Below are 72,089 nucleotides of genomic sequence, written 5' to 3' on the forward strand. Positions count from 1 at the left end.
GTTGGATCATTTTACTAGCATTTTTTTAAAATTTGGAAGATTGACCCTAAAAAAAATCATCATTCCAGTATAATCACTTTTTCTTTTTCAAGCTGTATTTTGCACGAAAATTTTGTTTTCACTGCCATTTTTAAAACATGTTCAAAATTGTCCCTAAAAAAAAACCATCGTTCCAGTATACACACTTTTCATTTTTAGCATTTTCTTTTTATGTTTTTTTGGCATTTTTTGGCGAGAGTTCCCGTTTTGAGTTTATAGTTCCCATTTCAAAGTTTACATTGTTAGAATCCTTTGTTGGTGGGACAAGAGACCTTTTTTATGTAATGATTTGGCTCTTAAAGTTTATGCAAGTATACATAATCTACCATTTTTTTGTTGTGAACATATGATTTCCTAAAAAACACATATTCTTAATCATTAAAATTATTCTCATATATATATATATATATATATATATATATATATATATATATATATATATATATATATATATATAATATTACATAAACTATTCATAAAATAAGAAGGATGATGAACTTACTTTTTATTTTGAAAATGGGAAAACCATGTGTAAAATCACATCATTATATATGAGATCATTCAACCTTTTATTCCACATTCTTTTGTAGGCTGGTGGAAATTTTGGTATATTGTATGTACGGTAGCTTATGTATATATTATATGTTTAATGTTTAATGTTTCATTATAAGACAAGACTCATTTGTGATTGGATAAGCTATCTACAATTTTATTTGTAGTTTCTCTAATGTGTGTAGGAATGATCGTCAAAATGGAAGGAAGGAGAAATGTTACTCATATGTGTTGGATTTCAAGTTTTGAAGTGTGAGAAATTTTGTTGATCTAGGTGCCATGTAGGATTTTTTATATCAAGTTTATAACAAGTTGAGAATCTCCCTCCACCATAAATTTGGTGTATCCCTGAGTCTATGTAATCAATAATCCCTATTCCAAGTCTTTCAATTATGTTGTATTTTTATTGTTATACCCATAAAGCTTAAATAAATATAAATAGTGGATCCCGAATAATCCCCTGAGTATACTTCCATAGCCTACCTCACCAGGCATTAGAGAAACTTTTAGGTTAAAAATAAGTCTCAAAACAAAAATGTACAACCAAAATCAACTTTATAAGAACTAATATGATTCAAGATGATGATGTCAATGAGGATGATTCACCATTTTTGGAGTAAAAAAATAAAAAGATTAAAAAACAAAAACTACTTTTGAACTCGTATTTTCAACTTATCTCCCTATGATTTTACTAAAATTTCAAGAAAGAGCACCTATTGGATGAAAAAATTAATTCCTCGTCCAAGGAGTACCCATGTTGCATACTTTCGATGGACCTTGCTACATGAAAAATTTAAAATACATGAAAGAACATAATTGCAATCAAATTTTTCATGTATTTCTCATTTTTCGTGTAGAAAACTCCATCTAAAGCATGAAACATGGGTACTCGTTGGATTAGGAATTATATTCCACATCTAATGACTACTCCCACTTGAAATTTGAGTAAAATCACAGAGAGATAAGTTGAAAATATGAGTTGAAAAAGTAGTTTTTTTCCCTCTAAAATTTTATGATGTAATCTAATCTTATTTTATTACTTCCACTTCTATTTTATAATATTACTTAGGAGTCCCATTTTATACCTCAAAATTTCTCTAATGGTTACATTTTGAAGCCTCATCAAAATTGATCTTTAGAAAATTAGGGGAAGGAGGGCTCTAGGAGGAGGGAATAGACATTATAGCATGAAAAGTAAGGGAAATCATTACTCCTAGAGTATAGAACTAGCTCTGAAGTCCCAAGAACTCCTTAGTTTAGGGTTTCTAGTTTTAAATATCCAAGAACTGAACTATTTGGGGTTTTTAGTTGTAAGGGTTTCTAGTTGAACAATTTAGGGTTTCTAGTTCCAAATAGCTAAGAACTGAACCCTTTGGGACAAATTGTTCCTTAGTTCCATGCCTACACCTTTGGGCTATTTGGAAGGGAGAAGGAGAGTCCAGATGCAGTTCAATATATGATTACTGAAATATTGAGCCCTCTAATTATTAATGGTGTGATGGATACTAGATAAAGCACAATTTAACGTCTTCATGCTAGCTTCTAGATTGCTCCACACATGATTGGATTAGGGGAATCTATTGAAGAGGTTCTCCACACTTATAGATTCTTAAAGGCATAAACAATAGTGGGAGGGGCCCGTATACTTGTTTCTATGACTATTTTCATGTAACTTAAGGTTTTCACTTCAACCAAAATCCATAAGAAGATGGAGAGTTTTGATCATAGATTTCTCTGCGAGATGCAACTCCATTTGGAATATTTTCGTAATTATTGGAAACATTATTCCAAGGTATATACCTCATGGATGGAAATGGATCCACTTGGTTTGTAACCCCATCGTATTTTATCGGTTAAGTTTTATATTGGGATGAGACTTTTCTAAAGCTTCTAGCAGAAGTTTAACCAAGTCTCCTACCTAGGATTGGGATTCTATTCCCTCAGAATTAACCATTGTCTCAATGTTTGATCCAGGTTAGAGGTACCCTAATAGTCTTTAACTTTGTGAAGGTGTTAAAAGGTCATGTGTGATGCATATATCTTAAGTCATTTTTTGTATGAATTTTTGGAGTTATTTCCATGATTCCTCCCAAAACGTGGTTGTATTTCCTTTATGATTTTCCTACAAGTAGTGTTATTGTATCAAATTCATTCCTTTTTTAGCTAGATTCCAAATGGAGGAGCCTTCATGGTAAAGGTAATTATTAAGAGATTCCAAATAGGAATGTGCTTTCAATATTTGCTCATCCATATACACTTCTATAGTTCTTTACATTCTTGGAGTCAACACTATAATTTATTGGCTCCCAAAGCTATAACTAAAGTTTAAGGATCTCTTAGCCCCATACCTCCCTTCAATTTGGGTCTACAGACTCTTCTCACAAGTTACAAGTGGCCATTGTTTCCAATTTTTCTCGTCACTACAGGAAATACCATTATATGTTCTTGATTTAGTTAAGGATGGAGGAGAGAACCATCAAATTATATCATAAATATATGGGAAAATCATATAGAACTAACTTGAGGAGGACTACTCCTCCTACCATGTTTAGTGATCAAAAGTTCTAGATGGTTAGCTTGTTGAATTTTCTAATGAGATCCTCCCATATATTGTGTTAAGTCCCTATAATACTAGTGTAACCCCTTATTGTTATTAGTGCAAACCCCTTATTGTATTATTATATCCATATAGTTCCCATGTTGTTATTATTATGCCCCATAGAAGCCCACTGTTGTTATTGTTGTGCCCCTACAATATTATTGTTATGTAGGCTATGATTGTATTGGGACCCCTTAGACTCTTATATATAGAAAGGAGGTCTTCTCATTTGTATCATCCAAGAATTGTTCATTTCTGTAATGTAAAGGAGGTTTCCCCCTTGAAGAGGATGATTTTTAAGTCATTGATCTATCTTTTCTATCTTTTTGTGAGCTAATTTCATAACATTTGGTATTAGAGCTTTGGATTCTAGGGTTTCGCACTCCAAATAGGTCATCATGGCATTTTCACTATAAAGTTTTCTCTAAGTTTCAGAAGCTAAAAAAACCATTTGAGATGAAATCTTCTGAACCTCGGGTCCGACTTTCGGATATTGTCTCACTATTTTTTCAAAGATATGATCTTGGGAAGTTAGGGTTTTTGAAAGCTTTAGAATTCCATCACAAACAAGTCACCATGGAATTGTTGCTATATTTTGTTTTCGACGAAGGTTCAGAATCTAAAATTAAAACCCATTTGAGCTGAAATCACGATGAAGCTCGGGCCCAAATTGGAGATCTTGTTTTTCTATATTTTTGGAGATATGGTCCAAGACATTTAGGGTTTTTGCAGGCTCCCGAATTACATCCCAAATAGGTGACCTGGGGAAAATCGTCACAACTTTATCTCTGACCATCATATTGAAATTTCGTAATAATTTACAGAAAGAGGGCGACTTTTAGTTTTATGTGTATTAGTTTCAGGTCCTGAGGTAGAAATAATGACACTTGGAACTTCATACAAGTTCGCTCTACTGAACTAGTCTATAATTAGGTAATCATGGAAGATTTGGCATAAATCTTTCTTGGAGAAGCCAATCTTGATCAGACTTGGAGGGTTGGAAAGACGACTCAGAGGGCTACCGCAGCATGCAATTTCAGACCTTGGATCACATTGAGGACTTCCAAAAATTGAATATAAGGGTAAACGATATTCCAGAAGAGCTTAGGATTGATGTGTTCATAGGGACTTTAAGGATAACATCCAACATGAGGTTCGCCTTTGGGAACTTGATTCATTAGAGAAGGAATTTAAGTTGGCAAGAAAAATGGAAAGAAAAATTATGGCAACAAGGAAGCCTACTTCTCACAACTATAAAGATGGAAGTATTGTTGCTCCTAGCCTTTCACCACCTACAAGGTTGACACCAAAAACAACAAAAGGGCTTTATTACAATTGTGATAAAAAATAAACTAAAGGTCATAAGTGTGATTAGAAAAAATTAATTTACATAGATGGGTAAGAGGAGCAAGAAAAGGAACAAGAACTGAAAAAAGAAGAGGATATACACCAAGAACCAATCCTAGATAAAGAAGAAATTAACTTGACCATATCTTGTAATGCATCGACAGGAATTACCACTCCTCAAACTCTCAAGATAGAAGGTCATATCAAGAAGAAAACAATAATAGTGTTGATTGATTTGGGTAGTACCCATAATTTTATTCATTGTAAGATAGCCAAGGGATTGAATTTCTTCCTATATCTAGCACCAGAGTATCAAGAAATGGTTGCAAATGGAGGAACCATAAATTTCTCTAGAAAGTGCCATAATAGTAAGCTATCGATGGGAGTATTTCTTCAATAGTCCAATTCTTTCCATTCCAATGGGTGGTGCAGATGTTTTACTAGGAGTCCAATGGGTAAAATCTTTGGGTATGATAGCTTTTAATTTTAAAGAAATTTTCTTGAAATTTTTTGGGAAGGAAAGGACGTTGAATTAAGGGGTATCATAGGAAAATCGGGAAAGATAATAAGCTCTAACAACATGACAAAGCTTCTAAAGAAAGAAAGATGGGGTGTAATTGCACAATTATGTTCACTAGAGGTTCCCAGATCGAAATCATCTATTTCTCCAGATCTCCAAAATGTTTTGGACAATCATTACAAGGCATTTGAGACTCCCAAAGGCCTCCCACCTATTCGTAATCATGATCATATTATTCATTTGATTCCAGGATGTGTTCCCTCAAACATTAGGCCTTATAGATATCCATATGCCCAAAAGAGTGAAAGTGAACATATTGTTGAATAAATGCTAGAGGTTGGTATAATTCAACCTAGTCAAATATCTTTCTCTGCTCCAGTGGTATTGGTACATAATAAGGATGGATCATGGTGCATGTGTTTGGATTATAGGGAGCTCAACAAGTTTACTATTAAAGATAAATTTTCCATTCCTCTCATTGATGAATTATTGGATGAATTACATGGAGCAGTTTACTTCACCAAGTTTGATATTTATTCAGGATATCATCAAATCAGAATGAAGATTGAAGACATTCAAAAAACAACATTTAGAACTCATGAGGGTCATTATGAATTTTTGGTCATGCCTTTTGGCCTTACCAATGCAACTTCTATCTTAGGTTGTATAATACTAGTGATTCCCCCATTACTATTGTGATTTTAACCCTTATTGTTATTGTTGTGCCCCTATTGTCCCCATATTGTTATTATTGTGCCCCAGAGAAGCCCACTATTATTATTGTTGTTCCCTTATATTATTATTATTATTTGTCGGCTTTGATTATATTGTGACCCCTTAGACACCCATATATAGAAAGGAGGTTTTGTCATTTGTATTATCCAAGCATTTTTCATTCGTGTAATGTAAAGGAGGTTGCCCCCTCAAAGAGGCTGATTTTGAAGTCATTGATCTATATTTTCTATCTTTTTGTGAGCTGGTTTCTTAAGATTTGGTATCAAAGCAACGCTTCCACATCCTCATCCTTTCTTCAGAGTGAATCTGCCACAACATTTTGCTTCCCTACGATACCTCTTAATTTGACTTCCATGTCACCTTTTAGGGGGATACCGCAGGAAGAAATTTCATACCTTGGAGATCTGCAATTACAGAGATACAACAGATTCAATATCGAGCTTCTACAAAGCGAAAAAAGGTGTGTAGTCTTTTTATTGCATAATTTTGGGTTGAAAAATTAGTTTGAAGTTCAAAGGGCATATTGGAGCATAATTATCATTAATTGATGCCCTGAAGAAAGAAAATGGAAACACCTAATAAGAAACCAAAAATCTCTAACATGACTCATGAAGAAGAGGAATTGAATTGCTTCCCGAGTGCACCCAGTTTTCCATGTTTCATGCTTAAAGAATGTTATTGGTGAAAATCTCCTAGTTCAAACAATATTGCTAGAATTGGACAAGGAAGGACAAATCATATTGGAACCTAAAGCAGTCACAGAAATAAGAACTTGACAGCTAAAAAATCGATCAATTTCGGAGTACCTCGTCAAGTGGAAGAACTTACCCGTTGAAGATTCCACATCAGAGGATGAGAATTTTATACAGAAGTATCCAGAACTACTCAAGGGTTGAGGACAATACATTTTTTGAGGAGAGGGGCATTCTAGGTCCCTATAATACTAGTGATTCCCCCATTACTATTGCCATTGTAGCCCTTATAGTTATTGTTGTGCTCTTATTGTCCCCATATTGTTATTATTGTGCCCCATAAAAACCCACTATTGTTATTGTTGTGCCCTTATATTATTATTGTTATGTCAACTTTGATTATACTGTGACCCCTTAGACTCCTATATATTGAAACGATGTTTTGTCATTTGTATCATCCAAGAATTGTTCATTTGTGTAATGTAAAGTAGGTTTCCCCCTCGAAGAGGCTGATTCTGAAGTCGTTGATCTATCTTTTCTATATTTTTGTGGGTTGGTTTCTTAACATTCTACATTTCAAGGTTTGATGAATTCCATTTTCAAACCCTTCCTTAGAAAATTTATGATAGTATTTTTTGATGATATACTAATCTACAACAAGCCTTGGAAGGATCATGTTCAACATGTTGATAGGGTGCTCAAACTATTGGAGGAGAAACAATTATATGAAAAAAGCTCCAAATGTTTCTTTGGAGTACAAGAGGTGGAATATTTGGGTACCCAATTAGCTCATAGATCATATTATCATCCTCAATCTAATGGGTAAATTGAGATAGTGAAAAAAAGTTTAGAAGGATATCTTCGTTGCTTTGTATCTGATAAACAAACACAATGGGTGAAGTGGTTGCCTATGGCTAAATGGTGGTATAAAACTTCCTTCCATACTGCAGGAAAAATGACCCCATTTATGGCACTTTATGGATATCATTCACTATCCATCACATCATATTTAAAAGAAAATTCTAAGGTTCAAATGGTGCTCCTAAGTGAAAGCAGTGGAAGGTTTCATAATAAATGGTGCTCCTAAGGGAACACTCCATAAGTGTGCTCCTAATTATTTTTCTATAAATTTGTTGATTTGGAAACTATGTGTCATTGCAATATGCTTTTTCATAGCCGAATTTAAAGAAAAAATATGGGATTTAGCTTTGTTTATTTCTACACTTGAGGAAATAGAGAAGTCATCTAGAATTTGAAAAAATTATTTGGCTTCTTTAATACTTGGAACATCGATACCCAAGGCATCATCCAAGTTATTTATGTTGTGATAAAGGGAAATCGTAATCAAATAGATGTAATCCTTTGTTCTTTTCTTCTCAATTGTTTCTTTGAAAGCTTAGGTGATACTCTTCACTATTATAATAAAGAGAAAATGTGACATCAAATATTCTTTCGAGATAACAAAAGATGCAGAAAAAGGTTTATTTGGTGATTAATTTAGAAAAATATAAACAAGGTTGAAGAGATAAGGTTCATAACCCAATTGATCTAGTCACGATAAAATCCATAGGTGTAGAGAATGAAGAAGAGAGCTCCAGTTAAGTTTTTCAGACACATTAAAGAGATTAATTTTATAAGCATGCTAGGTTTCTTGGAGGATTTTAAAGAGTGAATAGTTCCATGAGCAACCATTACGTTATCCAAAAATTTGACACCCTTCCACATAGCTAGTTTGTTTCACTCAAATGAGATGAGGTTATGGGTTTGAGCCGATTGGCTATTATTTTGGTGATCACTTTTTCAATTAAATGACAGAGAGAAATGGGATGAAAGCTGATAGGGTCCTAAAATTTGTTCTTTATAGGAAGTAAAGTGAAGAAGGTAGCATCAATAACCTTTAGGACAATTTTCAATATCCTTGATTCCTCCCCTACTTATTGGATATCATTTTTGATTGTTGACCAGTAGGAAAGAAAAAATCTAGTAGTGAATTCATTTGCCCCAAGGTCCATATTCTAAGGTGTAGATTTAACTACCTCTTCCACTTATTTAATAGAGATATCTCTTAAGAGAGCCTCATTATTATCTTTGGTAACCAAGGAAAAATGTGCTCAACTAGTTTCTATATAGCCTGTGAGTAATATAGCTTGAGTTAGATGGTAGTTGTTTATAATATTGAACTAGAAAATTAACCATGTCCTCATGATCTTGAACCTTCACACCTATCTATTTTTTGAGAAAGAAATACGATTGTGGTATTGATGCGGAAGCATTTAATTGTGGAAGAAAGCAATATTTCACTCTCCTTCTTTTAGCTATATAATTCTATATTTTTGTTGCCAAAGAATTTATTCTTGTTTATTTAAGTAGAAAGAGTATGTGATTCCTTCTTTATTAGGTCCTTTGATCTTATTTGGTGAATGAATTTTGATTGGATGTGTTCCATTTGGGCTCCGAGGTTTTCTTTGTCATTAGTGATGTTCTTGAATTTTTCCTTATTCTAGGCTTTAGGCTAATATTTAATGTGATTTAACTTCCTATGTAGGATGAACATAGACGATCCTTCCAAGTTTCCTATCTCATCCAACCAATCCTTGATGATGGATTGGAAGTTGGGATGTTGGATCCAAAAGCACTCTAGATGAAAATGCATATTTCTAGGGCGAGACTTTATTTGGATGTCTAATTTGATGAGGCAGTGAACTAAGAAATGGCTAGGGAGGGAAAAATCCTCCATAAAAATGTCCTTGGATGTGATATTTTAAAGATGAGATAACTAACCATCTTGGAATCCATTTGTTGGGATCCATCTGTATGATTTTTGCAGGCATAAGTACAATTAAGGGTGTCGACATCAACCGAATGAGAAGAAGTCATGAAATCTTGAAAGAGTATGGATTATGATTAGAGCTTTATAATACCACCCATTTTCTTTCTAAATATTATATCCAATCAAAATTTCCCCTAGGATTTAATACATTGGGTATATGAGAAGACTAATTTTCTTGATTTAGTGAAGAAAATGTAACTTTTATCTAGGTAGTGAAGGGCCATAGACATTTGAAAGAAAGAAATCTTCTTACAAACCTATAATCTAAAATTGTATAGTGAGAATTTTGAAAGAAGAAAGCATGTTAACGATGGATACTTCTCAAGAGTTTTAGATGATAATGAGACCTATGAATTGATATTAGATGCTAAGAACTACTGATTGGTAACATGACCCCATTTTTCTATCAAATTGCATATAACTTTACAAAATGATTTGGTTTCTTAAACCATTGAGAAGGTTGGATGTTCCATGAGCCACCTGTATTTGAGAATCCTTTGCTTTCCCTTTCATTTTAGGCCTATAATATTCCAAGAGGCTATTTTCATAGGGGAGATGAGTAAGTGGAGGTGTAAACCTCTAATATCATCTTTATTCTACCAAAGTTGACAAGAATTCCACCCAATTCTTCCAGAATTTGTTGATTTCTCTTAAAACATTTTTCGTTGTCATCCTTGTGTTTCTTTTTAGTCTCTTTCATAGGTTGGACATAAACCCCTAAAGGATTGGCCTTGGTTTTTCCAATTGACGTTTTTTGAGCTTACTTCCTTGATTTGGGAATGACTTCACTTGGTATTTTGACTTGATGCTCCGGGAGAGAGTTTGAGTATTTATCTTTCCATGCCTCCAAATCCATTTCTTTGGTGTTCTCATTATTTTGTGGCAACATGGAATATTTCTATAAGGGTTCCTGAGGATTCGAGGTTAGGGTTATGAGGAGGTAATATGAGGAACCTTAAAGAATTATTTGGGTTTTTTAGTATTAGGCATGTCTATCTCTTAGGGCACAGGGTTCAGAGGAGGGGTTGGAGATTTGAGATTTGCAAGTTGTTAAAAAACAATTGCTAGTAACAAGGGTTTTTCTAGAATGTGTCTACATGAATGGAGGCTTGGGTCCACGATGATAATTAACCAGTCCAAAGAATCCATCTTGATCTAAAACTTGACCTTCAACTACAGTGGTCTTAAGAACTCAAAAGGGTAAATTTTTGTAGAGATTCATGTATTTGTGACGACTACGGTAGCTAAACAAAATGTGCTCATCATCCAAATTTTTCTTCGAGTGTTCATCTTGCTAGTAGAGATAATTCGACTTGGGAAGGAGCTCTAAGATATTCATATATACAAATATGAAGTATAAGATATGCATATTTCTTTCTCATTGCATTCAGAGACTTTGAAAAAGTGACCTTGAGCATCTCCATAGGAGGAGCTCTACTCCCTCCTATAATGTCATCCATGGCGATAGGAATTGCAGATATGGCGTGAGTGGCAGGGAAGATGGAGGAAAGGTAGGGTATGGTTTTTTCAGGTTGTATTGTCATGTGGAGGGTTTTCCTTGTGATCCCAAGAAGGGTATACATAGTTGATATAGTATTTTTAATTAATTTAATCTATATAATGGTAATAATAATGTTTATTAATATTTATTCTTATTAAATTTATTTTTCGAATTTTTAATATATATATATAGTTAACCTTGGAAATTTATTTTGTATTTACATAATTTTAGAAGAAGTGTTTTTAAATTAGTATGTTTTTAATAAGTATAATATTAATAAAATTGATATTGTACAAAATGAAGGAGATTCAATCAACTAATAAAACATTAATAAAATAAACAACAGACATATACACAAATCAGATATGGCATAAAAGGCCAAAGAGCCTCACTGTATTATATTCCTCACACTGTCAATGTCATTGTACAAACAGTACAAAAAAATACATGAGGAAGTTTGGCTCAAGATAGTACGTCTATCTTGGACACTATGGTTGAGAAAATCTCTCAACCAAACACTAATCTTCGAGGCTAACTAGTTGGAGAGAATCTCTCAACCAACTAAGCCTAAAATGACTCCTAACCATGAGGAACAAACTCAATCTATAAAGGTAGGATTAAATCCAACTTTCTTGATTTTAATTAATTTAATTGTTTTGGACTTATAATTGTTTTCATCACATGGGAGTGAGGCTAACATTCCCCCCCAATGATAAGTCCAAAATAAGAACCAGGAATCAGCTTCCAAGTTCTCATGTTGAAACTATTGATCCTAAAAAATGTTGCCTAAAAAACCGACAAAGTTGGATGCTGAAAAAAACTCCAATTTGAAGAGAACATGAATCAACTGCAAGTCTGATTCATTTATGAATTTTTCTTGATGACTCCATCACGTGCCAAGATGCAAAAGGATCCATCTATCCATTGCTTGCAATCAGCATCCTTTCTCCACTGTCAAAATATTGAGAACACCCACTGGCTTCTTTGACGATGCCCACTAGATGATTTGTTGATGATGCCCACTGGCTGATTTTGAAGATACCCACTAGCTAATTTTGATGATGTTGTCGAGACTTTCAGTCTAAAAACCACCCTTAATTTCTCCCTTTGTCAGATGAAAGGAGAGACAATCATCTACATTTGATTTATGAATTATGAACTCCCCCCCTTCAGGTGTAGGAGAGTTTCATTGTTGTACTCCCACTTTCAGGTGCATGAGAGTACCATTTTCATTTGACCGTTGGCTGCAATAGGTGAGATTGAATTATATTGTAAAACTTATACAATCATTTTACTGTTGGCGACCATACCCAAGGATCAATCCATGCATAATTGATCTTTAATCTCGAAGGTTGGTCTTGTTTGCAGCATTTATCTGATGAGTGATTCTGCTTGCCACAATGGTGACAAGGATGGAGATGAAAACAATGATCTTATTATTTTTTTCTAATGCAAGAGTCAGACCTTCAATTTCATTAATTAGCCTATAAATCACATAAAATACATCAATTTTCACATGGTTGTTGACCATGGAGAGCTCTCAACAAAACCTGAAACCGGGCTCAAAACACAATCCCCCTCCCTACAGCAAAACCTTACAACTTTCAAAAGAAAATTACAAGAGTCTAGAAGCAGACCTGAAATGAAACAAAAGTTGCAAAAATATAATGGTTTCACATCCGCCCGAATTCTTAACTCGAGAATCAATGGCCTGAGTGAAAAGTCTCTTGGCACCAAGGTCATACACTTCCCACCAAATCCGAACTTGCCCCTTTAATCTCAACCGTTGAACCTCTCTGTTAGATCCAACGGCTATGGAAAAAATCGCTATGATAGTCAACACACCGTTAACCACAAGGACTCGGAGACATGCATGGTCAATCTCATCCATTGATCTACTCTGTGAGCTCCAACAGCTAAGACCAATATCGCACCTGCCTACATACGCGGACACTAACATGTGATGAGGGTAGTATTCATCCTGATCCCACCGCCACGTGGAGCACCTTGAGTTGAATCTCTCCCGAAAAGGAAATACCACTTCCCACTTATGAGGGCCACAAACATTGGAAAACCATTTAGGTCACTGTAAAGTGAGCCAAACAGAAAAACCTCTGGTTTCACGGCCTCCGAGTGTCCCCGACTCCCAACCATATGTTGTGTCCATCCTACTTGACCCAATGTGAATTGAAGCAACCACCATCCTTCCTGTTATCCACAAAACCAAATCGTCCTCACTGTTGCAACTAGAAACTATAGTGAACATATTAATCTGGGATTCACCGGTTGACCACTGCAAGCCACTCTCAAAGGACCCGATTGTGAGCAGCCCTCTAAACAAACAACTGCTATTTAGTTGTGCCCACCTCCATGGCTCTTTTAAGGAACACTGTATTATCTTCATCTACTTAGTTTTGACACTCCGATTTTAATTTGTTTCAAGGGAGCTCGTGCTAGTTCGTTGCTACCCTATTATCTGTGCAGATCACTCCTTCATTGGCAAGAAAATTTGCCAGTTTATTGGCCTTTCTTTGCACATGTGAAAAACTGACTGTTCTCAGGCTCTAAAGGTGATTTTGAATCTGTTGAAAGACTTGGATCAACCTCCAATTTCTTAACGCCTTTTCAGGTTTCGTTCCCCAGCTTATTCTCTTGACCGAGTTAATGATTAACCCAAAATCAACTTCAACGATTGTATTTTGTTGGTTTTCCTGAACCAGGAACTCAAGACATTGTTCCATGGCCATTAACTCTGCCATGTTGTTGGTGGATTTTCCTAAGTGACCATGGAAGATAAATAGAATACTTCCCTTGTCATCCCTTAACACCCCTCCATGGCCAGCCGTGCCCGGATTACCTTTAGAAGCACCACAAATGTTGAATTTTAGAAAACCCTTGGGGGGGGGGATGGCAAAAATGTAGCTCGGGATCCAAAATTGAGACTTTCCTTACTAAGCCCTGAGGAACCAGTCCCTGCAACTCTAGCTTACAAAGAATCCTCCAATCTATTGCAGAAGCGGGATTAATAGGGAGATTTCAAACTATAGTGCCAACCGTTTCTTTAATCTGTTTTAGGATCACATCATAGAGACAATGGGATTATTTCTTAACATTCTTAAAGATTATATTTTTCCTTTCTTTCCAGATATTCGAAATGATGAAGCTTTGTGTAAGTGCCCAAGCTAAACTTAGAACTTCATTATCCGAAAAGTTCCTTCTCCAATTGGTGAGGGTACTAAAAAGACTTCCAATGTCTCTGTCAGATTGTTGGAAGATAGAGGCGAAAAAATTCCATAATCTGGAAGTGAAAATGCAGTTGTTGAGAAGGTGCTCCATTGTCTCCTCTTGAGCTTCACAGAGCTGGCATCTGGAAGGCCCCAGGATAGCCCTCTTCCTAATGTTATCCCAAGTTAGAATTTTCCTGTGCAGTACCAGCCACATAAAAAGTTTAATTTTCATCCAACCTTGATGCTTCCATAGGTTTTTCCTGATCCTGTCTGGAGCATGGGAATCTAGTTCAAGGAGAATTAGCTTAGCTTCCTTGAGATTATAGGTCCCCTCATTATTGTTTCCCCGCCTTAGTTGGTCCTGCCCCCTTGAAACTAGAATTTTCCTTTGTTTTAACATTTTCATCAGCCTTTCAGCCTTAGCTTTTATGGGACTGCCATTTCTGAGATCAAATTCCCTCCACTTTCTCCATTTCCCTAAACTATTGTTTTGATCCCAAAAATCCTTAACTTTGGTGAGCTCCTTAGTATCTCTCTCTACTTTGAGTTCCTCCAAATCCTCCTTTAACAGAATAGGTTCTTGTTGCCATCTATCCTCCCAGAATAAGGCTAAGTCTCCCTCTCTAATTTCCCAAAAGTTGTTATCTTGAATTAAGCCTCTATTTTCCTAGGCTTTATTCCAAATATGTGATCCTATTATATTACCATCCATTCTTATGCGGTCATTATCTATCCAAGAGCTTGCATATTTTTCTTTCCAAATGATAGCCCAATGTGCCTCTGGTTCTTTTATCGATCACCACCATAATTTTACCCCTAAAACCTTGCTTAGAATCTCATGATCATCCACTCCAAGAACCCCGTGGTTTTTGGTTTTGCAGATTTTTTCCCAGGCAACTAAGGCCCATTTCTTCTTTTCTTCTCCCTTGCCCTAAAGAAAGTCTCTTTGTATGTTTCTCATTTGATGCAGGACTCCTTTAGGAGCAAGGATAACTCAAAGCATAAAGATTGGGATTGATCGTAGAACAACCTTTGTAAGAACTAAACTGCCAGCCAAGTTTAATGATCTCATAGTCCATTTCCTGGCTTTGTCTTGTAATTTATTAATCATCGGCTCCCAGATGCTCTTGTGTAACGGTTTAGCAGTTAGAGGAACTCCTAGATATTTTGAGGGAAGAGAATCTCTTTGAAAGCCCAGAATTCTAGATATATTCTTCTGAATAGCAATGTTAGTATTGAAGAAAAAAATCTTAGATTTGGAAAGCTTAACGTCCATACCTAAAGCCATGGCAAAGTCACTGAGGATTTGTTTATACGCAAGAGCTTCTTTGACTGTGGGGATTCCTTGCAGCATGGTTTCATCCACAAATTGTTGATGAGTCAAGGCTTGTCCATTGTTAGAGAGTTGGAGACCCTTGATTTTCCCAACTTATTTTGTATGCTTGATAGACCTACCCAGTCCTTCCATCATGAGGATGAAGGGAAAGGGAGAGAGTGGGTCACCCTGCCTAAGGCCTTTGGAAGGAATGAAAGTCTCCGAAGGAGAACCATTAACCAGAATTGAAAAACTAGAATAATTCACCAAAGCCAGGATCCATCTTACCTAATTGTGGTCAAACCCAAAAGCAATAAGAACGTTCCTGATATAGATCCAATTTAGCTTATCATAAGCTTTGGCTATGTCCAATTGCATGATCATTCCAACCTTTCTCTTGCTAGTAAGGGAGTGCACCACTTCATTTGCTTGAATGATGTTATTAAGAATTTGCCTTCCTTCCACATATCCAGATTGTTCCCCGAAAACTAGTGAAGGAAGGAGGGGTTTGAGCCTGTCTGCTACAACTTTTGATATTATCTTGTAAACCACATTGCAGAAAGCTATAGGTCTGAACCTATAAGGGGTTTGAGCCAACTCCTGTTTAGGGATCAGGGCTAAAAATGAGGTATTCAGAGCCTTCAAAATGGTTCTGTTCATTTTGGAATCTTGCACTACCTGCAGAATGTCCTGTTTGACAATATTCCAGCAAGCTTTGAAGAAGTCAACATTGAAACCATCCGAGCCTGGTGCCTTACCATTCTGCATTTCTTTGAGTACCCCACTAACATCCTCTTCAATCACTGACCTGTAAAGGTTGACATTATCCTCTCTAGATACCATCCTGGGTATATGCTTAGTGAAGTCCCTGATGTAGTGTTCTCTATCATAACAGGTTTCCTGTGCTATGTTTCGAAAGTGCTGAACTAGAACTGCCTATATTTCTTCATGAGAATTGAGAAGATCTCCTCTTTCATCCCTGATCAAAGAAATTATGTTATGAGCTCTGTTTTCCATGGTGGATTTGTGAAAAAATCTAGTCTTACGTTCACCTTCTTTTAGCCACTGAACTCTAGATTTTTGTCTCCAAAATATTTCGTCTTGTTTGCATAAATTCTCCCAATTTTGATGATATTTGGTGGCTTGATCACTTCTGATTTTATGATGGCCCTCCGTGGTAAGGGCTTGGTTGAGTTCCTGCATTTTACCTTTAATAGTTTTTTTCTCTTCAAATATATTGCCAAATTCATTCTTGTTCTAGTCTTTAAGCCGAGGCTTGATGTGTTTTAGTCTTTTTTGAAGAAGTAACATTCTGGTACCCTGAATGTTTAAATCCTCTGACCACCATTTGGCTATGTTTTTGATGAAATCTAGGTGGGAAATCCAGATGTTCTCAAATCGAAAAGGCTTCTTTCTGGGAGTGCCAATTCCCTGATACTCCAATTGTACCGACCAGTGATCTGAGCCTCCAAAGGGGAGCACTCTTGCTACCATTTCCTTGTCATTGAGCATAAGATCCTCTGAGATTATGAATCTGTCTAATTTTGAGGCCACTTGAGACTCTCCTCCTCTTTTATTGTTCTAAGTAAAGATTCCATTACTTGTTACAACGTCCACCAACTTCATCTTATCGATAAAGGTTTGAAAAGACAAAGAGTCTTTGCCTAGAACTCTAGTTCCCTCTTCTTTTCCGTAAGTGATCTGATCATGCTGAAATCACCCCCCAAGATCCAGGGTATTCCTGCATGTCTATCTCTAAGATTCTCCAGAGAGTTTAGAAGAATGCGTTTTTCATCCATTCTTTGAGGGCCATAAACATTCGTTACTAGGTAGGTTACCTTATCTCCTAGAGGTTGAATTACTACAGATAAATAATCCCTAGATGCCTCCGCATCTATTAAGAAAATTTTTTGCGGGTTCCAAAGAGTGAGAATAACTCCTAATGTATTCTCTTCTTTGACTTCCAGAAACTCAAATCTATTGAGACATTTACTATGGATATCTCTTATCTTCTGTATGGAACACTTAGTTTCCTAGATGAAAATCACATCTAGAGCTACTTGTTTCATTCTATTACTTAATAATCTTTGTTTTCTTTTACTACCTAGACCCCTGATATTCCAAGAAGTGAGCTTCATTATTAAAGATTAGTAAAGGAGTAACTGGATAGGTCTTTAATCTTACTTGAATCTATCATTAGCCTTCCACACTCCATCAACGACTCATTCTTCTTTTTTCTGCCCGTTTTCTTTCCTAAGTTTCTGGGTGCTAGTCCTGTTGTGTTTTTCATCGTTTTTACTCCTTCGTTGCTCTGCCTGTCTTTGTATCTTTGTCTTTCCACCCCTTTAGTTTGGGTTTTCCATAAAAACAACTGTTGAACTCTATTGAACTCCTCTATAAGTAACGATTCTAACCCTTCTTTGGTTCCTTGATTCAAGAAACCTTCCAAATCCAGGTTCTCTTTCTCAAGAATTTCCTGGAGTTCATGGTCCTCCATTTCCTTCTCACTTTGGGTCATTTCTTGGTCCATCTCCTATTCAACATCAGTCATCATAAATTCTTTCTGTTTTTTATTTTATTGTATTTATACACTGTCTTCTGCTTTCTCCTCTTCCACTGGACTTCCTTCCTTTGCTTTATCTGCTTCTATTAAACCTTCGTCTACTTCGAGGACTTGAAACATGTTCTAGCTAGCTTGTTGTCCTATTGATTTACATGTTTTTGGTCCTCTTTTGCCTCCTTTTCCTTTATGTTCCACCTTGAAGAAGCTTTCTGAATCCTTCATTGTGTCAGTTTTGTTTTTGTTCTCTATTTTACTGAAAGGGCAGTCTCTGACCAGGTGTCCATGCTCATGACATTTGATACATATGAAAGGAATATGTTCATAATCTACTATTTGTATCCATTCTTCATCAAAAACTTCCAAAATAACCTCATCCAGCAAAGCTCCAGAGAGATCCATCTCCACACATATTCTAGAAAAGGAAGTATACTTTCCCCTTCTAGTGGCCTCAGAAACTTTGACAAAATTCCCTAACGTATTTCCTATGGCGGGTAGAGATTCGATTTGCCAGTAATTAATAGGTAGGGAATAGAGTCTTACCCAAACCAGGACAGATGTAAAAGTTTCGCGTTCTGGAACAAAATTCATAATCCAAGGTCACATATAGAGGCCTGTTGCAGCATAAAAGTAGGGCCCTCCTTCAAGCACTCTGTCCTTATCTTCAATATTTGCAAATACAACAGCGAAAAGGCCTGTTGCAGCATAAAAGTAGGGCCCTCCTTCAAGCACTCTGTCCTTATCTTCAATATCTTGACTCCTAACCATGAGGAACAAACTCAATCTAGAAAGGTAGGATTAAATCCAACTTTCTTGATTTGAATTAATTTAATTGTTTTAGAATTATAATTGTTTTCATCACATGAGAGTGAGGTTAACACCAAATATTTTAAAATTTCTATTTAATGTGAGTGTATATAAGATATTTTGAAACAAAGTAAATTTTATAATAAACCCTTTTAGTGTTACAAAGATGACAATGTTTCAACCTTTAATGTTTAGGACATGTTCACTACCCTATTTCACTATGAAAATTATGAGAACTTGTTCATAATTTAGTAATATTGATTTTTTTTTCCTGTGTTAGTTAAGATAAAGATAAGCTTTTGATCTTGTAAATTAGGATCCACCTTATAATATTTTAAATTTATCTTATCCTTTAATTGTTTATTACAAAACATTTTTTTTTTAAGATTTGGATGTACTAATAGATTGATATTTTTATTATTTAACAATAAAATTAATTAATTACATTTATAAATGAAACAATTAATTATGATATATTTTTAGTATGGCAAGCGAAATAGTTTATTTTTTAAATTACATATCATGTTTTTTTTATTTTTAAAATAAAACTGAGAGTGAGATGTCTTATAATGATTGTATACATGATTGGAATTTCAATTCCCATTGGTTATGAAATAAAAAATGTCGACAATTATGTGTTTTTTGTTCCTTTCATTTTATGTTCTATAAAAATTTATAACTGATTTCTTTTGCGTTTTTATTGTAGATTTACTAATGACATGATCAACTACTATCGACACCATTGAATTCATTGTTCAAATTTCAAATTCACCTACTCCAATGATACTGTATTAATTAAATCATTTCTAAAATCTAAACTCCAAACCAATATTTCAATTCTATCACTATATTATAACACTATTGACACCATTAAATTCATTGTTCAAATTTGAAATTCACCTACACCAATGATAATCTATTAATTAAATTATTTCTAAAAGCTAAACTCCAAACCAATATTTCAATTCAATCGCCATACCATATGTTTTATAATATGGAGAAATTTTCCATAATAGTTACCTATAAAAATTTAAAATTTATAATAGAATTATTGAACCATTTAATGTTAAACCAATGATTTGATCATTTTTATACATATCACATTTGAAGAGTTAAATTCAACCTATTAATTAAATTAGGTCTAAAATCTAAACTCCAAAAGTTTAATCACCATACCACATATAGAGGAATCTTCCATACTATATTATAGTATAGATGAATATTTCATACTAGATACCTATACAAATTTATAATGGATTATCAAACCATTTAACATTAAACCAATAGTTTTATTATTTTTATCACATTTGATGACCTAAATTTTTAACAACTTGTGATTTAATTTTAATGTTATATTGTGTTTAGCTATTAAATTGATATATGTGACGATTTTTTCATTAGATAATGGATCCCTTATATAGAATGGTTTGACTAAATTTATATAATTATTGATACAAATTGGCTCATTATATTGTTTGTCATCCATCTCGATGCTTTCATAGTGCAAAAAGTGGAGGAATCAACTCATCGGACCATTTGTACTTCAGAAACCTTCCAAGAACATTTTTTGGCATCAAATGACATTTTTTGTGTAAAATTTTGTTTCTTTAGTGTTGCACATTTCTTTTGCTATTCTACACTTCTACACATAGATAGCTTTCTAACAATGCAAGAATCATATCTCGGAGTTCGTTTTTAAAAATTATGCCACTTAGAAGTTGACCTTGATGTTTCCACCACCATAATTCAAGAAAATGTCACACCATCCCTCATTATTCATGGAAAAGTTGTTAGCCATGTGATTATCATGAAAATGACTATAGAAAAGTCCATAATGTAACTCTGGTTAAGAGTTTAGCTAGTCAAATCTAACCACCGGTAGGTTATTAGGATCCGTTATAACCTGGCCACTTGGAGGAAAAAGGGTTCCATTCTTCCAAGTGCATTTTTTCTATAGATGAGAAAAAATAGTCGACGAGGATAAGAGATAGAGCACACAGAGAGGATTTGTGCACTATCGTAGCCCATGAGCCACATACCATACTTCTTCGTACTCAACCATTTTATTTTCAAAGAAACATGGCGGAGCAACGTCACCTTCCAGCTGAGTTTTCCTCAAAGGGGTTTCCCGGGTTATATCTTATGTCAAGTCATGGTTTGTGATATTTTTTTTTTTTGCATAAATTTAATTTTCATGCATATGCAATTAATAGTAGTCAACATATCCATAAATATAAAAAGAAATATAGTTTTAGTAGATATGTGATGATGAATTATCCAATAAATATCAATTATACATAATTTATTTTTCTTTGCATTTGACTTAATAACTTTTAAGAAAGATACATGTTGTTAAGTTAAAAAACCATTAAAAACAATTCATTTTACTTTCAAGAAAACTATATTTAATAAAGAATTTAGTGAAATCCCTTTTCTATTTAATATAGATTAAAAAAAGTGTGGAATAGAAATGGTTGGGTGCATAATAATCATATAAGCACAATGACATACTATATCTTACAATGTCTTGGAGCATCAAAATTAGAGAAAAACTAGATTGAACAAGATGAGCTGTGAGGCAGCAAGTCCCTGCGTTAAGTTCATCCTGAGAATGCAAGAGTGGGCAAGTATTTGCCAGCTACAGTTAAGAAATGTTGTTGCCAATACTGTTGAAATAATATAGAGACCCACAAGCAATGTTGCTTCCAAGCATAACAAAAACAAACAATACTGAGAATAGCAAAAGAATAAACATTGCCAACCTAGAGATCACGAGGGATTGATCTCCACAGATTAGAAGGCATTTCTGGGTATATATACTACTTCAAGTTAACAAGTACTTATCTATATAATGCTAACAGATTACCACCGCATTGCATAATCGCCAAAGTAGATTTAATCGAAATCAGACTCGGCTGCAGGATTCATATTGTATAAGTCATCAAGTGACAAGGGTGTAACAGCATTGGCTCCACCATGGAAAATTTTAGGGGCTAATGTTCACCCAGTGGGATAATTTTCCATGATTTTTCCACAAAAAAGATTCGCCAATTTCCAATTTTATAAAAGACGATTCGCCCAAATTTTAGAATATTAAATTATTTTACCTTAAAAATCGCCAACATTATAGAGAGACTATATATAAAATAATTATAAATTTGATTAATTTTACAAATATATCAATAAACATTTATAATTTGCATATTAGGGATTAGTGAGATTCGCCAATGTTTTAAACTTCCAGAAAATTTTCCATCCTTAAAATTTTCCTTGGGCTCCACCCTTGCACTCGGTCTCCAACAGTCCGACTCATCTATAAGTTTGTATAAATTATTCCAGAATGCCGACTCAATAACCCACGAAGCACCACTAAGACCCCTCAAATAAATGTTAAAAATGCCACAATTACAGACAATTAAACAGAATTTTAACACCACCGTTGGCGACAAGTTTATAGCCTTTGTGGGCTTTTGCATAATGAAAATTTTTTTCATGATTTAAATACTTTAATTTAAGGCCCAACCATGTTGCAACTACCGTGGGGAAAATTGTAAATGTGGGGTTTTATAAATTGAAACAAAGGAAATAAAAATTATATCTCCCTAAGTTACATGTGAGCGCAATGCTGATCACAAATATTGAAGTTGGAGTTCCACTAAGTGATTTTATCTTTTAACGAGGTATTGGATTAATTGAAATGCGCTAAGCCCAATTGACAAGAGTAAATTTTATACAATGGAGTCATCAAGATAATATATTTAATTATTACTCTTCGCAACGTGGAAACACTCATGCAGATAAATCATTGGCTGCATGTGCGGCTAAGATAACTTGTCAAATGCACTCAGTTGTGTCATTGTCATCCTAGGGATCAGTTTAAGGAAGGCCAACAAGTTGTTCGTGAGTAGTGTAGCCATTATCAGCTTCCCTGTGAGCAACCCAATGTCTCCATTGCTCTCCCTCTCTGCCCAAATGACACACTGCAATATTTAGGCGAGGCCAAATAGTATGCTAACTGCCACGTAGCCCTGTTGTTGCTCTGCCGCTTGGGTTGCTACTGCTGGTACTCATGGTTTGCGTTTTCTGTACAATTCTGTATCGGCTTGCTTCACTACTATTAGCTTTCACAGATCAGCTTTGTGGGTGTTTTTTCTTCTTGTTTTTGCCTCAGAATTCAGTAGGCAAGTGCCTGAGAAGCGGATGGATATTGGTTCCCTTGCCCAAAAGGCCGAGAAGGACTGGGAAGAGGGTGGTGGAAGGAAATCAAGATGCCCCTTCTATGAAAGAATCGTGCCGCATCTGTTTTGAAGTGAAATACCCATCTAAATTTTTTGATAGAATGGCTTTTTCGCACAGGTTTTGTTCTTCTTGCATGGCCCTGCATATTAGTGGTAAATTGCAAAAAAGTTCGCTGACCATTCATTACCCAGAACCCAGTTGCAGTGAGAATCTGATTCCTCAGATATGTGAAGCGATCCTTTCGAAGCTTAGGATGTGGAGAATCCCATTTCTCAGAGGTCTTGTTTCCCTTTTGAGGATTGCTCGACACCCTTGTTGAAGGATGTGCCTGAAGTAGGAAGATCAACTGCGGTAGCTGCTGTGGTTATTAAAAAGTCAGAATGCCCTCATTGCGCAAGGTTAATTTGCGTTCAGTGCAGTGTGCCATGGCACGATGGTTTGGATTGCACTGAAATAAAGAAGGTTTCGCCTCGTGAGGAAGTGAAAGGTAACATGGAACTCTTCAAGTAGTGTCCAAGATGCAAACATATTGTTGAAAAAACGTCTGGATGCCGTCATATTATGTGCAGGTCAGTAAACTAGTAACTACATACCTGTTCAATTAATAGAATTGCTTTTTGGTTGGGATTTTGTAGCTTTTATCTCAGAAATACAATAGTTTCCTGTTGAAAAGAAAAAATAAGTTATTCCAAGTGAATTAATACCCTGCTTATGAATTATCTGTTTTAGTAAAGTTACTTCCTGAGTCAAATCAAAAGAGTAGTATGTGATTTCTTTCAGAACCTTGACTTAATAAAAGATATAGCCTATTTACCGGAGGACTAGTAAGCCGTAGTTAAGGATTTCCTGAGCTTGGCTCGCTCCAACAAAAGTGAGCAGCTTCTGAACAGGGGGGCTGGCCTGGACGTGGAGTATAAACGGTGAGCAAGAAAATAGAAACAACCAAAAAAGCCATCAGATCGATGGTATTTGCAACTACATGTGTGAATATTTATATTTATATGTGCGTATTATTTCAGAGTCCCATGCGAGTATCCAAGTCAAAATATGGCTATCAAGGTAGACGAAAGCAGTGCATACCTGAATTTTCTTGCTGTCAAGTTTTTGTACGAAGGAGGCCAAATAGACATTTCCGCCGTTGAAGTTTCCCATGTGAGTAACCACCTATCGTTTTCATATCACTCGTCTCTTCTAATAATCTTAATCAACAAATAACATTAGAATCCCACCTAAAAGAGAAATAGAATAATTGAGAAACATGTTGCAAAAATTTACGCTTAAATGAAATCACACCATCTGAACCTCAATGGACTGACTGGTACCGTAGGTAGGACAATGGAGATGGTACAGTATGAGTCTGTGCAAATACAGTGGAGTCTGGGAGATTGCCAACAGTGATTCATTCGATGGGCAAGGCCAGCCCCCTTTCCAGTTCATAAAAGAATGCCTCTGCAACAAAACGGCCCAACAAAGATAGATCCAGCCCCAACAAAAAAGATAGCGGAGTTGAAGCCTGCAACATAAAATAAACTTCCAGGCATGGTGGATGCAGCAAAAGATAAATATAAGCGGCCTTGTTATTGAATTGTCGAATTTCCACTTCATGCATCACCGGTCTTGTTGTCAAATTGTCAAAGTTGGTAGTGCAAAAGCTGGCAGCTGTTGCACCACATGGCAAGTTCAATGCACAAGAACAATTAGAACATGGGAACTTGGTTACGAATATAGCATTTAATATCTGTTCAACTATGAAACTAATGCTAGCATTAGTTTTCATTAGTTTCAAATTTGCAAAATAAGTACACATAACATATGGTTTTTGCCTCTATGCCTCAGGAAGAGGCCAAATAAGATGGCAAAACTAGTTTCCTCTGGAAACTTTCCTTTATATAAAATAGGAAAACCATATGCCTTTGAAAACTTTGGTTTAAAAGTGGCAGCGACTAATAACAAAAAGGTGAATTAATGTTATAACATCGCAAATCAATTACTATAGTCCCTGGCCATTGCCAGATGGCAGGGACTAATAAAGAATTTCGTGAAATCCCTTTTCTATTTAATATAGATTTAAAAAAAAATGTGGAATAGAAATGGTTGGGTGCATAATAATCATATAAGCACAACGACATACTATATTTTACAATGTCTTGGAGCATCAAAATTAGAGAAACCGTGGTGGATAAATTGAAATTACTTTGGTACTCAGGACTCTTATACTTGCATGTGAAGTGCATAATGCATTAGGGCACTAAAATGCATGGCTTATCATATATAATGTATAAAGAAAATATCAACCGGTTTGCATATTTAAGATAATAAAAAAGTTACAATGTGTTTACAATTTTTACCCTTTTTAAGTGCATTTTCCTTCTTGAAAGGTCATAACATTTTATCTTCATTAAACACACACAACTTGAAATATGGTGCTGATGAAGTTTTGAATTTGGTTTTTACTTTTTGTTTATTTTTAATTCATGATTTAAATTAATTTAAAATTTGGTTTATAATAATAATAATAATAAAATCTTCTAGTAAATTTTTACATTTCTAATCTATTATGGAAATAAAATCACATAATTTTCATTGTTAAAACTTATTTTACATTTCTATAATTTTTTTTCTATTTTTAATATAATTTTTATTAAATTAAAAAGAAAACAACTTCAAAATTTGGTGACAGGTTTATATTTAAATATTGTTAATTGTGAATGGGGTACACATAGGTTGCACCTTGACAATGCAAAAACATATTCTATGTTCTATAAAACTTACTACATTATTAAATTGACATGTCATTATTAATATGTTATGTCCTACATTAATAGTAATATATCCCTACACGATTAAAAAAAAAAAAAAACTAACAAAACCAATATCCATTACTTAATTGTTTTTAAATTTATTAAATAACTTACTATAATATAACAAAAATAAAATACAATAAATCAATAAAAATGCATCATCATTTTGATGTAACAATGTATTCATGATTAGGGATATGTTTTTTCTATATCAACACTTCTTAAATATATATATATATATATATATATATATATATATATATAACATAATAAACTCAAACAAAAAAATATTTATAATATGATAAGCTCAACGTTTACCGGGAAAAGAAAACAACAAAATAAAACTCATATAGTATATTAATATTAATCTAAGTGGACAAACACTATCCATATAATTAAGCAACATTGAATATTGCAATTAGCAATATATAAATCATTAAATATATTACATATTCAAATTTAATACCCTATAAACCGCTCACTATAATAATGAATTATACCTAATCAAATAAATAATGTTTCTAATCTAAATACACCCCTCGTATTACAATTTTAACTTTTATAGTGATAAAAATACATTAAAACCATGAAATACACTCTTAGTAACGCATTATAAACGAGTTCAAGAATCAATTAGAAAACTGTTTAATACTTCGATCTAAAATTTGGATTCAATGATTTCCAACTAAAGTAAAGCAAGGTGACGCCTTGGGTAATTGTTTCATACCATAATTCGAAATATCAAATGTATTTTTTGGATTCTTAAAGGTTATTATCGTGTGTATGTGATTGCTCTAAGTTTGAACAAACGTCACTTCCTTCACATGCATTTTCTTTCACGGTTGTCGACGACGATGACCACGTGCCAAGTGACATTATTCAACTTTTCATTGTACTTTCTTATTACTATGGATTGTCTCAAAAGTACAAAGAGAGGCCGATAAGATTATTAAATTGGAATTGTTGAATTGGAAAAGTTTTAATTTGATTAAAATAATAATATTTGTATAAATTCTTACTTAATTAAGAAGTGAACCAATCAACTTATTATGGAATTTGTTTCATTGGAGTGCTCCACCTATTGATGTATCTCCATTTGAATAGGTTCCCTTGCACACATCTCCATGTTATTGGTTCAAGGCACCCACACATGGAGGGTATCTATTCAAAGGATATACAAACTATTGAACCCTATTTTTTTTAAATAGACCAATATGGCTGAAGCACCATTGCATCAATTGAAGGTACACAAGGATCTAACATTTCCAGGTTCTAATGCTACTACATAACTTATACTTGATTAGAAAGGTGTAGAAATATTCTACATGTGATGGCCTAGAGATAACAATACAGAGAGAAGATGACCTTCCTTTTACTCTCTTCCACCAACATGTACAATCTCCAAAGCAAACATTCAATCCAAGAATGCTCACAACTTTCTTAGAGATAACAATACAGAGAGAAGATGACTTTCCTTTTACTCTCTTCCACCAACATGTACAATCTCCAAAGCAAACACTCAATCCAAGAATGCTCAGAACTTTCTTAAAAAACAAGGTAGATGCAATGGATGTTCAGAATTTCCATTTGTTGTTATGTTATCAGATAAAGTTTACAACATGGGGATGACCTTGAAACTCTAGCAGCCACTGTTATATTGGTGGCAACATTTGTGAATGCTACCTACCCCCACGAGAACTAGAAATGATTTTGTCATGAAAAACTGAAAAGTATATACCTAGGATGAAACTAACAATAATAAGCATATCTGATCATGATGCATAAAATGCATAAGAAAAAAATCCCCAATATGTAGAACATAATAAAAAGTACAAAAGAATAGATGACAATGCCCAAAAGCACTCTGTGATGCATTGCATTGAATGTCATCTGAAAATCCGTACTATATTTTTCGTTACTTTTCCAATGTCATTTCATTTTTGCTGCAATAATTTCCATGCACTCATTTTGGAAGAAAATCATAAAGCTAAAGTTAATGGTAAGCCTAAAGTGCCCTGTCAACAAGAGTTGAAGTCTTTATTTCAAAGGCAAACAACGTTTACCAAAAAAAATATATTTTAAACATGTGTTATGAATAACTCAGAAAGTAATTGTACTACTAGTTCCTACTAATGCCTTTGCAAGGGGGGTTAAGATATCATTACTATAAAATGACTCTATATGACTCTTGAGTTCCAGATAAATGTTCATTGGCTCAATTTGAAGCACCAACAACAAAACCTTATTGCATCTTCAAAAGTACTTACAAAAATCAACTACTATATTCACAACATGCCTCTTTTGAATTGGAGTCAAGATAGCATATTGACCACTCTGAGAGTCTGAAATGTACTTTTCCTTTTCATTATTCTCCTTTTGCTGCTTGCCAAAAGTGGTGATCTTGAAGTGCTCTGAAAATGATTGACCAAGGCACAGAGGCATCCATTTGAGATAATTCGTGAAAGTAGTTCCCTATCAAAGTGATAGATATAAAATATAGACATCTTATATTTCACACTGAAGCTGTCTCTTTCTGAATTGAAGACACTCTAATTATTCTCCAAATGCACTAATGATATTGATAAAACAGAGACCCCACCTCTGAAATAGAGTTTCATCCTCAGACAGATGGGAAAAACTTAGTCAGGTTGAAAGGGAGAGTATAAAACTCTTCACGTCAGGTTGAAAGGGAGAGCATAAAACTCTTCACTTCTAGGATCGGTTTTGAATGAACGGAACTTATCCCACCAATGATGGCCTCTCTCTTTCCTTGTTGAACTTTCCCCCATATGTAGAGTGTTATCCAAAAAAAATGCTACGCTGCCAGCAACTGAAGGTGGTGACGAGAAAATCACATTGATAATGGCATTGAACTATTAAAAAAGCCATTAAAAAATGTTTAAAGTTAAAAGCATTGAAAATTTGAAGAATGAAGGGAATGTTGCCAAAATGAACTGCTAGCCAAAAAATTTCAATTAAGTTCCTGAAAGAAGTTGTAAGAACCCTACCCATCGTCCATGAGTGTGGACGATGACCAGAAGAAACTGTAAATTCATTGAAGTACTGTGGTACCAATAATCCAAAAAACAGAGAGAAGCCCAAGATGAACTTCGTCCTGAAACTATTTAGATTGCAAAATTGAAGGAAACTGAGACCCCCACCAGCTGCTCATCAAGAATACAAAAAATTTCAGACATGAGGCAAAACCCAAAGAATTGTTGTTCTACCCTACAATTTTAAAGCTGCATCATACAAACTGTCTACCAATATAGGTACCCAATGAATTGTTGTTTTACCCTAATATGTTGAAATTGCATTGTACAAACTAAGTGTCTGGCAATATGAGTTAACCTTAAGGTTTTATGCATACATCCATTATACATTATGGCAATAGCTAAGATACTACTAGTTGACTGAATTTGTAGCTCAGCACATAGGATTTGTGTACATTGTATACATACCAACATAACCAAAGAGGAGACAGTACACAACAGTGACAATGGGTGTTGGAATAGAAGCAAAGATTGCTCCAAATTTGCCTGGAACACATTAACATGAAATTAGCAATGCAAAATCCTAGACTAGGGAATAAACCTCAAAATGAGAGAAATATCCCAACATGAGTTGACTATCACCAAGAACGGAGAATAATATCATAAATCCTGCTGATATCTGGAGTACCCTATGACTCCCAACTCGTGTCAACCCCAAAAGACCAGAATTCTCACTACAAATTCCCAAGATAAGACAAATTTCAAAGCTAGTATTGCCAGAAATGGGTCAAGTTGCAGCTAAAGTTGCAAGAAATGGGTTAATTTGCTTGGTTCTTACACTGATACTGTGGACCCATTTCCAGTTCCAAACATCCCATCCAATAAGATTCCAATTCCCTGTAGAGAGTACCATTACATTCCATCAACAACAATGATACAATCTTCCAATTACCTGAAGCCATAAGGGTGAAAGCAACGAATCCATTTCCTTACCTGCCAGCCTATACCATGGCTGATGATAGATGGAGGGGGAAAACAACATAGAATGTACCAGTAGATTGCAAATTTATGAAAGAAAAAAAAAATAGTAGTTAATACCCAATTTTGTTTTTAAATAGAAACCCATAGATAACTATCAGAAATGTCAATGGGATAATGAAAATAAAAGAGAAGAAAGAATATCTGATATATGGCAAGCAGGCAGACCTCAACAAGAGACACAAATTCTGCAGCCATCATTGCAAATGACTGTCCTCCATCAAAAACAGGTCCTCCCCATTGAAATGGATATGGGACACTTATCCTGCAGAATAATAAAGACCGTGCTGAGGCTTTGCATGAGAACGTATTGTATGAAGTGACATGACAATTAGTATGCATGATTCTTGTAAGAATGCATACCGTTTGGCACCACTAACTAGTCTAGAACCGTCTGTTCGACAATGGGCTTGGGTCTTTTGAGGGGTATGCTTGTATGCTCCACCTACAGTGAGAATATGGTCATATGACCACACAATAGCAACTGCAATTATGATGGCAAAAAGCTCAAATAAAGGCTTCTTACGAGTCTTGATATGTCGACCATATTGAAAGGAAGGACAAAAGAGTTTAATCAGTTAGTTTCATTCTCCATATCCGAGAGGAGATGTCCCCCATGCGCCATACGCGAGAGAGTGGATATTGTTGCTAGAGTGAGGCCCAGCTCGTGGTGTTTCTAGAGTGAGAGTTGCCTAGCTCGTGGGGCAAGGGAAGGATAATGCACTGACAAGGAGTTCAAGAGGGGGTTCGGTCCATTTAATACAACAGATTTAAAAAAGCATGGAAAGACTAGGAACAAGATATATGATATATATCTAGAGAGATACACTCTAGAAGTTTACACATAATGGTAATTGGTTAATTCCTTACCTGTGAAAAGAAGACCAGCGCAATAAGTTGTGGAAGCCTTATTTCAATGCATTTCCCCACCTATAAATAACATCAGAGTACAACACTTCATTTGACTTTTTTTCAAAAAAAGAGGATATCTTTTCAAACAAAATGGAAATTCAAATAGAATAGATATTACAAAATATACATCCGAACATAAATTTGAAGGCAGGTAATATGGATATCCAAATGCATGGGTGTTTGGTGAACAGAATAAATTCCAAGTTTGACGCAAAAATCCTATCAATCTATTGAAAATTCCAAAACTGGTTTCGATAGGACCGAAAACTTATTATTCTAAATGCAAGTTTAACAGGTTGAAAGTTAAAATAAAAACTAAGAGTTGGGCTATTAACTAATAGCTGAATAAACTAACATGATTTGGTTGAAGACATGTGAGGTCAATTTTAGTGACTTAAAGTTCATTAAATTGACAACACTTGAGTCAAGTCATTATTATGCTAGTCACTAATACTTTTACTACATGCAAATATTTCTAAAATATATTTGAACCAAATGAAAGGACTTCATCTATGCTAGCTACTCAAGCTAGAAAGTGTATCAGCGCAAGTAAAATCGAATCCACTGGATTCAAAAAGATTTAGTAGCTATGTCATTTAGTCATTATAGCTTAAATTTTCACAAGAGAAGTTCCAAAACAAACTGGAAATAATTATTTTCAGAACTTACCATGATCCATTTGTGAAACAGTCCAGCTCCGAACACTGCTTATTACTAATGTGATTAATATTAATAAAGATTGTACATAATATGCTATTGTGTTAAAAATTTAAACCTTAAATATATATTAGATGATATAATTAGGAGTAAATCAGGACTAATCTAAATCAAACATTTCTGAAACATTTTTTATTCATAATACATTTCCCAAAAACATTTTATGTTTCATCTAGTTTATGCAATATATTTCATCCTGAGTATCTGTGTAAAAGCAGGTGTTAAGTTCCAACCAAACTATATGTCTAAAAATCACCTACGATGCAGAAAGCACATACTGCCTCCATTCAAAAGAAGAGTCTGCAAATATCAAATCAAAATATCTATTACTTCAAGATAAATGAAATTCCAACAGATGGAACTTGTTTAATAGAAATAGTCATCAAGCCCATAATTATCCAAGCAATATGGGTGCTATTCAAGTTAGCTAGCATACTTGAGCAGGTCCTTCTGTTCCAAACTAATTGTAATCACACTGTAATTTTGAGTACCCTCCAGCTTTCGATATTATCTAACAAAAATGCTGGACTAGGGCACTCAAGCTTAGGAATTCTATACCCATATAACTCAAATGCAATTATGGCATTCATTGAAACTTGAAGCATATGAATTCTATTCAAGAAAATAGAATTTTTTTTTAATACCAAGTGAGTGCAATAGAGGTCAGCTTTTGAAATAGAATTTGTTTAAGCCAGGTGAGCATAACAGAAATGGTGCTCAATGTCCACTTACCCCCGGGAACCCAAGTCCATAGAGCCCAAGAGCAACAAGAGTTACTAGTGGAACTGCTGAAAGAGGGCTCAGATACCTGACACTCACCATGCCATCAAGACAACAAAATTAGGATCTACAGACTGTAAATCTTTAGTACATGTAGATAATTTGAATGAAATTACTTGAGAAAATTCTTAGAGATCAAACCAACCTTAAAACAACAGGCCACAGACCACTGAATCCCAGGATGATTTGCAGTGTTTTGGCTTCTTGAACCAAGATTGGATCTACTTAAATTTGATCGACTTGTACCTTTTATCATATATATGAATACTTCTATCATAAAACTGAGTGTTTGCAAGAGGTTGCATAGATTTTAGGGAGCCCATCTACTAAAATAAGGGTAGAATGGGTACACAGTAAGGAGATAATTTTGATAAACACGTGCCATACATGTAGGAAAACCCATAGTGAGATTGGAATGGAAACTCATACCATACAGGTTGGGCAGATCATAAAGAGACCCAAATTAAAACTAATGCCATAGAGGTGGAGAAAATAGTAAACTACAGTGGGATTGGAATCGAAACTCATGCCATAAAGGTGAAGCTAACCACAGAGAAACTCAAATTGAAAATTATGCTATAAGAATGGGGCAAACAAAAGAGAAATTGGAATTTAAACGTATCCCATACAGGAGGGGAAGCCTAAAAAAAGACTTGAATTGAAACTTGTGCCATGCAGATGGACCAAACCATAGAGTGATTGGAATTAAAAATCAAGCCGTAGAGGTGGAGCAAACCAGCTGCAACAACCCAAAAAGAGATTTGAATTGAAAGTTGTGTCATACATTGAGATGAATGACAAAGAGACCCAAATTGAAACGCATGCCATACAGGTGAAGCGAACCATAGAAAATTGGAATTGAAACTCGTACCATACCAGTGGAGAAAACCACAAAGAAATTGGAAATGAAACTCATCCATAATGGTAATTTAATTGAAATGCATGCTACACAGATAGGGCAGAGCAGGGAGAGAATGGAAATGGAAATCATGTCACACAGGAGGGGCCAAACCATAGAGAGATTGGAATTGAAACTAAGTCCAAATAAGTGTAGCAGGCCAAAGGAAAGTGGAAATGGAACTTGTGCCAGCCAGCAGATGACAAAGAAATTGTAAATGAATTTGTGCAATATAGGGGAGGGATTTCTAATGTTGTGCAGGACCAGTAATTATATAGTATTGGTCCCACCAAACTACCATAAATTGAAACTTTTGAAACAAATATTTAAACAAAAATAAATAACATTAAGTATAAATAGGTATTAATCTATGTCCAAAATTTCCCCATACATTGACTGGGCCCACAACTGTCCATAAATAGTATTTTACTAGTTAAGACTGCCATATTGACCCAGCTAGAAAACAGCTAAAACCATAAAGGCTTCCAAAATGGTCTATTCAAGAAGTAGAAAGCAACAGTCACTTCGACCCCCACTCATCAGAACTGCAGCTTTGCATCCCAAATAAATATGCCTACCTGCACATAACAAAAGGGAATGTATGTCAGCCATAACTGCTGTGTTGTTTAACAACTAATCCCCCTATGTTCAATAAATGACACCCAACCCAATAACATTTAAACCCACTTTGTGCAATAAATGACACCCAGACCCAATAACTGCAATAAATGACACCCATCTCACTCTATTTCTCATTAAAACATATCAAAGGACATGGATCAACAAATAACCAATTCCCAACCATTAGATCACATCAAATTAAATCCAGACCACACATTCAAAATGAAGCCATTGCAATCCATGTGCATCCATGTCCACCAATTAAATTCAAGTGCCCAAAAATATAAAAGAAGTCCACCCACTGTTGAAGTTGCATCTTATGCTTTCAAACCATTCAGAAAACTTGAAGACAACATCAAAAAATAGTTGCCAATATATCCAAGTTAGTTATATGAATTACAACTCATTCTTCTTACAGTTCTGTTTTCATTGTTTTCATTTATCAGATTTCTTACATGATCTATCTGGCCATAACTGCTAGAAGGATACATGCATGGTTTCACAAACAGCCATTGAAAGTCATTTTTCTTATAGTTCCGTTTTCATTGTTTTCATTTATCAGAGTTATTACATGATCTATCTGGCCATACTTAATATTCAGAGTAACTAAATATTCCGAGGGAGGTTTTTCTTGGTTTTCTTGAAGATAATAGGGATGCGGTTCAAAAGAGTTCCATGCTACTGTAGCAAAAATAAATTCAAAATTTTATTTAATAACCATGCGGCAACAATGATGAGAACAAGAGCAAACAATATTGATTATAATTTATCATAAACTGGAGACACATCAATAGGGCTCTTTAGTGCCTTCATTACATAGGTAAGCCTATGTTTTTGGTAGTCATTGCTTGATGCTGGACAGTGCACAGAAAAAACTCTGTTCGACTTTAATGTTCAAATTCTCTCTGATCCAGGAGTCACCCTTGGATCTCATCATGAATTATTTTGGTGGCTGAAAGCATTTTAATTTAAATTGGCCGCATTGAGATCAAGGTCAGAACAATAGAACAGCAACACATATGGAAATTTACAGAAACCAGAACAATCGAACAGCAACACATATGGAAATTTACAAAAACCAAGATTACTCTAACGATTGCTTCCGAGTCAAAGTTCAATTCCAGTAATCAGAAATTATCCCAATACAGTTTAGCGTCAAAAGGGACTTCACTAATTTGAATGAGTATGGTATCAAAAATCATTGTAGTATTAGCGTGGACAATGATCTTTGTTGTGTTTTATAGTGAGATATGGGCTCAAAGGGATCATGCTTTGAGATGGTCAAAGGAGGAAAACAAAACATTGATAAACTACTCGACAGTTATCCTGGTTTTCATCACTTCGGAGATTTTGGCATTGCTTCTTTTTATTCTTCCTTCATATTGTTGCTTGCAAATTTCCTCTTCAACTACTATTTCCAAATCAAACCTATGGTCTCTCCAATGAAGGCAAAATTGAAGATTAAAAATATTCCATGCAAGTGGCATGTTTTACTTAATAAAAGTAACAAAATTTTTGTGGTGTGATCATGGGTCCTGGTTATTCATGTATTTATTGGACACCTTGATATGGTATTCCATTCTCACATCCTTCATTTTTTGTGGGAATATTCTCCCATCTTGGTGAGATAAGGAATATTAGACATTTGAGGTTGTGAGTGTTATCCAAAACCTAGAGAAAATATTAAAATGTAAATCCATCAATGTGAAAACTAATTTTTGCAGGTGGCCCTAGGAGGTGAATTTTGATTGCCTATTTTAGGAAAACGAAGCAAAATTTTGAAAATACACGAGAAGTTGCAGTACTGAGACATTTTTGGCAATGCGAAACAGCAAAAAAAAAAATGGAAATTCATATTTGAAACAACTATCATAGAATCCTACTTCAATCCATATAAAAGTTGCTAAACTAATGAACAGGTAGGCAATTGAGAGACCACAAGGCTGATCACAGCTGCAAGTTGTTCCCAACATAGAATTTATGCCTGGAATGGTGGCCATGGACTGCAAAGGAGAAGTTGCAGTACTGAGACATTTTTGGCAATGCCAAACAACAAAAAAAATGGAAAATGTTATTTGAAACAACTATCATAGAATCCTACTTGAATCCATATTAAAGTTGCTAAACCGATGAACAGGCAGGCAATTGAGAGACTACGAAGTAATTTGCAATGAGAGACTATGAAGTAATTCAATTCAATTTCCTGTAACATAAGTAATGCAATTTGATTTCTTGTAACATACATGTTGATAATCCCCTGTAATAAAGGAAAAGTATTTTCGCATAAGTAATAAAGCATAATTTACAAATATTCTAATGTCTAAATGCATGCAATAATTTTATAGGTTGTTGCATCTATGGCAAAAGGAATTTATTCTGCTCGTACAAGGAGAAGTGGGAGGAGAGTGACAAGGGGTGCGCAACTATGATGCACATCATCTGATGATGACAGGCCAGCTGATGTCAATGCCAACAATGCACCAGGGAACATTGTTGAGGATGACCATGTGACAGCAGCTGATGTTAACACACCATCAACCACAGAACCACCATCAACAACAGTCCAAGGGGCAAGCTCAACTAAAAGGATCAGTGCTATAAGAGGATGGACAAAAGAACAAATGTTAGTTGCAATTGACGACATAAAGTTTAATGGATACTCAGTTCGGGCATCTGCAAAAAAACATGGTATTCCTCCCTCATCAATACATTACTGGATAAATGCACTGACTCATACAAAACATAGAGGGCCTCTTATAGTTATGACTGAGGAGGAGGAGGCCGAGGTGGTTGAGTGGTGTAAAGAGATGGCCCAACTAGGACATGGGCTAGAGTTGATACAACTCAAATCAACAGTTGCTCAAATCTGTCAAGGGAGGCCAAACCCATTCAAAGATGGGTTTCCTGGTAAATCATGGTGGTTTGGCTTTAAAAAAAGGCATCCAAAACTTGTATTGCGTATTGTTGAGGGCCTTGACAGAGACAGAGCATTAAATTTGCACCCTGCAGTTGTGCAAAAGTTCTATGACACACTTTCTAGTGCTTATGATAAACATTCTTATGGAGCAGACCATATATGGAATTGTTATGAAACAGGTTTACAGGCAGGGAGAAATTGTGGCATGCGGGTAATTGCCAAGAGAGGGATCCAAAATGTGCCAAAGATTTTGCCCAAGAGCAGGGAGTGGATAACTATTTTATGTTGTGTCAATGCAATTGGTACTTCAGTCCCAAGATTTTATCTATTCAAAGGTAAAAAACAACTGAAAAACTATATACAGAACTGTGAAGCAGGTGCATGCATGGCTGCACATCCCCATGCATGGATGACTAAATAACTGTTTCTAACTTGGCTTTTTCACTTTGTTGCATCGGTACCAGGTGGCGTCTCCCCTAATAACAGACACCTTTTGATATTAGATGGCCATGGCAGCCACATGGTTGTACAAACAATTGAGGAAGCAAATAATTTAGGCATCAGCCTATTGACATTGCCAGCTCATACCACTCACAGACTGCAACCCTTGATGTTAGTGTGTTTGGCCCTTTCAAGAACTATTTCAGGTTGGAGTGCACTACATGGATGGAAAAGAATCCAGGGGTTGAGGTGAAAAGGTTTGAGCTAGCAGAGCTTGCAAGTAAATCTTTTAAAAGGGATTTGACACCATCAAATATCAAGGTTGGCTTTAGGAGGATAGGAATCTGGCCACTGAAATATGATGCTCTTATGCATGATACTGGTTGTAGCCAAGCGTTTCATGTGGATCGTCAGGAAGAAGGGAATGCCCAAACAGGTGTTGAAGTGTAAGAAGTAGATGACCAAGATGATATTGTTGCATCTGGTAATACGATTTCCCTATCTCAAGGACACTTATGTGCTGAAGATGATGAAACTGTATGTGAAACACAATATAACAATGAAAAATTCGTAGTAACATGGAGATCCTTCCACCAACTCAAGAAAAAGAAATTCCTGTTGTTGATATTCTTAATGATATTGTTGAACATGCAGCTAACAACAACCAATTGATATTGCCAAGCCAAGTAATCCCACCTTCATGGCTAGCAGAAGCAATGATCAATATGAATGCACATAGTGTCTCAACAACCAATGAAGAAAGAATGAACATGCCCTCACAACCAACAAAATTCAACAGTGAAATTGTTCATTTTTTTGTGGACAATAGATCAATGGAAGAAGATGAAGGACATAATGAGACATCAAATGAAGATAATGATATAGTTCAATCAGTTCCAACAGATACTGAAAGGGAAGTACCAAGCAATGACATGTAGGTGGGCGGGGTAGAGAAGACACTTGGACGGTTCCTGAAGCTACCAGTAGAGAGAGTATCAATGAAAAAAAGCAAGGTGCATTGGGTAGTCTTCGTCTGGGCCGAAGCTCACAGTTACTCACCTCAGAGGACTATATAAACCTGTAAGTTGAGTCTAAAAAGAAGAAATCTGAAATGCAAGAATTAAAACAGAAAAAGAAGGATCTAGTCAAGGAGAAGAAGGCAGCAAGGATTGTTGTAGCACAACGTCGAGCAGATGAAAGGATTAAAAGAGATAAAGCAAGGAAAGTTAAGGACCAACAAAAGAAAATGGAAAGACAGGAAAAGGAAAAACGAAAGGCACAACAAATGATTGAAAAGGAACAAGGGATGATCAACGATACAAGAATAGTTGATGAAGCCATGATTATTTCAAACTCATTGGACTCCATTGCAGATAATACACCATTATTCCAAGATCTCATAAACATTCAAGTGCCCCACTATCAAACTGAGGGTTTACCCACTTGCCTTGTTCCTACCAGAGTTGGTGTCAATTCTCTGTATGCTCATTACACACCTCGACTTAATGTAGGGGTCAGTAGTGCAAATGTGAGGTATGGGTACTCAGTACCTCCATGGTTGGAAGCTGCAAATTGGAATCAATCATATCGCAATAATCAACCATTTCCTAATCAACCCTTGACTGGTAGGCCAACCTACCTGGCTCAACAAGGTAACTCAGGGAGTTTTGGCACTCAAGATTCTCAGGGCCATAAATAATAGGGGTGTCATATGTTTTTGGTTCTAACCACATTATGATGTGGATTTTGGATGGATTGTATCTTTCTCTTGGCATAGAAACATTTTGGATTACAACACTAGATTGTATCTTTTTCTTGTCACGAAAACATTTTGGCTTACGTCACTAGATTCTATCTTTTTCTTGTCACAAAAACATTTTGGCTTACAACACTAGATTGTATCTTTTTCTTGTCACAGAAACATTTTGGCTTACAACCTAGTAGTGATTTCTTGCGGCAACCTAACTGTGTGTTGAAAAGAAATTTTCAATGGAATATTTCTTTCTGTAAAATATTAATTTGAATCAGATCAGGAATAGAGCATTGGAAAATAAGTTTTTGGTCAATTTTGGCAGCGTTTCATATGCAGCATTCACTCCAAAAAAGAAAATTGCTTTGATGTTGATCTGAATCAGAGTTTATTCATGGTTCACTCACAATTCCTGTTAGATGGATTCATGGACACAACCTTATGAAATGAAACACATAACAGGCCATAACAATAAAATAACAGATTCAATACAAGATTCCCATATACTTCTAACGATATACAACACTAGAAAAGAGAAAACTTTACTCAAAATAATGAATAATGTACCAAAAAAATTTATAACCGTTTTCCAAGTAAAATCTTATAAAGGTGGTCAATGAGGCCTTGACAATGACCAACTATACCTATAGCATTCCTTCAAAAAAATAAATTTTCTTTGATGTTGATTTCTGTTAGAGTTGATTCATGACTCAGCAAGCATAACTCACAACTATTGTTACATGGACACAACCTTATTAAATGTAACACATAACGAGCCATTAGAAAGATAGTTCCAACATCTCATTCTTACAATAAAATAACAGATTCGACACTCCATTCCCATATACTTATGAAGGTGCATAGCACTAGAATAGAGAAAACAGAACTAAAAATAACAGATAATGTACTAATAACTATTGAGTGTTTTCTAAGTAAAATTTTATAAAGTTGGTCAATGATGCCTTGACAATGAGCAACCATACCTGTGGAAGCTCACACTCAATTACCAAATCACTCTAATGCAATTCAAACGTCAGCATAAAAGCACTATGGATATCCTTCATTCGCAAGGAAACACAACCGCAACCATTCATGGGTGGGGCAAATGAAATTTCACCCATCTGTGAAAGAACTGGATGGTGCCAAGCCAAAATAATTTATCATTGTCCTCAATATCCATTTCCATGAACATCTGTGCTTATGGTACAAGAATGAGTATTGAAAACATAAAATAAATATTGGTATTTCTGCTTTAATTTTCCCGTCTCGTCCCATTTAAGACAACTATGAGACAATATCCATCATAAGCTTCTTTCTCACAGAACTAAGCAGTAATTTCTAGCTTCTAATGAATCATAAATTTTGAAAAAATAATCATGTCTATCAGCATAACATACATGCAAGGCTTAACTTGCAGTTTCAACAGGCCAGACAAGCATCAACAAATAAGAACAAAAAACTATGCTTGCCAGTCTAAATAATGTCCAAGTCAGTCAACTTCCTCCCCTTTCAAAATTATTCTTAATCCTAGGTGGATGCGGTCGTTAGGATATTCAATCTAAGGCTTAAAGTGTTGAGACAAGGAATTTCCATGTTAATAATTGAGGTTTGAATCAGAGCAAGATTAGGGCACTGGAAAATAAGTTGTTGGTCAATTTTGACAGCATTGCATATGCAGCATTCACTCCAAAAAAGAAAATTGCTTTGATGTTGATCTGAATCAGAGTTGATTCATGATTCACACACAATTCCTATTAGATGGAGTCGTGGACACAACCTTATGAAATGCAACACATAATAGGCCATAGCAATAAAATAACAGATTCAATACACCATTCCCATATACTTCTAAAGATATACAGCACTAGAAAAGAGCAAACTTTACTCAAAATAACAAATAATGTACCAATAACGTTTATGACCATTTTCCAAGTAAAATCTTATAAAGGTGGTCAATGAGGCCTTGACAATGACCAACTATATCTGCAACATTCCTTCAAAAAAAGAAAATTGCTTTGATGTTGATATGAGTTAGAGTTGCTTCATGACTCAGCAAGCATAACTCGTAATTGTTGTTACATGGAAACATTCTTATTAAATGTAACACACAACAAGCCATCAGAAAGATAGTTCCAACATCTCATTCTTACAATAAAATAACAGATTCAACACTCCATTCCCATATACTTCTGAAGGTACATAGCACTAGAATAGAGAAAAATTAACTAAAAATAACAGATAATGTACTAATAACAATTGAGTGTTTTCTAAGTAAAATTTTATAAAGTTGGTCAATGAGGCCTTGACAATGAGCAACCACACCTGTGGAAGCTCATACTCAATTACCAAAGTACTCTAATGCAAGTCAAACGTTAGTAGAAAAGGACTATGGATATCCTTCATTCGCAAGCAAACACAACCGCAACCATTCATGGGTGGGGCAAATGAAATTTCACCCATCTGTAGTGTAGTATAGAATTTTGGAAAAGATTTATGTAATCCTTTACTAAGGCTTTGCAGTGTACTTAGCAGAAATGGATTGGGTGAGTTCAAGGTATGAAATCCTTTACTTGGGCAATTGCCATCTAATTGTGGTTCAAATTCATACTTTTAGAAGGGTTCTATCTTACTGAATCTAAATACTGTTGCCATTACAGCTCTGTGTGATTGGAAATCTTTGCCCTGAAACTGTAGAAGAGGCCAAAGCTATGGTTCCATCCCTTAAGGTAAGCCTAAAGTTACCTATTCTTTATGATCGAAAGGATGTTTATTATTTCTGAATTGTGAATCCTATTAACTCATGAAATTTGATTAACATAACTATGCTATTGCATTTTTATTGGTGTAACTATGTTTTGCGATTTGCATAGTCACTTCATTTATTTTGGCTTTTATATCTTTAAAGGCATAGAATGTATGTTATACCAATACGTAGTGCCTTAGCAGTTCTAATGCCACTGGTCATTGTTCTGAAATGACTTTTTTTTATATGTTACAGACAAAGGGACGTGCATGTGATGATGAAAGAACTGAGAAAATGCTTAATGATCTTGCAATGATCAGGAAATTTGAATAGGATATTCTAATTGATCTGCTCTACTACATGGTGCATATACGGCTCATGGAAATATTGAATGTGCTCTTGGTGAAAAATGCTTGAATGAGGCATTGTTCAGAAATTTTTAATTTTTGTGTTTGTCCTCTCTAAGGTGAAACAACATTCTGTGATACCTGTTGCAATTAGATATATAAATATGGTACATATCAAGATCTAGTTCACACACTAAAGCTTCCCATTACTGAGATGCATAGCTCACGGCCTATGTTTCTTTGTCTGTATATCTTTGACAGTTTTATAAAGCGTTTGTGACTAGTGTTATGGCTTTAAGTAGTTTAGTTACAACACAAATTTGGTGGAAGCTTTTCTTGTTAATAAAATCTTTAGCTTCCGGACAAAATGTGATTATTTGTGATCAAAGAGTCTTTTCATTGTATCGTCAAAGTTTTTATGCATCGTGTATCTCTATATGTAAGGATTTTGCATTTTAAAACCCACAATTTCTCTCAAATGAGAGCTACTTTTAGTGTGCGACTTTGCTTTCTACTTCTATAGCTAACTATGTCTATAGATAGTGAATTGTTTCTTTTTATATTATAAATTTTCTATCTTGAAAACTACCCCTTTCTTGAATACAAACCTTACAAAAAAAACATGGAAGGATCCGACTTGGCTATGGTCATTCTACTCAAAGAAGCTGAGATTCAGAATGACCTGATAGTTGTTTAGAAGTTGGTAAATGTACATTGTAAACTAGTTGTGGCATAGTAGCATACATTAAAAGCCCCAAAAAAGGTCTTTTAGCCAGGATGACATGTTGTCTTAAAAGCCCCAATAAAATAAATAAATTTTGAAAACATAAAATAAATATTGGTATTTCTGCTTTAATTTTCCCATCTCGCCCCATTTAAGACAACTATGAGACAATATCCATCATAAGCTTCTTTCTCACAGAACTAAGCAGTAATTTCCAGCTTCTAATGAATCATAAATTTTGAAAAAATAATCATGTCTATCAGCATAACATACATGCAAGGCTTAACATACAGTGGCACACCCTACATTTCCTTTCTCAGATAACAGAATTAATAAACCAGTCCACTTTATCCCTGCAAACAAAACCCTAAAACCATAACTTGCAAAACCCTAAACCCTCAAAACAAAACCCCTAACCTACAAAACCCAAAACCTGTCTGCAAATTTAACAAAACTTCCACAAAACCCAAAACTTGTCTGCAAATTTAACAAAAATTGCAATAAACAAGGTGAGGTGTTGAAAAACACATCAGAAATGGTTGGTAGGATTAAAATCCTACCAGACAGAAGCCATGTCTAAGTCCAGAGCTCGCCAAACCTTATGTAGACCTTCTCTATCACTCGACACACCTGCCACACCTGCAACAAGTGGGAAATTAGCAAATGGAAAAAAAAAAAACCAAAAAAACCACACAAAAACCACTGAAACCTGCCATTACCTGTAAATTCCACCTTCGACCTCGAACTGGCTGAAATTGGTACTAGCTCCTCCCCAAATAGCAAATAGCGTGAATTAAACAACCACCCAGGAAACCCTAAACCAGCGACGGTCCAGACTGAACAACAATAGCAAGTGGAAAACCATAAGAACAACAGAAACCCTGTTCCAACCATGGATTCGTGCAAGCAAACAATGGCGGACATCAGCTCAACCATGGCGGATGTAGCACACAGGTAATGCAGCCATCCCGCGCCATCGTCGACAGAGGGCTTCGAATAAACACTAGACCCGAACAGAAAGTCCACGGGCAAACCACACATCACGGCAAATAAGCAAAAACAACCGGGCGGAAGGTTGGAAAACCCTATTTTATTGCCTGACATGCTGCATAACATGTGGCAGCCCATGCTGGATGCGTGTTGTACAAATTCATGTGTTGTCCACGTGCTCGTAGACTAGGTGGAGGGGAGGGCACATAGGTAATGGCATCACTCCCCTAGGTGGAGAGGCCACAATGAAATTTGGATTGTAACTCATGTCATAAAGGACGATAGAGAAATTGGAAATGAATTCGTGCAATATAGGTGGAGAAGGCCACAGCGAAATTTGGATTGTAACTATGTCATAAAGGACCTTATTGTCTCAGTATAAAGCATTTAATTAAGTAAGTAAACAGAGAAATTAACTTGGGCATCCTTATTGATTACAGGTTCATGACATAACATAATTGTAAGTAAATAGAGAAATTACCGAATGCTTGTGGATAGACTGACAGAATTTGTACCTACAAATAGAGTATACTGAGAATGATAGAATGATTTCTCCCTTTTTGAGAACTGAGAGTATACCGAGAATGACCGAATGATTTCTCTCTTTCTGAGAAACTGAGAAAGAGAAATCAGTCCTTACCTAACTTAATGAAATGGAGGAAAAAAAGTATACAAACATCCTTTGGCACGTTTGAATTTTTTGTCCTACATTTCCTCTCATCACCCCAAAATCTTTGCAAAACTTTTAAGCACTGCCTTAAAATAAATTGATGGATAAACAGATACAGAAATGACTGAGAAAACATAAGACAAATATAGAAACCGAAGCTTCATGTCTCATATTCTCCGTCCATGGTGAACCTTTCTTCACCTGTTAGCAATTTTTTTAAGCAGGTCAAAATGATTAAGCAAGAATGGCCAAATAATCTAAATGCAATCTCTACGGCGAAAGCCCTTGGGATTTTCCATGTCTTCACTGTGAAATCAAAACAATGAATAAAAATTGTTTGGAAAGCACTGAAAATACCAAACCATTCATCATCAACCTGGACTGAAATGTGATAAAGGGGAGATGAGTTCAGGGTTTCCAAGCCCCACTATGCTGATTTTCCTCCACTGCTAAAATCACGGAGGGAGCAGCCAAATGTTCTGCATGTTGTTGCAGTTTTGGAGAGCGAGAAGAACTAGACATAGCATAACAAGGGAGATGGTCCTCTGTAACATAAATACTATAGCCAGATGTCAAAAAAAATATCTTTTGCAGCCAGATGTCAAACAGAAAAGCATATACCAAATGTCAATCATAAAATGAAAAGGTAGACTACTAAACTCATTGAAAGGAAGGCCTATCAGCCTATTTATGTAATTTTGTGATTTTACGTAATTTCATAAAATTGGGAAAATATCCATTTTCTGAGCTCTGTTTTTCTGCTTTCACGTGGTTGTTGTTCCTCTGCAACCATGTTAAGGTCGACATGTCCTTTTCATTTTTCTATCTTCATTTCTACAATTTTATAGAAACTATTTGGCAGATTTGAACGTTGTCACTTCTCTGCGCCTCCATCTTGGTTTTTAATAGTGTAGATTGTAGTTGTTGGAGCTCATTACTCTCGCTGTTAAAATAGCGTAGATTCTTCCATTAGAATATGAGACTGCCAAAACTTGCCTTGTACTTATCTGTTTTCCTGCTTGCCTTCTTTCAAGGCCCATCATTTGCTTACACCAATTTTTCATTCCATGGATATGTTGCAGTACTTATTTCAATGAAAGAACAAATGATTGATCATCATCATGCCTTAGGTAGCTGGAGACCCTCACAGTACCCATTGCTCATGGGATGGCATCCAATGTGATGGTATGTGTAATGCCCACGAGCTGTAGGCGGCATGGCGAGGGCGCGCCAAGGCGACGAACTAGGGAGTAGCAACATGGTGGGGAAGAAACGCAAAAATAACCAAGAGGTTGGTTCGTTTGGTTTATGGCCATGGTGCAGTTCCGGTGGGCCCGATGGGCGGGCAACGCAAACCAAGCAAACAGCCACAATGGTTAAAGAGTTGGGTCGGTCGAGGGGTGAGCTGACTCGTTTGAGAATTCAAATAAAGGGCTGAATGGAGGTTGGCTGGGTGAGCCGACGTGCTACTCCATGGAAGCGCATATGTGTAAGTATGATGGCAGTTGGAGCCATTCCACCATTGAACAAGCCAAGTCACAGGACATCCAAGTGTGGAGCAAGAGGCGAAGTGCAGGAAGGAGTTCTGAAATGCAAAGGCATGGTGCAGGCAGACGCAGGCCGAAGCACCTATGCTAGAACAAGAAGTGCGAGCCAAGGTGCAGTTGAACGAGTCAGGGGGTGGGTGGACGCACATGCACATGGGTTGTTGACCGAGTCGAGGGCGTGGTAGGGTGTTCATTCGAGAAGCCATTTGAGGGTGCGACAGGGTGTCCGGGCGAACAACGAGTCAGGCGAAGGTGCGATAGGGTGTCTAGCTGAACGGTTGGTTGAAACACTGGGTGAGGGCGTGATAGGGCATTCGTTTGAGAAACCATTCGAGGGTGTGGCAGGGCGTCCAAGCGAATGACGAGTCAGACGAGGGCGCCGTAGGGCGTCTGAGTGAACAACGAGCAAGGGCACGGTAGGGCGTCTGGTTGAACGTCGGGTAAGGATGTGGTAGGGTGTCCAGCCAAACAACAGGTTGAACGGAAGGTGCGGCAGGGCGTTCAGGAAGAAACATTTGACAATGAACGGTGAACGAAGGGAGAGTTCGTGAAACATGCCCGGGTCGAACGAAATGAAGAATCATGCGACAGTTGAAGGTGTTGGCAAATGGGTGAGCCGTGCACAAGGCGAACGAGCTGAACAATAGTTCAGGTGACTTTGCCCAGGGTTGGGCAAGGCTGCATGACGGGTGCAGGAAGTGAATTTGTATAAGTGTAAAGGTGAAATTTGGGGTTTCCCTTATATGTAGTTCTGAATATTAACATTATTGATACAGGCAGACTCATATTTACAGGGAGTTTCCCCTGCCATGATAATCCATTATGTATTTGAATGGTAATGATGTTAATGTGATGAATGGTATAATGAAAGATATGCTTAGCTGTTGAAAAATATACTAAGTATAGAAAGTAGGCATAGTCCACGATTGTTAGTATTGTTAAAAAGAAAAGGGTCGGTGGTGCCACACCTCCTATAGTGCGGTTGGAAGAGTACTGCCAATGTAGGGGCGTGACAGATGGTATCAGAGCATGATTCAGAGAATCGGATTTGTAGAAAAGTTGATCCCACTACACTTCGTGCCAGATGGTATCAGAGTTGGTGAATTATGACGAATAAAGCTGAATACTTGACATTTGTGATAGGTAATCTAGGTTTGCAAAGGGAAGTGTAATACTTTGTGACAAGTTTAGCAGGGGTGAAACTTTGTGCTTGGGCCAAGTTGAATGACAAGACATGGTAGGTTTGGAAGAATGTGAAGGGAAGCTCTTACTGACATTATGCAGGTTGAAGTGGATGAAAGAAGAGAACCCACAGATTCGAGATGAACTTGAAGTCTTGGAAAGGAATGTTGAAGACGAACTTCTTAAACTTGGTTGGGCAATGGAGTAGGATGAAGCTGTAGATTGCGACGACGAAGAAGAGGAAGCCATGATGTTTGAGGATGTTGCAGATGTGACAACAATTGAGGATGAACTTGAGATTGATCAAGTTGGACCAGGATTTTGCAGTTAGTAGACATTGGTGGATGAAGTTACTCACATGGAGGAGCCTCATGATGAATTAAGTACTATTGATACTTATGTTTCAGTGAGACTTTTGGTAGATGGACCATATGCAGGGAAGTGAAAAATTAGTTTTCCAATGCAATGGAGGATTATACCATGGTTGTCTATGATGAGACCTTGTATGGAGAGGCAAGAATCATTTATAGTTGCAGTACTTGTTGGGGTTGTTTGTGACCTTATGGTAGAAGGTACAAGGGCCTGCGACAAGGGAGGAACATGATGATCGTTGCGAAAGAATGGGTCATGCTTTAGCCATATGGAAAGTGCCTAAGTGCTCGGCATGGCTCATGGACAGATTGGGGAAGGGCACACACTTGAATATGGTGATATTTGGGTAGACTTCTCATGGTCGAGACCAAGAGGACATCTTGGTGGAACCTTCAGTGGGGGAGCCATGGTGGAAGAGACTCATGTGATGATGATATGGTTGGGTGACTGATTTCACTAGACCGATTTGCAGACTTGGATGAGGATGATTGATTGTTGTGAAGGGTCTACTTAGCTGGACAACATGGGCAACCTGAATCATGGTCATCGAGTTGGAGACATGGAGCATGGCAGACTTATGCAGGGAAATTATGCAGGAGCACTTGTAGAGGTGTCACTTATGGGCATCCAATGAGGAGTGCCAAGGCAGGGATGTTTTGCAGGTGGATTTGTTGATGTGACATGGAGATGTTTTTATGAGTTGATGGAGGTATTGTGCAGTTGAGTACAATAATTCCATGGACTTGGTTGGATTTGTGAGCAGACTATGGAGCATTCCTACTACATGGAGAGCTGAGGCATCTTGCAGAGACCTTTAGGCCGAGACATGTATGCTTGCTAGGGTGTTGGTTGGAGATAACTCATGGAGCTCATGATGATATGAGGTTGTGACTTTTAGGGACTTTATATTATGGTGGAATTAGAGGATCTGATGCCTTGAGAAGCTAAGGTCAAGGACTTTGATGGAGGATGGGGTGCATAGTTTTGAGTACATGTATGGGTGTGCTTGAGAGAGTGACTTGATGTGGAGGATAGATATGAGACACTTTGAAGTGATGGAGTTACAACGATGACGATGCCTTGGTGGAAACACTTGGGCATGGGTTGAGCTGAGACTTAACCATTTATGATACATGGGAGATGAGACAAGTGTATACTTGTTTTCTTGGCAGACTTGAGGGATGGCACATTGCAGATATGATGGAGGTTGCTTCATGAACCTGGATGTGGAACATAGAGAGTCGGGTTTGATGAGAGGATCTCTTAATTTTGAGGAGATGGATTTTACACATATGGATGACGATATTGGATTAGATGCGATTGATTTCATGCAACACATTGATACAAAACATCATGGACAGCATGTTGCAGATGAGATGAAGACTACTTCACAGACTTTGGCATGGCTTACATTTATATGGAGATGGATTCTTCATCGAGTTCGTGTTGTGACGGAAGTCTGAGAAATGACTGATGATGGCATGAGTATGTGTAGTCTCATGGTTTGAGTGTGATAGTTGGATTAGCTACCCGACTAGTTCAAGAGATGGTGGTTGATGTTCATGGGTTGAGGAGACTTTCCGATTTATGGAGACATGAGCCTTTATGGTTTGTGCGATGGCAGAGCAGAGGCAGGTAGCATGGGCATCTTTGGATGTTGGAGCTAGAGACACTTTGCGATGTCATATGATGGTGTTGTTGAGGACGACAACCGTTTAAAGTGGGGGAGTATGTAATTCCCACAAGCTGCAGGCGACACGGTGAGGGCGCGTGAAGGCAACCGACTAGGGAGCAGCAGCACGATGGGGAAGAAATGCAAAAATAACCAAGTGATTCGGTCGTTTGGTTTATAGGCTGTGGTGCAGTCCTGGTGGGCCGATGGGCGGGCAAGGCCAACCAAGTGAACGAGCACGATGGTTGAAGAGTTGGGTCGGCCGAGGGGCGAGCCGACTCATTTGAGAATTTAAACAAAGGGCTGAATTGAGGTCGGCTGGGAGAGCCGAACTCCATGGCAGCGCATATGTATAAGTAGGATGGCGGTTGGAGACATTCCCCCATCGAACAAGCAAAGTTACAAGACATCCAAGTGTGGAGAAAGAGGTGAAGTGCAAGAAAGAGTTTTGAAATGAAAAGTTGTGGTGGAGGCAGACATGGGCCGAAGCACCTATGCCGGAACAAGAAGTGTGAGCCAAGGTGCAGTTGAACAATTCAGGGTGCGGGTGGACGCACACGCACAAAGGTTGTTGAACGAGCCAACGGCACGGTAGGGTGTTCATTCGAGAAGTCGTTCGAGGGCGCGACAGGGCATCCGGGCAAATGATGATTCAGGCGAAGGCGCGGTAGGATGTCCAGTTGAAACGCCAGGTGAGGGTGCGGTAGGGCGTTTGTTTAAGAAATTGTTCGAGGGCGTGACAAGGCGTTCGGGCGAACGACAAGTCAGGGAGGGAGCGATAGGGCATCCAAGTGAATTCCAGGCAAGGGCATAATAGGGCATCTAGTCCAACGTCGGGCGAGGATGTGGTAGGGCACCTAACCGAATGACGGGTCGAACAGAGGGTGCGACAAGGCATTCAGGTGAGTGACACATTCAGGCAGAAACATGCAACAGCGAATGGTGAATGAAGGGTGAGTTAGTGAAACAAGCCCGGGTCAAACGAAATGAATAATCGTGCGACAGTTGAAGGTATTGGCAAACGGGTGAGCCGTGCACGAGGTGAACGAGCTGAACGACAATTTAGGTGACTTTGCCTAGGGTTGGGCAAGGCTACACGACTGGTGCAGGAAGTGAATTTGTATAAGTGTAAAGGTGAAATTTTGGGTTTCCCTTGGATGTAAGCTTATATGTAATTCTGAATATTAACATTATTGATACGAGCAAACTCATATTTGTAGGTAGCTGCCCCTCCCATGATAATCCATTGTGAATTTGAATGGTAATGATGTTAATGTGGTGAATGGTATAGTGAAAGATATGCTTAGCTATTGAAAAATAAACTAAGTATAGAAAGTAGGTGTAGTCCACGATCGTTAGTATTGTTAAACAGAAAAGGGTCGATGGTGCCACACCTCCTATAGTGCGGTTAGAAGAGTATTGCCAGTGTCGAGTAGTGGCTCTAAATCTCTCTACCATGGATATTTCAGGTTCATTACCCACTCAGCTCACAAATCTATTAGCTCTCACTTCACTTGATGTTTCCTCTAACTTTAGGGGCATTACCACTGGATTTGAGCTATCACGTGAAGCTCAAGCATGTTGACCTGGGATTTAACTACTTCTCGAGCAGCATTCCCCGTGAGTATGGGAAGCTCAAAATGTAGAATATCTTGACTTGGGTGCCAATAGGTTGGGTGGAAGAATACCCATAGAGCTTGGCAATCTCGTGAAGTTAGAATCCATGTTTCTAGTTTCTAATAATCTCTATAGGGAAATACCCATGGAACTCATCGCATTGAAAATGTTGAGAGAAATGGGTCTGTCCAACAATAGACTGCAAGGCAAGATTCCATCTTTCATTGGGGACTTGACAAAGTTGGAGTTTTTATCTGTTTCGGGGAACAATTTCACAGGTTCCCTTCCTCAGCAACTCAGCAAATGTGGAGATCTAGTGGAAGTGTTTGCTTCCAACAACAAGCTAACTGGTCCCATCCCTCTGAATCTATGTAAGGGTGGAAGGCTCTCGGTTTGAAACATGAAGAATAGTTTATTCTCTGGCCTGATTCCTCACTCTCAAGGCATGTGCAATTCTCTATAATATCTCTTCTTAGAGGAAAACTATTTGAATGGTTTGATTCTTGCTAGCTTGCTATATTTATCGATGCTGACTACAATCGAATTGCAGGAAAATTATCTCAGTGGGAGCATACCGGAAAAAATTAATAATGCATCCTCCACTCTATTATTGATAAATATTTCCAATAATTGTCTTAGTGGCTCTCTTCCTTCATCCATATGTAACTCACCTTCTTTATTATTTCTTTTCATCCATGGAAATCAATTAACAGGTAATATACCACCAGAGATTGGCCAGTTGGGGAGTATTGAAAAGATCGGTCTCAACAAAAACATGCTTTCTGGAACGATCACTATGGATATTAGTGGGTTATCTAATTTGAGCACTCTTCTGATCTATGGAAATCAATTCAAAGGCAATATTCCAATGTTCGAACAGAGCTTGCTCGACTGGGGGAGATTGAATTTATGATTTGAGCAAAAATAGGCTTTCTAGTATGATTCCTAGGTAAATTGGTCGAGTGGGGAAGATTGAAGTTATGTATTTGAGCGAAAATAGGCTTTTTGGTATGATTCCTAGAGAAATTGGAAACTGTATTTCTCTAACACACATTGATGTTAGGCAGAACGAGTTCAATGGTCCCACCCCACTGGAAATTGTCAAGATTCCCATGATAAAAAATCTGAACATATCCAAAAATCACTTGAATAGGAGCATTCCTAGATAATTGAGAAATATGCATAGTTTGGTCTATCTGGATTTCTCTTATAATAATTTTTCAGGCCATATTCTAAAGTGTAGTTTGTTTTCACATTTCAATGCCAGCTTGTTTGTAGGAATCCCAGCTTATGCGGACCACAGTTGGGCTGCTGTGGGTCAAGGAAAATCAAGCATGGACGTTTCATAGCTCTCACGCCACCGGGACTTCTACTCTTTTGCTCGCTAGTATTGGCAATTGTGGCAGTCAAAATATAGACGAGGTCGTCAAGAAAGAAGGCGATGGTGTGTCTTGGAATATGATGGCGTTCCAAAATTTCAGTTTTGGGATCGATGACATGTTGGAAAGAATAAAAGAAGAAAACATCATTGACAAGGGAGGAGATGGAGTTGTGTATAGAGGTATCATGCCCGATTGCCAACAAATTGCGGTGAAGAAATTAATGGGTACAGCCTCTTCAAATGATCGTGGTTTCTCTGCAGAGATCAAGAAACTATGAAAAAACTTCCATTGGCACATAGTCAGATTGTTGGCCACTATCTCCAACGACGACACTAATCGCACTAGAGTATTGGAAGCCTGGGGGAGGTGCTTCATGGAAACAATGAGTGGGCATCTCTATTGGCAAAGTAGATACAAAGTGATTAGCCTCTTTTTTCTGCTATTTTTTTTTAGATCGTATTTTCGGTGCTATTTCTGTCCATTTATCAAATATGGTGTAAAACTTGATGCAAAATTTTCACCAGGTTTTTTACCAAGTCTTGCACCAATTTTAGCACTAGGTGTTGCACCAAGTTTTGTGTTGAGTTTTTTTCCATTGTTTGCACTAGGTTTTGTTTTAGGTTTTGCATCAAGTTTGGCACCTAATTTTGTTTCACCCACTTTTGCATCCTCTATTTCATCCACTTTCGCTCCTACACTTGCATCAATTTTTTCATCCATTTTTGCACTTCCTTTGAGCCAAGTTTTGCAACGACGTTTGTGTCTATTTTTCCTTCTATTTTTATTGCATCCACATTTGCATCCATTATTGTGTCCACTATTGCATCCAATTTTACTATGAAACAATTTGCACCTAGTTTGGTGCCAATACCTTTGCACACACTTTTTGCTTCTAATTTTGCATTCACGTTTGCATTATCATTTGTGTCTATGTTTGCATCAAATTTTACATATATTTTTTCATCCCTTCTTGTATCCACTTTTGCATCAGGGGTTGCATCTCACTTTACATCTACTTTTGCATTGACTTCTACTGCATCCACTATTGCACCCATGTTTACGTCCACCTTTGCATCATTTTTTTTTTTTTTTTTTGCATCTATAATTGCATCCACTTTTACATCCATTTTTTGTTGCACCACAATTTGTGCCATGTTTTGCTCCTACTGTTGTACCCATGTTTGCTTCCAATTTTGCATCCATGTTTGCATCAAATATTACATCTCTTTTTGCATCCACTTTTGTGTTGGGTTTATGCATCAGGTTTTGCATCACATTTTGTATCTACTTCTATTCCATCCATTTTTGCATCCAATTTTGTATCCACTATTGCACTCATAAATGTGTCCACTTCTGCATCCATTTTTTCATCTTGTTTTCCATCCTAGTTTACATCAATTTTTGTGTCCGTTGTTGCATCCACTTTTGTTGTGCCATAATTTGTTCCATGTTTTGCACATAGCATTGCACCCATATTCACTTCCACTTTTGCATCCACATTTTCACACTTTGTCTCCAAGTTTGCATCGAATGTTGTGTATATTTTTCATCTCATGTTGCATCCACTTTTACATCAAATTTTGCATCAGGTTTTGCATATCATTTTGCATCTACTTTAGTTGCCTCCATTTTTGCATCTAATTTTGTGTCCACTATTTCACCCTTGTTTTCTTCCATGTTTACATCCATTTTTTAATCTTATTATGCATCCAAGTTTTCCTCCTTTTCCATGTCGGTTGTTGCATCCACTTTGTTTCACCATAATTTTCACCTACTATTTCACCGATGTTTGCTTCCACGTTGCATCCACATTTACATCCTACTTTGCATCCAAGATTACATTGACTATTACATCTCTTTTTGCATCCACTTTTGTGTCAGGTTTTGTTTCTTGTTTTGCATCTACTTCAATTGTAGCTACTTTTGCATCCAGTTTTACGTCCATTTTTGCACCGGATTTTGTGTCTTCTTTTGTATCCCTTTTTATTTGTTCATCATGTTTTTGTCATTGATGATATTTTTTATGAAACTAACAATTATGAAAACTAATGATAATATCAATAATCATGATGATGACGATAATGAAGATGATGATGATGATGACATGATGGTGGTTCTGATGATAATGATAATGATGATAAAGACAATGGTGGTTACAATGACAATGACAATGTCAACGATGATGATGATGATGATGCTAATGACCTTGGCCAATATTCCCATTTTTAAATGTAGTCTCTGTCATAATCATAATCATTATCTTTGGCGTCATTATCCAAGTCATCATCATTTGATCATCATTGTCATCTAGGTCATCATCAACAAAAATAATGGCATGAATGATGATGATGTTGTCCATGATGACGATGACAACAGTGATGGTAGAAATTACATTAATGATGATGATGGGAATGATGAAAATGATATTGGTGGTGATAATGATTATCGTCTCTCAAAAATATATATTTGTTGTTTCTAATGCATAAATCATGTGTATCATAAACAACTCTTTTCTAACAATCATCACCTTTTTTTGGGTTGATGATATTTCTTACAACACTGATAATTACGAATAATTGACGATAATGTCGATAATCATGATGATGATGATGACATGAATGGTGATTATGATGATAAATAAAATGATGGAAGTAGTGATGAAAATGATGGCGGTGATGATGATGATAATGATTATGATGATTCTATTTACCTTACAGTCTTATGGATTCATGAACTTACTAGTTTCATGACCATATTCTGCATACATATTACTATCAAACGTTTTACATTTTCCATATCTCTTGATATATCTTAATATAATGGTGGTGTTATCACTAGAAATATATCATAGGACTTAATGTCATAGGGACTAGGGGGCCTAAATGGAAGGAAATGAGAGAAATTGATAGGGGAACCCGCAATACTATGGGCCTCATTATCACAACCCATAAGCCCTTAAACCATAACCACTAAATTCCCTTTCCCCTTAACCCCTAAGCAACAATTCCTTAACCCCTACACTCATAAATCATAACTCATTGACCCCTTGAGCCATTAAACCTTAAGCCACTAACCCCTAATATCGAATCCACAAACCCCCTAAGCCCTAACCCCTTATCCTCTTAACCTATGACCCTTAACTCCTAACCCTTTACCCCTAAACACCTTAATTTCTAACCCTTGAACCTATAACACCTAAATATTCTAACTCTTAAGCCCTTAAACTCTAAATACCCTTACCCTCAAGCCCTTGGCCCTTAACTCTTAACCCCTGAAGCATTTAACCACTAAACATCCAAGGCCAAAAACAACACATCAAACCAGCAAGCTAACCTCCTAGGAGAATCATTCACCCCTAACTAAGCATATTGACACAATTGGATTTTTAGAGAACTAGATATTGGTCTTGAGGGTATGTGTTTGTGGGTGATCTCCTTATTACTATGTATACCAAATGTAGAACAACTGGATTATTTGAAAATCCCTAATCCGAATTGCTCACATTATACACTTCATGTTAATATGGAGCTTTTAGTGCTATATGACATAAGTATCTGGCAATGAGTAGATCACTCATAAAGTAAAGGCCCCTCTAGCCCTAATGCACAAGGAGAAAAATCTCTATACAAATATTTTCTTTGGTAAAAAACTCAATTGTGTTAGTGTAGAATACTATACATAAGAGAAAATACAATGATATTATCCACGTCAATGTTTGAAATAGCCTCACTTTAGCCATGAGTGATGAGTCAAGCGGTGAATGTGGGGCACTATTAAAGTTACATCATGTTTAAATTCCTTTTACATTGTGATTTTGTTCTCCAATAGGGTTGATGAATCATCAAAATGGAGCATGGCACATTTTTGTGAGGGAAAAATTAAAGTTGTAACACAAAGTGATATACTTCTCCAATGTAAATGTCATCATTATATGTTTGTGTGAGGTTATTAGAGAGGTTATTTATATAAAAAGAATTCAATGTACCTGGACTTCCTCTTTTCATGGCCTCGACTCCAAGATGGATTTGTACTAGGAACACTTCATGCAAATGAGAGGGGGACCAGTTGTTTAACCCACATACACATAAGAGCACAAGATGTTTCCCTTTATATCCCCCCTTTATGGGTTCAAAGTGGGTATACATTGGCGTAGTGTTGAAACTAATCATCATGATCTTCCTCTTCTCAATAAAATTTTCTAGTTTTACCATATACATGAGATAGAGTTAGAGGATCACCTCATCTACAGATACCCATTAATCATGAGATTCAAGGGATATACTATTGTCTCACTAGTACATATGGGCATAAAATATGATTCTTTACTCCGTTATTTCAACCATATTATCAGCTTTTACTTTCATTTTTGTATATTATTTAAAAAAGCCTTAACTTTCGTCAGATATCCAATGAACACAATTATCATTGGATATTTGAATCTATGTTATCCAGATATTCGATGATAATTGTGTTCATTAGATATCCAACTATAATTGAATTTCCGTTGGATATCCGATAAAAAATCAATTTTCGTCGGATATCTAAGGTTTGACCAATTCAATTATATATATGTTGGAATACTGATATTTGTTAACACTTTGTTCATCAGAGCCAACAATTTCGGCCTATTTATTTGTTCTTTATATATCCTTTTACATAAAGACTTGTATATTCACTTTTTATACATCCTTTTACATAAACATATCATCCACAACATATTTTAACTTTCTACATAGATGAAAACACACTCTTGCCAAGCCTTTACCTTGGACTTCCACTAGTAATGTTTACAATGCCTTTTATATATTTGTAACTTGGTGCTATTGTAAATCAACATATGTGACTTGATTCATAATGTATATATATATATATATTATTTTATTTATTTTTTTAATGTGGTTCCCGGCCACGAGAAATTGGTGACCGCTAAGCCCAAAGATTATTTGTATCATGCAGATCCACCTGAAGGGATCAATTGCTATCATCTCAACCATGGAGCCTGACCCCAAGGGTGTCGAGAGAAATGAACCCATGACCTCTCAATAGCAAAGGTGATTTTAACAATGTGAACTCGACCAATTGAGCTAACCCTCAAGCCTTAATAATATTTTATTTATTTATTAATAATGATTTAATTTATAAAATTTAATTTTTAGCTAGTTATACATTTTGTAGTGTAAATTGTACTTAATTCAATTAAAACATATGTTAATTGATAATGTTAAAGTCATATTATTTTTTTTTATTCCACATTCATGTTGTTACGAAAAATATATAATCTCCATTGGAGTGTAATATTGAGTAATGTAGCTAGGATTTAACCTTAGTCGCTCTCCACATATTAATCATTATCATGGATCAATAATGTCTCTTGTTTATTGTTTCGAACCCTTGGAGTGCCATTCTTGTTGGTTGCTATACTCATGTTAAATTTGAGACATTCAAAGTTACCCTAACTTTGACCTTTTCTTGAATGTCAAGGGGTATCCACTCAAGGAAATTCCTCTCTTCATCATTAATGGCCAAGAAGTTTTAGACCAATTTGAGTTCTTTCTTTCAATAGATCAATTTATAGATTCAATGTTTTATGGTTGAGGCTAATGGACCTCCATTGTTGGATTTCTATTGGAAATCATATATCCAATAAGAAGCATGCTACATTTATCTATGTTTTGGAGGATTTTATATTATGGATTTATACTCTATTATTGATCAATACCTTACTGTCAACTCAAGATTCTAGATCTAGGTCATTCCTGATTTGTGATCATCAAATAATTTCTCCATAAATCTAGTTTGTCTTGGGCATCCTAATGTTCCTATCTAGCTTTGGTGATGTGAATATTTGCAAAATATAGGGAATGTAATCCATAATTTTTCTTCTTGGACGGTAAAGATGAAATATATACTTCAACACATATGCCCATGTTTGTGTGGATACAAACATCTATAAATGCTTCCACACATTCATACAATTGATGAAGATTGTTTTGCCTGAACTCATAGATTATGAGAAAAGAACCTTACATCATATATACCTCTTTGGAAAGGGGCATGTTGTGGCATATTGTCCTATGCCTAGTAAGGACAACAACTTGAAAAAGAAGAAGCATATGATTTCCACTTAGTGTATGGGAATCAAGGTAAACATAATCTAGTTAACAAAATATCCTATTTGAAATATTTCTCATTAGTATAGCCACCCCCTTGTCTAACAAACATAAATAAGAAATATCCCCTAATGTAGATCAAGATGTGTGGAGTTCTAGTGACCTTCCAATCACCTCAAGGATCTTACAACCCCACATGTAAGGAGAATCCCTTAGCTCCATATTTTCATTCTTAGTTCCCATCCCTTTATTTATGTATTCTTCTAGAAAGTGCTATTGTTTTGAGGAATAAGATGATCATCTAGAGATCACAAGCTCCCAACTATCACCTAAGATCCAATATGTTAAGAAGATGATTCCCATGTCCTTGAAAAAAGTGTAGGAATAGACATATTTATTTCAAACAAAAAAGTCATTGAAAATAGGGCTAAAGGAAAAATACATAAAGATTCCTTGGACTTCTAAATATTGGCCACACCATTCCATGAAAAGACAAAAGGGTGGACTAATCTCACTGGGAAAAAACTTATCTTAAATGTTTTGTTTTAATACACTAATACAAAATTGAAGTGTAATAGTTTGCGTTAATCAACTCAATTAACTATATTAACTTGGCTAGTTCCTCACTCATTACAAATATATATTGTTTATAGAGAAAACATTGTTTTTTTCTAGTGACTTAAAAATCCAAATCCAACCTTAGCATGACGCACAACACACCAAAGAGACCATCCAACAACTATATGTAGAAATTCCCATAGTAGATCAACAGATTATGCAATATACTAAAATGCAATACAAGATCTACTTCTACAACACTTTCCGGAAGCTTAATCGATTTGAGCAAGGTCAAGAGAACACATATAACTGAGAATGAGAAATCAGTCACACATAATAGAGAAGAAATAATCTAGGGAAAGCCTTGGCCTAAAACCCCAATCTCTGTATTATCATACAAGTAGAAATCTTGTTCAAGTTACAAAAAAAATCAGCTCTCAAGCTATCTTGCTCTCTCTACAAATCAAACAATACAACTCACATACTGAATAGACATAGTATATGTCCTCCTCAAGCCCTCCAAGCCTCCTATTTCCTTGTGCTATTTTTGTTGGGGTCCAGTGAAGCCACATGTGTGAATTGGCCTCACCACACTCACTAAACCTGAAGAAGTAACTCCGCAATCCTCAAGGAAAGAATTCCTTCTACATGCAAGGAATATTTACAATGGAATATTCTAGCAATTGATAATACACTGCCCCTCCATCTGATGTCAACTTGGTCTCTGTCTGAATTGACATGCATGAGTTATTTATGAGAGAATACTTAGTTAACTGAAGTGCAGTAGTTACATGCATGCAAGCATTAACTAACTGAACTTGCATTAATTCAACAAACTGTTTGAATTAATCTATCTAGACTTGACTCAATTAACCGATCCAACTAATTACAACTCAATATTACAACTCATCCTTATCTCTTTAACTGATGGATAAATTCCTCAATTAATGGAGAAATTATTGCATGTCCCCACATAGACTTTATGTTTGATTTCCTTAACTAATTAACTCAAGATGAATTAATTAATTATTTTACAAACAACTGCTAAGATCAAATTCGAATTTTAATTCACTATTTTAGTTTAGGGACTGACTAAAATAGGAAGGTATCTTGAAATGCTATCTTTAGCACTTCCATTTTTCATTCCTTATAGCTGTGTTCAACACTGGTTGAACTGCTATTTACAGCAGTGCTATTTTTAGCAATTCTATTTTTAGCATTTCTTATTCCTATTTTCAACACTCCCTCTCAACAAGAAAGGGATTATTAGTAACCCCAATCCTGTCTCTGTGGAACTCGAACATGCATTTTGACAATGCCTTAGTCAAAATATCTGCATCCTGTTCCTCGGTCGAAACATACAACAAGAACATGATCCTCTTGACCACACAATCTCGAAGATGGTGATATCGAATATCAATGTGCTTGGACTTGTCATTAAAAACTGGATTCTCAGAGAGCTTGATACAACTCTGGTTATCGCAGTAGATCATTGTAGGATCCATTATCTGACCAAACAATCCCACTAGAATCTTCCACATCCAAATGGCCTCACATGCAGCCTGACTAACAGCCATGTATTCAGCCTCTGCTGAGCTAAGTGCAACTGATCTCTATTTCCTGCTGTACCAGGAAACTGCAGCTGAACCAAGGTTGAAGATTCCTCCAGAAGTGCTTTTTCGGTCTGGTGGACTCCCTGCCCAATCTGAATCTATGAAGCCCTGAAGCTTCACTCCCTCTATTTTTCTATACCACAATCCGAACTGAGATGTGCCTTTGAGGTATCTCAGCACATGCTTCATTGTCTTCCAAAACAGCTTGGTAGGATGAACCATGTAGCTTGACTCAATTGGTTCACCGCAAAGCATAAGTCGGGTCATGTGTTCACCAGATACATAAGGGAACCCAACAACTACCAATAAATAGTAGTAGATACTAGCTCACCTGAAGTAGCATCCTCCTTCCTCCAGTTCCCAGCTAGAGGAGTCTGCATGGGCTTGCACTTCTCCATGTGAAAGTGCCTAAGTATCTCATTGGCATACTTGCCTTGAGACAAAAATACTTCCCCATATTTTTGCCACACCTCCATGCCTAGAAAGTAGTGCATAAGGCCCATGTCCTTCATCTCGAACTCTCTTGCAAGGTCCTCCTTGCAAGAGTGTATCAGTTGATCATCACTTGTCAAAATCAGATCATCGACATAAAGAACAATGATCAATGGTTTACCTTCTACCATGATGTGGCAAAGGTTTGCATCTGCTTCACTCTTATTGAAGCCCAAACTGGTGAAATAGCTTTTGATCCTGGTGTACCAAGCACGGGGTGCTTGCTTCAGCCCATACAAAGCCCTCTTGAGTCTGCACACATGCGACTCATGATCGAAGGTCTCGAAACCCTCTAGCTACTCAATGTACACCTCCTCCTCAATCTTCCCATTGAGGAATGTTGTCTTCACATCCATCTGGTGGATCTTCCACCCCATCTAAACTGATAGTTCCAATATCGATCTAATCGATGAGTAGCTTGCTACGGGAGAAAAAGTCTCATCGTAGTTGATCCCCTTGACCTGTGAGAAACCCTGGGCAACAAACCTTACCTTATGTTTCTCAACACTGCCATCAGCTGCCTGCTTTACCTTGTAAAGCAATCTAGAACTCACCACTCACTTGCCCTGAGGCCTTGGGATAACATCCCACACACTGTTCTGAATGATAGAGTCATACTCCTCTACCATTGCATCAACCTAGACTAGTTGCTACACTGCCTCCTCGAATGAAGAAGGTTCGGTATCTACACACTCCCCAACCAAGGCCATGTACCTAGTGTACCACTCGGGCAACCACCTCTATCTGCGCTGAGAATATGGTTGTCCAACATTCTCCCGCACATCTAGCATCAACCTGTTAGCTTCCCTTGAGCGTTTCCGCCCATCTTTGGAAGTCTCAGCATGAGTGGATGTATCCACTCCTGGATCCTCTGCATGTGGATGCTCCTCATCAATCTAAGGCTCCTCCTCCTTAGGAACTGAAGTTTCCTCCTCTGCATGCAACTTGAGCTCCCTGTCAAGTGACACTTGCATGGCTTTCTGCTTGTCGAACTTCTGATCCCTGCATACCACAGTCCTTTGAGTGGAAGGCAGGTACACCCGATAGTTGTGGGGTGTATCCGTGTACCCCACAAATATTCCCAATTTAGCTGTTGGGTCTATCTTCTTCTTGGTATCTTTGGTCACATGATAGTAAATTGATGATCCAAAGATTCTAAAGTGACTTACATTAGGTCGCTTCCTAAAATAGGCCTCCATAGGTGTCTTCATTCCTAGTATACGGTGCAGGCTTCTGTTCTGCAAGTATATTGTTGTATTGCATGTCTCAGCCCACAAATGCAGTCGTAGGCTTTGGTCATGCAGCATCGCTCGCGCTACTCCCACAATCGATCTGTTCTTCCTTTCGTCGACCCCATTCTGTTGTGTGTTATGGGGTGCCATCAATTCCCGTTTAATTCCTTCTGCAGCGCAAAAGTCTTTAAACTATTGGGAGACATACTCTCCACCATTGTCGCTACACAAGGCTTTTATTTTATTTCCAAATTCTTTCTGTGCCAAGGCTTTAAACTCACAAAACCTCAAGAAGGTCTGATCCTTCTTTTGCATAAAGTGGATCCAGTATCTACAAGAAAAATCATCAATAAAAATAACATAGTACCTTTGTTTAGCGGTGGAGGCTGTAGAGAAAGGTCCACAAACATCTGAGGGAACTCGCTCCAGGATTCCTCCAGATCTACTTTCTCAATTTGGAAAGGAGTATTTTGCATACTTACCAAAGGTACAACCATTGCATGTAGTCATCAGCTCAAGTTTTCCCTTGGGTAATCCGGTAGAAATATGCTACATGATCTTCAAGGCTCCATGGTGCAAGTGGCCCAGTCTTCTATGCCATAGCTCACCAACATCTTGGCTCTGCACCATCTCATCTTTGGAACTCAAAGAAACACAATTATCTACCTCTAGCTTGTAGAGATTCTTGACTCGAATCCCTATTTGCTTTGTCTGTACAGTATCGATATGCCTCAAGAATACCTCTCCTTTACTAAAGAATACATCATAACCTTTATTTTCTAGCATAGCGACAAACACAAGATTACTCTTCAGACCTGGTACATACTTTACATCAGTTAGGGTGAGGGAAGCTCCATGCTCCCTCTGAAACACAACCATACCTTCACCTGAAACACAGTACTTTCCATCATCGCCCATCTCGATCTGCATCTAGAGATCCTTCTCCTGCAAGGTACTAAAAAGATTCTTATCACCTGACATGTGGAATGAATCTCCATTGTCCAGGTACCACACACATCCCACCATGGATGAAACCGTACATGCGATAAGTGAGAAATCCAGCTCCAACTATGATGCCAGTGCCTCACCATCAAATCCCTTTGAGGAACCCTTCTTGGATTTCTTCTGTGGACAATTTGTAGCATAATGGCCCACTTCATGACAATGAAAGAATTGAACTTTCGATTTGTCAATCTTCTTCCCACCATGGCAGGAACCAAATTTGGAATGGGATGCCTTCCCTTTCCCTTTCCTCGCCTTACTTGCTAAGGCTAGATTTTCCTCATCATCTTGCTTCGATGAGGATCCATCTCTGGCGCTTCGTCTTATTTCCTCCTGCATCAGATCCAACCAAATTCATTCCCAATCTGGTAGTTTTTCTCTTCCATTAACCGAGTCTTGGTAGCTATGCCAGCTCTTAGGAAGACTGAGGAGTGCAAGACTCACCATGTCATCATCAATAGTTGTACACTTCCAATCTCATCCCTTCAGGTGGTAAGCTTGTTCAGATATGTGGAGATCGTGTCACCCTTTTCACACTTGATCTTACAAAGCTTGTCTTTCAGCGCTAGCTTCCTCTGATCACTGCTATTTTGATCTAAATTTTTCAATGTTTTCCACATCGAAAATTGTGTCTCCTTCCCATGGAGGTTCGAGACAATGTGATCTCGAACTCCGTCCAGGAGGATTCTCCTTGCTTTAGCCACACATTTCTTCCATTCCGCCAATTGAGTAGCATCAGTCGACTTGGGGACTTCTTAGTCAATTAAGTCCTTTAGACCGTTATCCTCTAATACTACCTCCATGTGATTCTTCCAGGCTATATAATTCAAGTTGCCATCAAGGGCATACTCGAGTCTTAAACAACTGAATGCCATTGGTGAAATTGAGATGTGATAAGAACTCGATTTCTATATTCAGGAACCATAAACTTCGAACTTCTCCTTCTTGTATACTATTCTTCACCTTGATCACCTTAGCCCTGATACCATGTATAAATTCCCACTGTAGATCAACAGATTATGTAATATACTAAAACACAATACAAGATATACTTCTACAACACTTTGCAAAAGCTTAATCGAATTGAGCAAGATCAAGAGAACACATATAACTGAGAATGAGAAATCAATCACATATAACATAGAAGAAATAACCTGGGGAAAGCCTCAACCTAAAACCCCAATCCCTGTATTATCATACAAGTAGAAATCTTGTTCAAGTTACAAAAAGAATCAGCTCTCAAGCTATCCCGCTCTCTCTGCAAATCAAAAAATACAGCTCACAGATTGAATAGACATAGTATATTTCCTCCTCAAGCCCTCCAAGCCTCCTATTTCCTTGTGTAGTTTTTCTTGGGGTCTAGTGAAGCTACATGTGTGAATTGCTCTCATCACACTTACTAAACCTGAAGAAGTAATTGCAATCCTCAAGGAAAGAATTCCTTCTACATGCAAGGAATATTCACAATGGAATATTCTAGCAATTGATGGTACACTGCCCCTCCATATGATCTAAAATGGGTCTCTCTCTGAACTGACATGCATGAGTTATTTATGAGAGAATACTCAGTTATTTGAAGTGCAGTAGTTACATGCATGCAAGCATTAACTAACTGAACTCACATTAATTCAATAGACTGTTTGAATTAATCTAACTGGACTTGACTCAGTTAACTGAGCCAACTAATTACAACTCAATATTACAACTCATCCTTATCTCTTTAACTGATGGATAAATTCCTCAATTAATGGAGAAATTGTTGCATGTCCCCACATAGACTTTATGTTTGATTTTACTTAACTAATTAACTCAAGATGAGTTAATTAATTATTTTACAAACAGTTGCTAAGATCGAATTCGAAGTTTACTTCACTATTTTAGTTTAGGGACTGACTAAAATAGGAAGGTATCCCAAAATGATATTTATAGAATGCTATTTTTAGCACTTCCATTTTTCATTCCTTAGAGCTATGTTCAACACTCGTTCAACTGCTATTTATAGCAATTCTATTTTTAGCATTTCTTGTTGCTATTTTCAACACTATACCGCAACTAGAAAAATGGAGCATTCCTAGGGCCTCTCAAAAAAATGAAATGACATATCCACTAGCGAAAATCATGACCCAAATTAAAAGACACCAAACAACTAACAAGATTTAGGAGAAGTACCACTTTGTGTTGGGAAAAATACTAAGGGGGGGGTGAATCAGTATTTTAAAAACTCACAATAATAATTTTCTTTCCCGAAATACATACGTGACTTTACTGAACCCAAGTCGCATATGTACACGACTATTGTAAAAGAAACTAGCATATGCTTAGTAAACTTGTAAACCAACTAACTCTTTATATGTTAAAGTTAAACTAGAATGTAAGAGATTTATCACGCATTTGATAAGGAGTAAGCATGTGTAGTAAGAATAGAATAAAGTATCACACATAAGAAACACACATGAACACAGGGATTTAAGGTGGAAACCCAAATTTGGAGAAAACTACCGTTGTTGTTTTCTGAGTCTTCAAACTTATTAATATCAAAAAGTTCTTACATTCTTGTACTGATGCAGACTCATGCTAGTACATAGGCACCCACCTGCTGAAGGCTACAAACTTCACTCATTCTCTAGCTCCTACAAGAAGGAAGCTCCAACCCCCTGATATGATTACCATATACTACTGGCATGAAACTTTGACTTCCTCACTGAAGGCTCCAATCCTCAACAACATCCATGGACCACGTTTGATAAATTTTCACACTGGATCCACCTGCTTTAATACATCACAACTTGTATATCAACTAAAGAAAACACCAAATTAATTCAAACAGAACAATGAGATCACTCTAACTAGAACACAGAACTGAACTCAGAATACGACATAAACACACAGAATCCACTAAAACCCTGAACATTCATATCAACATGTATACACTACTTCACTTAAGGCAACCCACGTGTATACGCACTTTTCTATAGAGAAACCAGGTTATAGATCTCAATATACTAAAAACTTGTAATTTTGAATTAGATACAGAGTAGACCAAAGTTATTATGAAATATTATGTTAGCTTACAAAACCCTCATACAATTAGCAGAATTAATACTATTTTCAACCAATCAATATGTAACCAAATTCCACTTCATCATTCAATCAGTTCTACTTCAGACATTATCACTCAACCCATATTAACATTGTTGAACTTATAGCGAAAATGTTGCAACATCTATTAAAAGAAACATATTTGTAAATTTACTTATTGGAATTTTGATAGTATATGCCCAAGCCAAAGTTGACTAGTCAAAAAGTGACCCAACCTTCCATTAATAGCACAATGGATAGATAAAAAGGTTGTTCATCAGTATTGTGACAACAGTTAAATTTTGTCGCTCTTACGACAATATGGATTGTACTTTCTAAATTAAGACATGTACATGACATGTTGTAATAATGCGAATTAATGTTAGATGATTAAAAAAAATAACAGTGATTAGAATATTTTTTTATGGTATGACTAATTTTAGTCATACCGTCATACTTTTCAATTGAAATTTATTACTATATATAGCAGCGATTAGTGATTTTTAAATATTTCCTAATTTAAAACATAGGAAAAGTGGATAATTAATTGACATTATTTTTAGATAAGATCGATTTGCCTCTAGAAGCTTGTATAAAGTTTTTATGTTTATCTTAGCCATCGATTAGGACAAGTGAGTTGAGTTCGGGGAATTTTTAGTAAGACGTCGCGAGGGTTTCAATAGACGTAATTGAGGAAAGTCTTGCAAGGTTTATTCTACATCCAAGAATAATTCTAGCTTCTAAGTTTGGAGAGCTTATTTCTAGCTAGTTTATTATATGTAAAGAAGGCCAAGTTATTTTCTGGAGGCAGTGTGAATTTCCTAGAGACGATTTGAATTGTGAAATTAGTCAGTGTGACTCATTGGAGGAAGTGCGAGTTTCCAGAATGAGATTCCAAAGATCACGCTAGTCTTCTAGAGGCAGTGTGAGTTTGCTAGGAGGATATGTGAGTTAGCCAGAAGGTAGTGCGAATTGTTGGGTAGGTTGTGCGAGTTGTCAGAGAGGCAGTGTGATTTGAAGAAGGGAAGCTATGGGGTTTTCCTAGTTTGATTTGATCAGCAAAGGTGAAGATAAATATGCCAGAGTTTTTTTAAAGTAGTTTTGTGATTTCTCAACAGTATATTTTCTAAAGATAATAACAAAACCCTCAAACAGAAGAACGATTTCCCCATCTTGGGGTCTTTCCAAGGACCTTTGTCCACAAATATTTTTTTTTATTTTTATAATTGGTTCATCATGTATTCTGTTGCAAATTTTATTTGGTGAATGGTGTTATTTATGTTTTTATTCATTACTTTCAGTCGACAAATTAATTTTTTGTGTATAAGTAATCAAAATAATTAACCCAGTTAATAACACCTTATGGGTAGCATAAATTTCACACCTTTTATATATTTTATTTCAAAATCAAATTAAGTAATCAAGGCTAGACACCTTTCCTATCCTGCATTCAACTTAGGTTGGTCAAATAAATACCTCAACCCTCCATGATCTGACAATTAAAACAAATTTCCTTCCCAACAAATAGAGCCTCCACATTTTAATGCATGAAATATTGCTGCTAGTTCCAAATCATGAGTGAAATAGTTTCACTAATGGTCATTCAACTATTTTTATTCATAAAAGAGTACATGTCCTATTTTCATTAGGACTCCATCGAGTACCTCCCTACAAGCATTTTTGCATAACACAAGATCCTTTTTAGTATATGATATTCTCAATATTGGTGCATGTGTGAGAAGATGTTTTAATTGATTTAAAATTGGAAACACATTCCATTATCCACTAGCATTTAATTCCTTTCCTTTGCAACGTTGTGATCAAATGTCCAATATTTGAGAAATTTCAAATGAAGCTCAACTAATACCCGACAGATCCCATGAAATATCTAACTTCTGTCACATTCTAAGGAATAGGCCACTCCATGATGGCCTTAATCTTCTTAGGATCCAATGCTACTCCTTCCTTGGAAACAATATGTCCAAAGCATTGAACTTGTGATTGGAAGAAATCATATTTGTTGCGTTTGGCATAAATATTGTGCTCTCTCAAAAATTGTAAATCTGCTACCAAATTTTCTTCATGTTCCTTGATGGGCGTGGGATCCCCCAAGGTAGGTTTTGAGGCTTAAAGCCCAAGTTTTGACTAAGTCTAATGTAAAGACTCCACAATTTATGGGCGTGGAGCGCAAAGTTGTAATTGAGTCATAGGGTTGTTTGCCTTTACTTTTGTAATGTAATGTCGGCTTAAGAGTTCTACCCATGGTCTGCGAACCATGGGATTGTATAAATAGAGCGAGGCTCTAAGTTGTAAGAGGGGAGAATAAGTTGAGAAAATGAATGATGAAGAATAGAGTCTTAATCAAAGTGTAGAGTCGAGTCTTTGGGTTGTAGCGTAGGAGAGGGCTCTGCAGCTGAGTGTGTATAGGCCTAATAGTCCGTAGCTAAGTGCGCGGACCCCTGTAGTTGAGTGCGCAGGGCAGGGTGAGTTTGTAACCGATTGAAGCATTAATAAAGAGAAGTTCTACAATATTTTTGTGTATCTTTTCCTGTTTTATGCATTGAAGTATATTGGGTATAAATTACATGTTTACTATTTATTTGTTGTGCGAACTTATATGAATGTGTTGAATAAGTGAATTTAATACAAAATTTCTGTTTACATGAAGATAACCAATTGTTATAAGAAGATAAGTAAGATCTCCTGTGTAACTAAGGGATTTAGTGTAGATCGTTGTCTTAACAGCATGAAAGTACTGAAGTCCCTCGTTAGGGTTGCATGAAGGTAGTTATAACGGATCGTGAAAGTATCGCAGATCAAGAGAGTGCGCAAAGTAACCTGCGTGAAGCCAGTTCGCAATTGGACTAAAGCGAGACCTCAGACATCTCAAGGGTGTGGAAACTTGGTTCCAGCATCCCTCGAAACTGCTTCGGGTGAGACCTCAATCCGCACTCCGCGGGTTGTTGCCGAAAGGGCCAGTAGTATAAGGATTTGTTTGGTTAATTTGCTCTGACCCTGGGTCAGGCCCCCTCAAGCCAAAAAATGGTTTCGTTGCTGGGAATGGAATCTTCATAGAGATGTCTGATGTTGCATCACTAGAATCCAACTAAAAGGGAGATCGAAGGCTAGATTGACAGGAGAAATCACGAATTCGTAGTATAGGAGAACAAGAATCCATGACTGACAAAATAAGAGTGGTTGGACTGCTATCTATACACAGAAATCCACAAAATGTTCTTTGCATCCTTCCCTACGGAGTTGTACGAGTGGATCGCAAACTAGCAGAGATCCAAGGGAGGTGCAAGATCGACATTCCTATGGTGTGGATCCCTGAATTGGTGCACAAATTAGAAGCGTCGGGAGATAATATCACGCACGTTGTTGATCAATGGCTCACTCGGATTATAGGAGGATTCATTACTAAGTTCGCATTAGACACTTCGGTAAGCTACAGCGAGGCCGAGTGACGCTTCCTCAAAGGACCGCGAGGTAAGTATGTTAAATATCGGAACACTTGGATTAAGATGTTATTGTGTGAAAAGCAGATTATGCGAATACATTGATGTTCAAGGCTACGCGAAGTGGAAGAATTTACAGAAACGAAGGTAGTGCAGAACTAGAAACTAGCCCCTTGATTTCACCTCCACGGGGGGACAAGGAAGAGCTCGCGAGGGTCTCTCCACAAAGTGCGATCCATTTGACAAGATAGAGGATTTTTGCGCATACCACTGCCACCCACACCTCCGCCCGTTTCATTGACATCACCTCCATATTCACCTGTACCACCTCTGCCACCATCACATTTTAATATGGAAAGCTCAATAAAGTTTCTTGTATTCAAAGGAGTGGGAAATGAAGATTCGGGCCAGTTTTGATTCATAGTAAAAGCTATCTGGGAAGCGCAGGGAATTATAGACGATAATATCAAGAAAGTGACGCTAGTTAGTGCTTTGTAGGATCGCGCACTGACCTAGTACATTAAGTACTCGAGTGACCATCCAAATGCAGGAATCACAACTATCCAAATTGCGCTAACTAGGGAATTTAGCAGGTTGAAGTTAGAGGCGTAGTCAATCGTTATGTTTAAGGAGATTATGATGCTACCAGGTGAGACTTCTTGGGAGTTGGGTCAAAGGCTGAAGTGCACAATTCATGAAGCTAACATGACCCTGACAGATGGATGGCACCGCGAATGGTTTATAGCATCGTTATCGCTGCATTTGAGGAACGCGCTAACGAAGTATAGGTTGACAACTCATGCTAAAGCTTTAGAGACTTCGATGAGGTTGCATGAGTCCCCAATCCAAGATCCTAACTTAGGATTTCAACAAATCCATGCGTAGTTAAAAAATTTGTGCCTAGAAATGCAGAGCCTAAAACAGGACACGACAGCTCAACCAGAAGTCTGGGAAGAGGTGCGGTGTCTGAAATGTAAAAAGCAGGGTCATGATAAGGAAAACTGCTCGGTGCTCGTAAATTACCTCGTGGGAGGAGGGCTGATGCCAATAAGAACAAAAGCGAAAGCAGGACCAAGCGTAGTGCCTGCTTTGTGGTGCATGATCTGTCAAATAGGAGGAAGGCATGTTACGGCTAATTGTCATCTGTTGAAGAAGTACACAAATAATTCACAACAATTGTTCTATAATTTCTATAGATCTGCGGGACATGATGAGCACACCCATAGAAGTTATGAGCTAAAGATGGATAGGACTCTTACCTACAGGGTTCAGGCCAAAACACAGCCCCTAGACCAAGGTGTAGGAATGACGTGCACTAGATTCTAGCGGTGAGGATGAGGCCGAGCTGGAGGAGGACCTGGAAGAGGTCGAGGACAGTTGATATGCTATAATTACGGAGGGCCAAAGCATTATGCCTGTGATTGTATGAATTCGACACGACCGTCATGTTTGTACAGTACCTTGTTTGATCACAAGACAGATGATTTTCTCATGCTGATAGATAGGATACACGATCAAGGAGGATTACAACCTCCCCAACTCAGAACCTGCAAATGATGAGGTCTGAGCCACGCGAGGAAGAACCTAGTGTGAATATTATGTTCTGAAGTGGAATTACGATAGGAAATGATACAGGAAAATAGCCAATAGATAACAATTGGGTTCATAAAGCTTCGATGAAGGAAGCAGAGTTTCATTTGGAGCGCACTCAAGAAACTTTTATGGAAGCTAAGAAGAGCTTCGCTGATGCCTCCACTTCAGGAAGCAAAGATAGACCGGAGCCAGAAATGGACCCATCGATGCTCATGTTGTTCCTTGAAACACACATAAAGCTGCTACACGACAGTAAGGTTGTAAAGGGATTGTAGGAGCTCATTAACAGATGCACTGGGACCGTGCAAGGAGAACCGCACATGGTTCGAAATATTGGAAAACATAAGAAAAGAACAGGAACAGAAATTCAATTAACCGCGCAGATTGGGGAGTACAAAATGGACCAAGTAATTTTAGACTTAGGATCGGACACGAATGTCTTGCTGAGGAAGACATGGGAATGCATGGGGATACCGATGCTGCAGTTGTCCCTTATTTAGCTACGCATGGTGAACCAACAAAATATAATACCCCTAGGGCGGTTGCAGGGAATCATAATGGATATTGAAGGAGCAAGTGCGCTAGCCGATTTTGAGGTGATAGATATTGTTGATGACAACTATCCCTACACCACGCTCTCAGGAATCGATTGGGCCATTGAAATGAATGGGGTGATCAACCTAAAGAAGCGCAAGATTATTTTTGAAAAGAAGTCTCTACGCGTAGTGATACCTTTGGACCCTGCTGATGGATCGTGCTACACTAAGCCAGTGCGCGATTATGAAAGCGACGATGACTTAGATTGAATTTACAAGATAACTGCGGGAGAGAAATATTGGGTAAATCCCACTACAAATGGATGAATTTCATGGGAGC

General features: G+C 36.9%; 1 pseudogene; it reads right to left on the reverse strand.

Annotated features, from left to right (window-relative positions):
- Positions 1–28,436: 28,436 nt before the first annotated feature.
- Positions 28,437–32,607, reverse strand: LOC149172538 (nucleobase-ascorbate transporter 6-like; annotated as a pseudogene).
- Positions 32,608–72,089: the final 39,482 nt, after the last annotated feature.

This window comes from Pinus tabuliformis, chromosome 4_2, assembly GCF_031772625.1.
Source record: "Pinus tabuliformis cultivar Carrire ecotype Pingquan chromosome 4_2, CPIR1, whole genome shotgun sequence".
NCBI classification, from domain to species: domain Eukaryota; kingdom Viridiplantae; phylum Streptophyta; class Pinopsida; order Pinales; family Pinaceae; genus Pinus; species Pinus tabuliformis.